Genomic DNA, 72,089 nt, shown 5'->3' with positions numbered 1-72,089 from the left:
CTCCGGTCCTGAACCGGCCAGGGCCCAGGCAGGCAGAGCCAGAGCCCAAGACATCAGCGGGCCTCTGGGCATTCTCGGTACAGGCAATGAAATGCCAGCTTATGATGTGCCTTGTGGCCGCCCGGAAGTGACGACCATCTGTTTGGAAGATTTCCCAACTATCACCCCGTGCACAGCGTGTGCACGAGCTGCTGTAAGCCTTGCTCTCAGCCTTTTAAAATAAAACTTGAAGCCCATGTTTACATGTTTACATGTTTATGACATGTAGCCTTTGTAGATGCGGAGAAGCTGTCCACATCTAAAAGTATAGTTAGAGAAATAACTTGTGATCTTTTTGTTTAAATTCACTCAAGAGGCACATCATCTGGAAATGACCTTTGGAAATGCAATCTCTACGTCCGGTTTTAGATTCAGGTCCTTCTCTGTGTCCAGAGTTGGAAGACAGAAGTGGGGAAGGACTTCCATAGGATGTCTGTGTTAGAGCCATTTTCAGTATGTGGCCTATCAGCACTCCCAGACATAGTGTGTATAGTGATTAAACTTCAGTCCTTAGTTAAAGTATGTAGCTTTTCTAGATGTTTAGATGTGCTCATCGTACTTAACAGTAGATAGAGGGTTGATATTTCGCTATTCTTAGACTGTCTAATAGAAACATTGAACCACTTTGAAAAATAACTTATACTTTTCACTAAGTAAATGGAGGACAGTGAGAAGGGAATCATGCATATTTCCTGTAATGCTGTATATGTGGTGTATATACTAGAAAAGGGTGTGCCCTAATTTCATATGACAGATGATTGATAAATACAGAGTGAACGTTGTAGATCCGTATTTTAACACCTGTCTTTCTAGACACTTAGAGTAAAATAATGTGTTTTTTATACTTCTTTTTTGGTTGTTAAATTCAAAACCAAATACACTGTGATGGAATTTATATTAAAAAAAAAAAAAAGGACTGTCCTCCAGAACTGATGTTTTAATCCATCTCTTTGAGCTGCATCACATTTATGAACTCTACTGGAAAAGTCACAAAAGAATGTCTGAAAGGAAAGATTCTATGCCATCTGTTCATTTTTAGAAAATACTACAAATTATACTTGGTTCTATATGTGTGGGGTTTTGGGGCTTTTGGGGGTTTTGTTTTGCTTGGGGTTGTTAAGTGATCCTTTATTGAAATGCTTTTTCTTTTTTTGCAGTTCTTAACTAGCTTGGCATCACACTGCTCCACTATTGACATCAGCTATGATGTAGTGAGGGTGGTGGCCGTCAACATCGCAGCCCACAGATGGATCAGGCGCCAGGATCTCCTTAATGGTTCCAGAGTGCTCTCTGGCTAAAGAATGGTGCCACATCTGTCAGCACTGTTGACAGTCTCATCAAAAGTGACATTTCCACTGTGCTTAATGCTTTTCTGCTACTTTCTGTCTCTTGGTGGTTATTTGAGGACTTTGATAATCAGGGCAGAAGCAGAAGGGACCACTTCAGTCTGGGCCTGTCCCTTCTGAATGGTTCATTTCACAGTCATCTTCAGACCCTTCCAGTCACCAGTTGCCTTGATGATGTCATTACTAACCCTTTCTGGAGACCAACCGGGGGGCCCATCTTAGGAGGCAGGGCAGACATGGCACCAGCTTCCCCACAAATGCACCTCCCCTATGCGAGTTCCATCTCACTGGGCTCTAACCTAGGCGGCATAGTGGAGGCGGCTGGTGCTGGATGAACCCAAATTCAGGACAAATGAAGAGACTTGCACCTTGGCCTCCTCAGAGCCAAAAGCCAAAAGGTCTATATGTGTGTTTTCTTTAACTTTTGTAGTGAATGAAATTTTCTTGTTTTGAAACACCCTAGGTTTTTAGATGTCTTAGGGTGATGACCCATGATATAGAGCTAGTGAAATAACATTTTATAAATACCTTCCTGTTTAATTTTATGTAAAATTGGAGAAATATTTTATAGGTGGAATTGTCAAACCACCTTTGAGAAGTACACATTTAGTGCTTGTTCACTGGTTTGTGAGATAAAAGGAAATATACGGTTAAGGTTCTAGAAATGTGTTTGTATGTAGGCTATAGCTGCAGGTTGATCCATATCGATCAGCATTTTATATGGCTATACTTTATAAATACATTGTTGAACAAATGGAGGGGCGCCTGAGTGGCTCAATTGGTGAAGCGTCTCCCTTCGGCTCAGATTATGATCTCAGGGCCCTGGGATGGAGCCCCTCTTTGGGCTTCGTGCTCAGCTGGGAGTCTGCTTCTCCCTCTGCTTCTGCCGCTCCTCCCTGTTCATGAGCTTTTTCTCTCTCTCTGTCAAATAAATAAAATCTTTTAAAAATTTATATATTCTGTGCTTTATTGCTTAATGTCTTATTTTACACTGATTTTTAAAAGAGGACTCTTCTAACTGAAACATTTACAAAGGCCTGATGCTCTTTCCTGCCTCTAAGATGAAATATCTTTTTCACCTACCAAAGACTGGACTGCCTCTCTTCATTAACTGAGTTGGTGATGTTCACTCATACCAATAAAAATACTACTGCTTTCAGACGTTGCTGTATATGTGACATATACAATAGAAGAGGATATGCTCTAATTTCATATGACAGAGTGTTGTTAATACTTTTGTATACTTTTTTGGTTAAATTCACAAAAAAGACAGGACATTATTCATGACAAACGAAAAAGTGAAGTATAAAACCATGTGTATGATCCTCAGTCTGTAAAAAGTGTATATGCCTGGATACTGTGCTCTGACATTGTGGTTATAAGTGAATTTGTTTGGGGACCCCTGGGTGGTTCAGCGAGTTGAGCATCTGACTATCAGTTTCAGCTCAGGTCACTATCTCATGGTGGGGTGGAGCCCTGCATCAGGCTCAGTGCTCAGCAAGGAGTCTACTGAAACATTCTCTCTCCCTTTGCCCCTCCCTCTTGCTCACCTGCTTTCCCTATCTTTCTAAAATAAATCTTTTAGGGCATCCCGGGTGGCTCAGCGGTTTAGTGCTGCCTTCGGTCCAGGGCATGATCCTGGGAACCCAGGATTGAGTCCCACATCAGGCTCCCTCCATGGATCCTGCTTCTCCCTCTGCCTGTGTCTCTGCCCACCCACCCCCCGTGTCTCTAATAAATAAATAAATAAATAAATAAATAAATAAATAAATAAATAAATAAAAATCTTTTAAAAATAATAAATAAATCTTTTTAAAAATAAGTGAATTTGTTTTATTCTTTAATTATTTTTCAGCTTTATAGGATGAGCACATATTACTTTTAAATTTGAGGAGAAAAACATATATAAAATTATTGAAGGAGACTGGAAGAAATCACCAAAATGGTTGGGAAAGGGGGAGGAGTAAGCAGGGCCATGGTGAGGGTATCTTCCATGTTTTGTTTTATATGTTATATACTACATGAATCTTTATTTTTTAAAGATTTAGAGAGAGCAGGTGAGGGGGAGAGAGATAAGCCCAAGCAGGTTCCTCACAGAGCTTGGAGCCCAACAGGGGGCTTGATCCCCCAACTCTGAGACCCTGACCTGAGCCAAAATCGAGAGTCGAGAGTCAGACACTTAACTGATTGAGCCACCCAGGCACCCCTCACAAATATTTCAATGTATATATGTTAAAGCCATATGAGAAAGTGGAAAAAAGGTTTTTGTGAGAAAAATTTGAGCACTATCTTATTTACCGTGATACCCCCAGTGCCTAGACAACGTGTCAATCACATAGTAGGCATTCAGGAGCTTCTGAGTGAACAGTGTAATTCCATACATTAAAAACAATGACAGAGAGATCTGGAAGGGTATTATCTTTGTAACCAGGAAGACAGTTCAGTAGTACCTTCTCTGAGAACGTGGCTGTGGGGTCATTAGTGGGTAGTGTGACTGAAAGTTTATTTTGCCAGTCCCAGGGCCAGGGCCAGGCATTGAAGCAGGATCCCGCTTGGTGGGACCTGTGCCTGAGAAATAGGCAGCCTTGTGAGTGTGTCTGTATGCAGATAACCATGACAGCGTTATTTGTGACTGGAAAAAATTAGAAACAACTATTTATCCATAATTAAAAGGGATTAAATACTTAATGGATATATCCATTCCATTCTCTTCAATACTGTGCATTTTGTTAAGCAAAAAGAAGTATCTACATAGACTGACAGGGGAGGTCCATGATACATTGCTAAGTGAAAAAAGTAAGTTCAGACTATCAATGGCAACATGGCAACAACTCCAGTGGATTTGAAGGAATTACGCAGAGCAAAACAAGTCAACATAATTCCATTTATATAATACTCTTGAAATAACAAACTTATAGATGTGAAGAATAGATGAGTGGCTGTCAAGGGTTGGGGAGTGGAGAATGGAGTTATATAGGGAGAGTATTAGCCCCATGGTGATGGCTCAGTTCTGTACCTTGATTGTGGTGGTTACACAATTCCACACTTGACAAAATTGCAAAGGAAACTAGACTGACAAGTGAATGCATGTAAACCTGTGAAATTTGAGTGAGCTCTAGGTGGTCCCAGTGTCACTCCCCTGATTAGCTACTGTACTGTAGTCAGGTAAGATCCTACCATGGGGGGAAATGACGAAAGATACACTGGGCCCCTTAGTCCTTTTTTTTTTTTTTTCTTCAACTTTCTGTGAATCTGTAATTCCAAACAATAAGTCGGGGGAAAATTGGGAAAAGCAAATTACAGAACAAAGTGTATAGTATGATTACCTTTGAAAAATATGTTATGGGTGGCTCAGTCAGTTAAGCGTCGAACTCTTGATTTTTGACTCAGGTCATGGACTCAGGGTCATGGGATCAAGCCCTGTGTCAGACTTCACACTCAGCCAGGAGTCTGCTTGAGATTCTCCTCTCCCTCTTCCTCTCCCTCTGCTTTTCTCCACAGCTTGTGCTCTCTCAAGAATAAAAGTATGTTATACACACACACGCACATGTGTTTGTATGTAAATTTTATATGCATAGGAAAAGATCTAAAGGGTATACAGCAAATTGTTCCTATTACTAAACCCTGGGGATGAAGAGGGCAAGTGGGATGGGCTGACACGAGAGGGAAGACTTTCACTGCTTCCCCCTAATGTTTGTACACCATTGAGACTCTTTTCTCCATGGGCCTTGATATTATACTTTTATATTATTTTAGTAACCAATATGAAATTTTGTCAGTAGTGCTTTTTAAACAGTAGGAGTAGAGGTTGTAAGAATGGCCTCCCTTTTTAAAGATTTATTTATTCATTAGAGACACAGAGGCAGAGACATATACAAAGGGAGAAGCAGGCTCCTTGAGGGGATCCTAATGGGGTACTTGATCCCAGGACCCCGGGATCATGACCTAAGCCAAAGGCAGATGCTCAACCACTGAGCCACCCAGGCATCCCCACATCCCCCATTTAAATAATGAAATCTAAAGATCATAGGAATCAGCTCAGGAAAATTCATGTGGAGTTGAAATAAGTTACAAAGTAACATCTGCTTCTTAGAAATTTCAACAAACATTAGTTATCAGTGTAAACAAAGAGCACAACCAACAAGAACATAATTGACTGTGGAGGTAAAGCTGCCTGGCTAGAGTCAGACTCGTGTGTCCAAGGCTGTCAGGATTTGCATCAACAACACAAAGGATGCTCTTGATTTCAGTTAGGGACAATTTATTTAACAGGTATAAGGAGAATTTTGGATTGTGGCTAGAAATAATGTGGGGCACATGGTGGTTCAGTGGTTGAGCACCTACCTTTGGCTCAGGTCCTGATCCTGGGGTCCTGGGATTGAGTCCTGCATCGGGCTCCCCACAGGGAGCCTGCTTCTCTCTGCCTATGTCTTTGCCCCCCTCTCTCTCTGTGTCTCATGAATGGATTAAAAAAATCTTTTAAGAAATAAAGTTAATGTGAAACAATAATATATATGGTCTTTATTGTACTGCTCCTATAGATCACTCACATGGTCAAATTATTCATGTTCAAGTTAAGGCATAAGGAAGGAAGAAAAATGGATGGAATAGAAAGTCTTCCATTTTAGCCACACCCTTTTTAAAGAAAAACAAAAAGGGAAACAAGTAAGGAAAACAATATGAGGAATCAATGCTTTGAAGTTTCTGGCTTCTGGTATGAGAAAATGTGAGTTTCCATAATAGAAATGGCTAGTGAGAAAATAGACACTTTGAGGTAGAACAGAGTTTAGCTTTGAACATCTTAACTTTGAGATCACAACTAGGTAAAGGTGTCACATAATGGGATGTTTCAATCTGGAGCTTATAAGCGATATTACAAATTTTGGGCTTCAGATCTATAGACTAAAAATGATCACCAGTAATGGCAAATGTGTAACTAAGTATGTAAAATTGTATTTTATTACCTTAATTTCTCCAAAAGCTGTGCTTCTTTAAAACAAAAATTATAATGCTATATTGTGAGATTTGTGACATTAAAAGCACAAAAAATGGGTTGGTAAATGGAACTATACAGTTGTAATGAAAGTAGTATAATCTTAGCTCTAAGTAGACTGATAAAGATGTATTTCATAATCCCTGGAGAAAGCACTAGAAAATCCTGCAGAGCAGCGTAGCCTAAAAGTGAACAGAGGAACCAAAATGGGATAAGAAATGTTGACCCAAAAGAAGTCAAGAAAGGAACTGAGACACAAAACCTAAGTGAGAGTAACAGAAAACAAATAGCAAAATAGCACACCGTAATCATAACTGAAATGTAAATATACTAAATACTACAATTCAAAGATAGTAATTGTCAAATTGGATTTTTTATTAAAAAAGAAAGACCCTAGGAGCATCTAGGCGGCTCGGTCAGTTGGGTATCTGACTCTTGATTTCACCTCAGGTCATGATCTCATGCCCTTCATCAGGGTCTGTGCTGGGCGTGGAGCCTGCTTAATATTCTCTCTATCCCTCTCCTGTTCCCTCCACACTTGTGCACATGCTCTCTTTTCTTCTCTCTCTAAAAAAGAAGCAAGACCCTATTATATGATTACATGCTGCCTCTAAGAAATATATATATTTTAAAGATTTACGTATCTATTCATGAGACACAGAGAGAGAGAGAGATTGGCAGAGACACAGGCAGAGGGAGAAGCAGACCCCATGCAGGGAGCCCGATGTGGGACTCGATCCCACATCCCGGGATCATGCCCTGAGCCGAAGGCAGACACCCAACCGCCGAGCCACCCAAAAATATATTTTAAGCACAAAGAAAATTAACTTGAAAATAAATGACAAAAACATGTCATGCAAACAGTCATCAGATAAAATACACTTTCAAAATGATAGATCAATACTTCAGATTTCTATGTGCCTAACTGCAAAGCTTCAAAGTACATGAAGCAAAAACAACTAAAGGGAGAAATGGAGAAACCTAGAGGCATAGTCACAATATTTTAAATTCCTTTCTTTATAATTGGTAAAATGCCTATACCAAAAATCAGAACATAAAGAATAAAAAAAAAGACTTGAATGACACTATCACCCACCTTGACTTGACATTTACAAAACAGTATATTCATTATCCTTAGAATATATAGTCTTCAGTAACACATGTGATGTTCACTAAGACCACATGGTGAGCCCTAAAAAGTTTTCAAAAATTTTGAAAGACTGAAATATTTTTCAATGTCTTATTACCATGACGATAAAATTAGAAATTAATAGCAATGAAACATCTGAAAAATTGTTACCCTTCTTGCATGGTTACATATTTATATAGATACTAGCAGAAACACCAGTTACCTTGGCCAGAGGTCAGACCAATTCGCGTCAAGAACAGCCAGAGTAACATTACAGTATTAGTTCCCCCATGCCCAACACCTTGCAGGTAATGCAGGTCAGATCGTGTAAACCTACATATGTGATGGGACGACTGTACTGTCAGAGAGGACCCCTGAAAGATGAATTTGTCCACTTACATAGAATTCCTGTGCTCCTAAGAGAGAAGACAGGATCCTGGATCCTTATCCCTTGGAATGCAACTACATTTCTCTGGATGGGACACTAATAGGAACATAATGTTCAAAATCACTCCTGACACTCCTGAGATCCAGGTTATTCAGTCACCCTTTCCATTAGCCTTGCTCCCTACTCTGGAATGTAACCCAAAGAGATAAGAGAAGATTTATTATCTTTAGGGTGGCAACAATTAGTTCTACCTTTAAGGAACAAATGACTGCAGAGTGATACATGAAAATCTATTATTTCTGGGGTAATTAAGAGTAAGCATCTTAAAAAAAAAAAAGAGTAAGCATCTTAAAATCAATTTTATAGCTCAGGAGGTCAAGACTTTACAGGAACATCAAAAAATTAAGGATTTGGGATCCCTGGGTGGTGCAGCGGTTTAGCGCCTGCCTTTGGCCCAGGGCACGATCCTGGAGACCCGGGATCGAATCCCACGTCGGGCTCCCGGTGCCTGGAGCCTGCTTCTCCCTCTGCCTGTGTCTCTGCCTCTCTCTCTCTCTGTGTGTGACTATCATAAATAAATAAAAATTTTTTTAAAACTTAAAAAATTAAGGATTTGTCTTCTCATAGCACATAAATATATCAGTGTATCAAAAAAAGAAATCATGAAGGAAATTAGAAAAATATTTTGAACTGAATGATAATGAAAATACAAAATATCAAAATCTGTCTTGTGCAGCTAATGCAGTGCATACAGGAAATTTACAGATTTAAATGCTTACATTTAAAAGAGAGCCTTCAAAGTTTATCTAAATTAAAAGGCCAGAAGAAGAAAAGTAAATTAAACTCAAATGAAAAGAAGGTAAAAATAAAGAGCAGAGAATAATAATGTAGGATACAGAAAAAGAGTACAAAAACTAACAGAACCAAAAGTTCTCTGGAAGAATTCTTAAATTTGATTGGTAAGGTCTTGATGCAACATACAAATTACCAATATCAGTAAAGAAGAGGGTACTCATTACAGGTCCTACTGATACCAAGAGAAGAGAAAGGGAATATATTTTTTTAAGATTTTATTTATTTATTCATGAGAGACCCAAAGAGAGAGGCAGAGACATAGGCAGAGGGAGAACAAGGCTCCCCGTGGGGAGCCCGATGTGGGATTCGATCCCAGGACCCCAGAACCATGATCTGAGCCAAAGGCAGACACTCAACCACTGAGCCACCCAGGTGCCCCGAGAAAAGGAATTTTATGAACACTATGCCAATGAATTTGATGACTTAGATAAAACAGATAAATCCCTAAAGAAAATCTGACAAGATGAAATGAAATCTGGGTAGCAAAGAGTGAATCTGTAATAAAAGAATTTTCCCATGACCTCCAGTTCCAAAACAAGATTGAATAAAGGTACACATTCCCCTATTACTCCCACTAATTTCAACTAAAATTTCCAGATATTATGTAGAAAGCAAACATAAGTAGTGTCTGAAAAGTGAAGAGAAAGCAGACCATTTAGAAACCTCAGGACCTGGGATGCCTGGGTGGCTCAGCGATTGAGCGTCTGCCTTTGGCTCAGGGTGTGATCCCGGAGTCCTGGGATCAAGTCCCACATCGGACTTCCTGCAGGGAGCCTGCTTCTCCCTCTGCCTGTGTCTCTGCTTCTCTCTATATATATCTCTCATGAATTAATAAATAAAATCTTTAAAAAAAAAAAAGAACCTCAGGACCCAAGAAATAACATGACAGCTCCCTAGGTTTTCTTTCTGCCTCATAAATCCAATATTGGGTGTTAGAGAAGCTGGCAATGTAGAAACACCAATGGGAGCAGACACACAAAAATTTGTTCTCTAGCCAAAAGACCAAGAAAGGATAAACCTACCAGGACAAAACAGCACAACACACACACACACACACACACACACACACACACACACACACAAATGCAGCCCTACCCTTACCCTATCAGCAAAGCCCAGGGAGGAGCGGTATCATCTATTATCATCTAGCGGTAATGAGGTGCCCCCCTTTCCTGCTATGGTGGTATAAGACAAAACCAGGTGGGGAGCTGGAACTTTCATTACCATCCAATAATAATGAAACTTTACCCCTTCCACAATGACATTAGAGACTACATGGAGTGTGGGCAATAATGAGGCACCTCCCCAACAAGCAGAGATGTTGTCACCTCTGCCTACTGGGGATCCCAAAATACCACCTTTACCCAACAATAATTTTTTTTAAATTTATTTATGATAGTCACAGAGAGAGAGAGGCAGAGACACAGGCAGAGGGAGAAGCAGGCTCCATGCACCGGGAGCCAGACATGGGATTCGATCCCGGGTCTCCAGGATCACGCCCCAAAGGCAGGCGCCAAACCGCTGTGCCACCCAGGGATCCCTCTACCCAACAATAATGAGGTGCTCTCCCCAAATGGAAAGTCGAATGGAAAACCTGGACTTTCACACCCACTTGGCAGAAATGAGACAGTACCTATTTCCTTGAGGTGGATGGTATCAGAATAAGCCTGCTAAAACGGAAGATTAAGTAAGACCCAAGGTAACATAATACCCACAATGTCCAAGATACAATAAAAGATCAATCATACCATGCATCACTAAAACCTCAATTTGAGAGAAGATACAAGCACCAACCCTGAGATGTCAGAGTTATCTGACAAGAATTTTAAAGCAGCCATCATCAAAATGTTTCAGTGAGCAATCATAAATATTCTTGATACAAATGAAAAATAGAAAGTCTCAGCAAAGAAATAGAAGATAGAAAGAAGAAACAAATGGAAGCTATAGAACTGAAAAATATAATAACCAAAATAGAAAAAGTAATTGATGGGCTCAACAGTAGAATGGAGGGAACAGAAGAAATATTTAGTGAAGTTGAAAATCTAATAATAGAAATTACCCAATCTGGACAAGAGAAAATGAATTCAGGGTTGGGGGTGAGAGGAGAAGAACAGAGCCTCTAGGACCTGTGGGACTATGACAAAAACTCTAACATTCCCATTATTGGAGTTCAAGAAAGAGAAGAAAGAGTGTGGGGCCGAAAAAAATTTGTAAAAATATGATTGAAAATTCCCCCCAAATTTGACAAAATACATAAATCTACAGATTTAAGAAGTTGGTTCTACCCCATACAATTTAAAAAAATCAGAAATCCAAGCTATCACCCATCATAATCAAACTTCTGAAAACTAAAGTTAAAGGACACAATTCTTGAAAACAGCGAGAGAAATGACACCTTACCTCCAGGGGAAAACAAGTTGAATGGCAGTGAATTTGGATTTCTCATCTGAAAATAAGAGGCAAGAAGGAAGGGACACATTTCTCAATTGCTGAAAGTAAGAACCATCAATGCAGAATCCCCTATCTGGTGAAAACATTGTTCAGGAATAAAAAGGAGATCAAGATTTTTCTTAGACAAATGAAAATTCAGTGAATTAATGGTGACAGATGGTAGCTTCACTTGCAGTGAGCACAGCATAAGGTATAGACACTGAATTGCTATGTTGTACACCTGAAACTAATGTAACATTGTGTGACAACTACAATTTTTTTTTTAGATTTTTATTTATTCACTCATGGGGGCGGGGGGCAGAGACACACGCAGAGGGAGTAGCAGGTTCCATGCAAAGAGCCCAACATGGGACTCGATCCCGGGTTTTCGGGATCTTGCCCTGTGCCAAAGGCAGGTGCTAAACCCCTGAGCCATCCAGGGATCCTTATACTTCAATTCTTAAAAAAGTAAGTGAATGCATCGCCAGCAGAGCTACCCCCAAAAGAATGCCTAAACAGAAAAGAAATGATAAAAACAAGAATTCTTGTAACATCAGAAAGAAAGATGGAAAGGGCAACAATAAATCTGTCACCTTAGAGCTGGACTCTACGTTCCATGAGATTGAAAGTGGCTACAGCAGCCATAACTACTGATTTGTGAAGGTTCAAATCCAGTACTAATATAAAGTGTCTTTATCCCAGCACTCCAAGAAAAAGCATCATTGTACCCCACAGACTCTTGGTGGATCACATAACATTCCCCGAACCAACCACGACCACAGGTATGGGATGTACACACTGGCTCCATCCTTGAGATGGAGGATGGGCCCCACCTGAAGCAAAAGGCTGGAAAAGGAGGGACTTGTTAGCAGAAAAAAAAAATGTGTTCAGAAAAGCAACTAATAGATGTTTCACTATAATGAATAAATTAAAAATGATAAAGAGTAAAATGGAAAAAAATATCCTCCACTACAAAGAAAACACCAAACTCAGATTGTTTCATTGGTGAATTCTATCAAACATCTAAAGAAGTAATAATACCAATGTTATATAAATCCTTCAGAAAAGAGAGAAAAGAGGAAAGCTTCCAAGTTACTTTAGATACAGCATAACCCTAATACCAAAACTAACAAAGGCATTACAAAAAATAAAGTTCCCACATAAGCACAGGCAAAATAATCCTTAACCAAAACAAATCAAATCCAGCATTATATAAAAAGAATAATATATCATGATCAAGTAAGTTTTATCTCAGAAACACAAGATCAGTTAAAAATCTTAAAATTGAACAATATAATCTAACGTATTACTTGAATAATAGGAAAAAAACAAATGATTATGTCAGTGGATTCAGGGAAAGCATTTTACAAAATTCAGTATCATTAATGGTGAAAACGCTCAAGAAGCTAAAAATACAAGGAAACAAGGCAAAATGTCCACTCTCATCACTTCTATTCACTGTAATACTGGAGGTTCCTATCCTGTTCTAGAGGTCCTATCCTATTTGGTAAGGCAAGAAGAATAAATGAAATGCATGAGGAACAGAAAATAAGCAAAACTGTCCCTATTTGGGGATGACAATTCTCTAAAAAATTCAGAGGAATCAGTGACAATGAAAAAAACTGCTATAACAAATAAGATTAGCGAGGGCTCAGGATACAAGGTCAATATAAAAAATCAGTTGTATTCCTATATATGAGTACCAAAGGTACATAATAGTTATAATAATTTAAAGGAAATGAAAGTTGCCTACATTGAAAACTGCAAAACATTGCTGAGACAAAGAAAATTAAATAAATGGAGAGAGAGAACACATTCATGGAGTGGAAGACTCAGTATTTTCAAGATGTCAGTTTTGGCCCAGATTTATTTGTAGATTCAGTACAATCACAACTGTCATCACAACAGGCTTTTTTAAAATATTTCAGAAACTGAGAAGCTAATTCTAAAATGTATATGGAAATACAAAGGACCTAGAGGAATCAATACAACTTTGAAAAAGAACAAAGCTGTAAGAGTCACACTTCAGTATTTACCCTGAACCAAAAATAATTCAGTGTGATCTGGGCATAATTACAAAACAAATGGATGGAACAGAATAGAGTCCAGAAATATATGCATACTCATACAGTCGATTTATTTTCAATAAAGATGCAATACAAATTTATTGGAGAAGTATTTTTGAACAAATAATGCTGAACCAACGGAGTGTCCAAATGTAAAATAAAATGAGCTTTGATTCCTGCCTGATACTATACACAAAGGAGAAGGAGAGGTAGAGGATCAAGCTAAATATACAAGGTAAAACTAAAAAGCTTTTAGAAGGAAAAATAGAAGAAAATCTTCATTATGTGGGCATAGGTAAAGATTCAGAACCCAAGAGATGTTTGGCTGGCCCAGTCAGTAGAACACGTGACTCTTGATCTCAGGGTCATGGGGTTCAAGCTCCAAATTGAGTGTAGCACTTACTTTCTTTTTTTTTTTTTTTTAAGATTTTATTTATTTATTCATGAGAGACACAGAGAGAGAGACACAGACACAGGCAGAGGGAGAAGCAGGCTCCATGCAGGGAGCCCGACCTGGGACTCATTCCAGGACTCCAGGACCCCCAGGACCACGCTCTGGGCTGAAGGCGGCGCTAAACCGCTGAGCCACCTGGACTGCCTTGTAGCGCTTACTTTAAAAGAAAAAAAAAAAAAAAAAAGAACCCAAAGCAATAACCAAAACATTGATAAATTAGATTTTAACAAAACGGACAAATTCTAACTGAAAAACTGTTAAGAAAATGAATCGGACAACTCTCAGACTGTGAATAAATATTCACAAAACATTTCTGGCACAGGACTTGTATCCAGAATATATATTAAAAAAACTACAATTCATTAATTGTATAATTAATCAATAAGCACGTGCAAAAGACTTGAATAAGTTCTTCAAAAAAGAAGCCACAGATAGCCAAGATGTATGGTAAGTATGCAGAACATCATCAGGCATCAGACAAGTACAAATTAAAACCACTCTGATACAAGCTGGTAGGAATATAAACTGCTTTAAAACCACTTTGGGGGGACACCTGGGTGGCTCAGTGGTTGAGCATCCACCTTTGGTCCAGGGCGTGATCCTGGAGTCCCAGGATCAAGTCCCATATCGGGCTGCCTGCATGGGGCCTGTTTCTCCCTCTGCCTGTGTCTCTGCCCCTCTCTCTCTGTGTCTCTCATGAATAAATAAAGTCTTTAAAAAAAAAAACTTTGGGAAATATTTGACAACTTTTAAAACAGCTTTATTAAGGAATAATTAACATACAATAAAATTCACATACATAAAATGTGCATTTTGATAAGATTTTACATCACCACAATAAAAAATATCCACCACCTACAAAATTCCTTTTGCCAGTTTGTAATCCCTTCCTCCTGCCTCTCCCTGCCTACCCATCTCTAAACCCAAGCTAACACTGAACTGTCACTATAGCTTAGCTTGCATTTTCTAGAACTTTATATAAATGGGATGTACTTTATGGGATCATCTAGCTTTTTTCACTCAGCATAAGTATTTTGAGATTCACGGATATCAAATTTGGGTTTTATAAACCAGGATCTTAATACACATTTAAGAAATCTTTGCCTAGGGATCCCTGGGTGGCGCAGCGGTTTGGCACCTGCCTTTGGCCCAGGGCGCGATCCTAGAGCTCCCGGTGCATGGAGCCTGCTTCTCCCTCTGCCTGTGTCTCTGCCTCTCTCTCTCTCTCTCTCTCTCTGTGACTATCATAAATTAAAAAAATAAAAATAAAAATAAAAATAAATCTTTGCCTAACCCAAGGTCACAAAGAATTTTCTCCTATGTTTTCTATGGGAAGTTTTATACAAATTTTAGGTTTTATATTTAGTCCATGATCCATTTTGAAGTAATTCTTATATATGGCACCAGACACAGATGGAGAGTCATTTTTTGCATATGAATATTCATTTGTTCCAGTGCCATGTTTTGGAAAAGATTATCCTTTCTTCAGTGAGTTTCCTGTATCTGTTAAAAATTAATAGACTATATACATGTGGTCTGTTTATGGACCTTCCATTTTATTTATCTATTTGTCTTTTCTTTTTTATGTAGGCTCCACACCCAGCATGGAATCCAATGCTGTGCTTGAACTCACAACCCTGAAATCAAGATCTGAGCTGAGATAATGAGTCAGCCAGTTAACCAACTGAGCCACCCAGGTGCTCCTACATATCTTTATGTCAACACTGCACTCTCATAATTACTGAAGCTCTACACTAAGTCTTAAAATCAAGTAGTATTGAGTCCTCCAACTTTGTTTTCTTTTTTTTTTTTTTTTTAAGATTTTATTTATTTATTCATGAGAAACAGAGAGACAGAGAGGCAGAGACTCAGGCAGAGGGAGAAGCAGGCTCCACACAAGGAGACTGACGTGGGAGTCGACTCCGGGTCTCTAGGATCAGGCCCTGGGCTGAAGGCGGTGCTAAACCACTGATCCACCCAGTGCGCCCCCAACTTTGTTTTCCATTTCAAAATTGTTTTGGCTCTTCTAGGTCCTTTGAATTTCCATATGAATTTTAGAATTAGCTAGTCAATTTCTACAAAATAAGAAAAAAAATCCTATTGAGACTTGAAATGGGATTGTATTGATATTACAGTTTTGGTAAAATTGGCATAGTTCCCTTATTGATTCTGTGCATAGAGTATCCCTCCAGTTCTTTAGGGTTTCTTGGATTTCCCTCAAACACTTTACAGTTTTCTCTGTATGGTGTTGTACATTTTTTCAGACTTATTCCAAGTATTTCATATTTTGTTAAAAATTTTATTTGAGAAAAAGAGAGAGTATGAGCAAGGGAAGGGGAAGAGGGAGAAGCAGGCTGCCCACTGAGCAGGGAGCTGGAGGGCAGACATTTCACCAACTGAGCCACACAGGCACCCCAGTATTTCATACTTTTTTAAAAAAGTCTTTACACCAAAGAAGGGGCTTGAACTGACAACCTTGAGATCAAGAGTCCCATGTTCTACTGACTGAGCCAGCCAGGTGCCCCATATGTTTTCATATTTTTAGTACTACTGGAAATGGCATTTTAAAAATTTATTTATTTCAGAGATAGAGGGAGTGAGCATGAGTGGGAGGGCCAGAGGGCTAGGGAGAGAGAATCTCAAGAGTCCACACTGAGCAGCCCAACTCTGGTCTCCATCTCACAACACTGAGATCATACCCCCGCCAAAATCAAGAGTCAGATGCTTAGCCAACTGCTCCACCCAGGCACCCCTGGAAATGGCATTTTAAATATTAATTTGTTCATTGATAGTATGTACAAATACAGTTGACTTTTGAGTATTTCTTTCCTGCAACCTTACCAAATTCACTTGGTTCCGGTAGCATTTTTGTCATTTTCTATATAGATAAACTCGGCATTTGTTAAGGATAGTTTTATTTCTTACTTTGTGGATTGATTTTACTTCTTTTTGTGGTTTATTACTATATCATCCAGTACAATACTGAATAGAACTGATGAGAAGAGTCATCCTAACACTGTTCCTGATCTTAGGGGGAAACAGTTCATTCACAATTAAGTGTGATGTTAGCAATAGGTTTTCTATACATTTTTAGAAGCCCTTTGTTATGTTCAGGGAAGTTTCCTTCTAATCATTCTAATCCTGGGGTCTCCAGATCGGGTCCCACATCGGGCTCCCTGCATGGAACCTGCTTCTCCCTCTGTATCTCTGCCTCTCTCTCTCTCTCATGAATAAATAAATAAAATCTTTAAAAAATATATTATGCTGAGAAAAGCCAGATACAAAATAAAAGTATCTTATCATTCAGTTTATATGAAAGCCCAAAAATTATTATCTGGCAAAGTATAGTGCCTGAGGGTGTGTGTGTGTATTTTCTGAGAGCAGAATGGTAAGGTTGGGAAGAGACTGACTAAAAAAAAGGAAAAAGGAACCTTCTTAATAGATAGATAGATAGATTCTATAGATATATTCTATACTTGGATTGTGGTGATGGTTATATATAATATCATTAAGCTACAATATTTTAAGTAGATTTGACAGCATAGAAATTATAGCTCAGTAAGAGTTTGATGTAAAAATCAATAGAAAAAAATAAAAAATAAAAATCAATAGATTTTTAGTTGTTTCAGTGAGTAGGTGTCAATTTCAGAGAGTATCAATTCTTTTCAGCTATTTTAGACCTTATTTATGAATATTACACCATAGTAAATTCTCCCACACAGCCACTACCTTTATTTTTCTTTATCTCAACATAATTACAATTTTTAAAAATGTAATGAATAGTTTACACTATTTATAACCATCAAGTATTGTTCAATGCTACAAAATAGTGTTTTATAATAGTGTATTGGTTTTCCACCTGTTAATAGCCTTTCACTTTCATTAGCCTAGTTCTCCATGTATTAAGAATTTTCTTCCCCAAAAGTTGTATGTCTGCCCCGTTTATCAATGATACTCTCTGTAAAGTCAAACACATCATTTCTTGTACTTTCCTGGAGATTACCCTGTCTTCCAACCTCCTGCTCCGACCTGAACCTGTTGACTTCTAAGACAACTTCCAAACAGTTATACTAGTACTTTCCTTCCCTGCTCTCCTGTATCAGTTCCATGTCTTTCTCATTGGCTTACTCTCTATAGTTTTGCTGGAGTTCATCATCTAGCTACCTCCCACCTGAGCTTCTTGGGAGGCTCTTTGCCGCTCTTCTACAGATGTTTAGATTACAACTTTCTTTCCTTTTTTATGTCAACATCTCAGACATCTTTCTTTCAAAATATTCATTGAAATAGCTATATTGTTTTCTTTCCCTTTCTTCTCAAGGGTTAATAATTTTTTAAATGTAAGGACGCCTGGATGGCTCAGCAGTTGAGCATCGGCCTTTGGCCCAGGGCGTGATCCTGGAGTCTCAGGATCAAGTCCTGCGTCAGGCTCCCTGCATGGAGCCTGCTTCTCTCTCTGCCTATGTCTCTGCTTCTCTCTCTGTGTCTCTCGTGAATAAATAAAATCTTTAAAAAAATTTTTTTTAATATTTTTACTTTCACCAAGGTTTTGGGAGAGGGAGGAGAGAAACCTATGTGTTTAATTCATCATTGTAAAACTGAATCCCGGCATTGCATTTTAGACAACTGATGTATCCTTGATTTTAACAAAGGAGAGAAAATTAGTACATTTGTCGATTTGGTGAAGATGAGTGGATTCACTTCCATGGGTTTTAGTTTTATCAGTAAAATATATGAGGCTAGGTCCCCAGTTGAGAGTGATGATGGAGGAGGGCCTGTAGGTAGAAGGCTTTGGAGAGAAAATGTTAGTTATCCATCTGAATAGGAAATTACAGCAATCAGAGAAACATGTTCTGGGCTTATTTGTGACCCCCAAATACATTGGAGTCCTAACCCCCAGTACCTCAGAATGCTCTATTTGGAGATAAGGTCTTTAAAGAGGTGACTAATGAGGCTATGAAGGTGGGCCCTAATCTAATATGGCTAGTATCCTTATATGAAGGGGAAATTTAGACACACAGATGCCAGACACATGTAAGCGCAGCAGGACAAACATGAACAGTGAAGCAGCCATTTGCAAGCAAAGAGGGCTGAAACAGATCCTTCCTATTGCTCTTGAGTAAACCAATTTGCCAACAGACATCCATCTTCCAAGCACTATGAAAAAATAAATGTTCAAGTCACTGTGAATTTTGTTATGGCAGCTCTAGCAAACTAATACACACGGTCAGGTTGCTGGACAGTGTTGAGTTCCAATATTGGGTTTATGGTCATTTAAGTAGAGTTTTATTATTTACTTATTTATTTATTTATTTAAAAGATTTTATTTATTCATTCATGAGAGACACAGAGGGAGAAAGAGAGAGAAAGAGAGAGAGAGAGGCAGAGACACAGGCAGAGGGAGAAGCAGGCTCCAGGCAGGGAGCCTGATGTGGGAATCTATCCTGGGACTCCAGGATCACACCCCAGGCCAAAGACAGGCGCTTAACCGCTGAGCCACCCAGGGATCCCCTAAGCAGAGTTTTAAACAGAAATTAATAATCGCAATTACGTGATTTTCTCCAGCAATATTCAGCAGTTAAGTGGGTCTCAAAAAAAAGGCAAATGGTAGAGTTCATCCAGGGAATACACTGGAGAAGCACAGACACTGAAGATGAATGGATTATCATAGCTAAATCATAAAGTACCCTCCACCTTGGGACACAAGGCAGTAAATTATGGGCTATACAAATTGTCACAAGCTTCTGTTAACTTCCTTAACCTCTTTCCACTTCCACCATCCAAATTTCAATACTTAACTGGATTATCTTAATAGGCACCATTCCTATTTAATAGGCACTATTCCTCGTCATTTCTTCTATCAAGCCACTCTCCACAATGCTTTCCATTATTTACCTAATTAAACGTTTCTGATGTCTCCCTATTACTTACAGAATAAAAGCCAGACTTCTTAAAGTGTCATACAAGAACTTTCATGTTCTGGTCCCTGCTTAAACCTTTAGTCTTATGGTCTATCACTTCTCTTCCCCACTCACAAATACCCTATTATTGCAACTAAACTACTGGCAATTCCATGACTAATCATTAGACTGTTACTTTTGTCTTTACTTCCTGCCAAACTAAGAATTTGTTCAAAGACCACCTCTTCTGAAGTTTTTCCTGACTGTTCAGGCAAGGTTGACAAATGAAACTTTCCCTGGACTCTTACTACACTTTATACTTGTATCCATTAAGTCAATCATCAAGCCGTATACTTATGCTATGTGATTTATCCAGTGAGACAGTAAATTCAAGCTTAATGATGAATAGCACCAGGATGAGTCATGATAGACAGTCTATAAATTTTTGCAGAGTGAACAACTGGATGACACACACTGTATTAGAAAGGAGTGACTGGGCAGCCCCGGTGGCCCAGAGGTTTAGTGCCGCCTTCGGCCCAGGGTGTGATCTTGGAGACCTGGGATCAAGTCCTGCGTCAGGCTTCCTGCACGAAGCCTGCTTCTCCCTCTCTGCCTGTGACTCTCTCTCTCTCTGTCATGAATAAATAAATAAAATCTTAAAAAAAAAAAAAAAAGTGTTCATAATGTACAGGTTGGCACAGATAGATCTTCTTACAATGTAATTCTAATTAGCTGGGTAGCAATGGACTCTGTTGTTGATTTAAAAAAAAGATTGTGATGGCTACAGTGTTAACAGTTGTAGAGCTTCAACAAGAAAAGTCAACTGTTTCAACATCACTGCTTTGGCCAAGAAGTGATTAAAACAAAGCTATAATCTTTTATTTATAGCAGCTAGTGTACTATATGAAAATGAATATGCTGTTTGTTAGCTGTGTGAACACGTTGCTGAAATTTCTGAGCTTTAGTGTCTAACCTGCATAGTGGGGATAGCTATTTCACAAGATTGTTTAAAAACTTAAATGATTTAACTACACACAAAAATACCTGTCTTATGAACTGCCTTCTGTGTCTTCAGACTGAAGATTTTAACAGCTTTCCCCTTCTTTCCAAGGTTCAAGTTAACCACTACTTTTTCAAACTCCAAGGTCAAAGGAAGTTTTTGAGTTACATGGAGATCAAAGCAACATAGTTACGGTTTTAAGCAGGTCTGTCTCCTTTCAGTGTCAGCTGTCAACATTTCCAGATATGAAAATAAGTCAGGGACAGTAAATTGCTCACATGAACCAGAGGCATTTCTGTAAGCTATAAGAAGCACTCAACAAGTATTTTTACACCAAGAACATGACATGTTAATAACAGAGTTCAGCTTGGCATTTAACTATCATGTGGCAAGGTACTTTTTAGGTGCAATGAATCAAAAAAAATTAATGTGTGCACCACAGTCTACACATTCTAATGGGAGATATTTAAATGTGAATCATGGATCATTCATTAATGAAGAGAAGAGTCAGTGTTGGCAAATAAGACTGGCACTCTCATCCATTGATCTTGCTGTTTTACAATCTTTCTGGAAAGCCACTGGCAATATGCAGCAAGATCTTTTAAGTGTTAGTATTTAGCTCTAAATTCTACTTATCCATATAGACTCAATATATGTTCAAAAAGCATATACACATAAAAAGACTAAAAGAAAAAATGTATAAAAGACAATTATTTTATCTCTGGGTAATGGGATTGAATTATTTTTCTTCTATGTGTTTTGAAAATGTTCTGCTTAATGTATACATAGTAGTTACGACTTCTAGATTATACAGAAATTGAAATCCAAGACATACTCATTATTGGGTATGATTTTTGACAAGTTTCTTAAGTATTTCCTCACATGTAAAATAGCCCCAGGTGACAGGATTACTATTTTTGGTAATAGCTGTAAAGTGCCTGACTGAAAAAGGTAATGTGAAAAAACAAACATCTTCGGGGTAGACTATAAGGTTCATTAATTACATTCCAGAAAGGTATTTTTAAAACCTTTTTTTTTTATTTTTAAAGATTTGTTTGACGTGGCAGGAGGGGCAGAGGGAGAGAGAATCTTAAGCAGACCCTCTCTGACCCCAGTAGGGAGCCCTAGGCCAGGCTGGATCTCAGGGGAAACCAAGTCAGCAGGGCTTAACCGACTGGGCCACCCAGGTACCCGAAAAGAGGTTTTCAAAAATACAACTTCATGTAGCAGTTCTGATGAATATCTTTTACTTCACGTAAATGTCTACTTTTAGTAGCAATCCCAAAAGAAAATCCTATTTTTAGGAGTATGTTTACTGAAAAAGCTCAGTTTTTCCCACTTTTGTCTAGGCAATTGTTTTTTGACAAAAGGTAAGCCTCCACCAAGTACCTCACACTTAAGCACAGTTTGTAGTTTTTTTTTTTTTTAAACTTTCATCCAAAATACACTTTGTATCTTCTGTGGCCTAAGAAATACCTGTATCTTCCTATTAGGGTAATGGAAAGGAAACACTACGCCAGAGGCTGGGTTATACAGAGTTTGGAGCCCCATACACCCCACACGCAGACCACACACTCATGTCTGCTGTTCACTAAGCCTGCTCCAAAAGCTCTCAAGTGAGCGCTCTTCAGAGGTTCCAGAATCGGGTCAGGAGGTGGGTGGCCGCCCTGTGAATCCGTGGCTCCGGATCAGACCCACTTCTTGGTGACGTTGAGATGGTCGAGCTGGTCCGCCACGAACCTGTGCGGGGGGAACTTGGCCATTTTGGCCGCCTTGATGGCCTCGAAGGCCGCCGCCCTGCGCTCCGCCGCGTGGCCGTACTCCTGCTCCGCCGACAGGTAGGGCGTGCTCAGCCAGTACTGGTTCTCTGCCTCGATCTCCAGCCGGCGGATCATGTTCTGCTTCGCTTGGAAGGACACGGCCCGCGGCCGCCGGTGCTTCCCGATCCACTGCCTGCCGGGGATGCGATTGCGGAGGAGCAGAGCCGTCAGGAACATGGCACCTGCGGAAAGGGCAGAGCCGCACACGGAATGGCCACGCGCTCGGCCACCCGCGAGAACGCACACCGCACCCCAAAAGAAGCGGGGAGCCCAAATAGGATCTACGGGGAAATAAGGGGGAACTCCCGAAACAACGAAATGTGCCAATCAACTCACCGACCGCATTCCCCAACACACGGCACAGCCTCCACAAGCCAGCGGGCACGACCCCGGAAGTGCGCCCGCCCCCCCCGGAAGCTCCGTGCCCATAAGCGCGAGACTTCAGCTCTCGCGAGAGAGGAGTGTAGGACTCCGCCCAGCCAGGGACGCTCTCTGCGCGGGGATTCAAACGGAGGCGGGCGCGAGCCGAGCGGCGGGTTGTATTCGCTTCAGGTGTGCTGACGAGCCGTCCTCAGCCATGGACGTGATCCGAAGCTTCCACGCGAAACTGCGGTCTCTGGCCATCACACTAGACAGGGAGACGGCTCGGCTGCAGCGAGCGCTGGACGGGGAGGAGAGCGGTGAGTGGGGCGGGCGGGCGGGCGGGCGGGCAGGGTCGGGGGTCCGCAGCCGGGAGAGCGGCGGGGCGGCTCGGCCTTGCGGTGAAGGTGTGCACAGTGCGGGGACTGCCTCGAAAGACTACGGAATGGGTGGTACGCCTGTTAAAATGCCGGGTGTCTGTCGTTAGCAGAGTCCCGAGGTGACCGTTGCCGCTTTGTCATCATTTATTCTTACGCCCCCTCAAGTACGTTGTGGCTGTTTTGAGTTCTGTGTCCCAGCTGGTTTGCTTTCCTCAAATAATGAAACACGCTGTTACTGTGCCGCGAGGAGGAACAGCATAGGCTAACAGTGTAAATTGGCGGATTGAGCTCGTAATGCATACAATGATTTATGCCTACGCGTATTGCTTTCATGTCAGTCACAGTATCATGGGTATTTATCGATAAAAATATAGTATAATTAAAATGAAACAAAACGCAGTTATTTAACAGGGCTCTTTACATCCATCGTGACTGTCTCACCCAAATGATCCACAGTTGCAGGTGATGCCTGTATGCCCCAGCAAACCGTATTGCCGACACAAACACTAGTACTCAATACTGCTGCGTTCTTTCTTTCTTTCTTTTTTTTTTTTTTAAGTGATCTTTACACCCAAGGTGGGGCTCGAACTCACGACCCCGAGATCGAGAGCGGCATGCTTTTGCAACTGAGCCAGCCAAGCACCCCTGAATACTGCTCTTTAAAAAAATAAGTGTAACAGGATTCTCAACCATTAATCTTTGTGTTAGGAATTTCTTAAGAAATTGTTTCAAGAGTAGTTCAGATTTTGAGATTATTTTATAAATGTCATAATTGTAATCTGCCTTAAAATACTGTGCCCTGTAGGCAGAGACTCCTTTTACTTTAGTAAAATTATGAATAGTGTTCCAGCCATTTAAAAATGTTTATTCTTTTTACTGTAATATGTGAAACAATATGTAAAACAACAATGAGATGTGGAAAAGTAGAAAGAGGGAGATAAATATTTGCTATAACTCAATGATTCAAGGATACCACTATTAATATTTTATTATTTTTTGTTTTCTCTCTCTCTCTCTCTCTCTTTTTTTTTTTTTTTTTTTTTGGTGAGTTCCATTTCTAATGTGGGGCTTGAACTCATGACTGTGAGCTCAAGAGTCACATACTCAAGGGACTGAGCCAGCGAGGTCCCTCTTTGGATTCTTGGTATATAGTTGAATTGCTTTCCACAAAGCTTGCACTAATTTACCTTCTTACCATATTAATTGTGTACACAAATTTTGCATTTTCTTCTGGTTTTATAAGAAAAAGTTGGAATAATTTTTCTATTTGTGGCTAATATGTGTCACAGAAAATATGGGATTGTGATAGAGAAAATGACCACCAAACAATTTCACCCTTTTATGATCACAGTGATGAATCATTAAATGGACTTTTTAAACTTCTTTACTGAGCTAAAATTCACGTACTGTAAAATTCAGCATTTAAAGAATACAATTAGGGGCACCTGGGTGGCTCAGTGGGTTGAGTTGGTTTCAGCTCAGGTCATGATCTTGGGGTCATGGGATGGAGCCCCACATTGAGCACCAAGCTCAATAGGAAGTCTGCTGGTGATTTTCTTTCTCCCTCTCCCTTTGCCCCTTCTTCCCCTGTGCTCTTTCTCTCTAAAATAAATATATCATCGCTTAAAAAAAAAGATATAATTCAATGATTTTTGATATATTCACAGTCATGCAACCATTATAGTAAGTTTAGACTTTCATCACCCTCAGAAGAGACCCTCGTGACTGTTTATATCCACTCCCCATAATCCCATCTCCACCTACCACACTAGCCTTATGCAACCACTAATTTGTTTTCTGTCTGTATAAATTTGCATAGTCTGTATATTTCATACAAAAGGAACCATATAGGGGTGCCTGGGTGGCTCAGTCTGTTAAACGCCTGCCTTCAGTTCAGGTCACTATTTTCTCTGTCTTAGGATCAAGCTCCGTGTTGGGTTCCCTCCTCAGCAAGGAGTCTGGTTCTCTCTCCTTCTGCCCCTCCTCCCTGTTTGTTCTCTCTTTCTGAAATAAATAAATAAAATCTTAAAAAAAGGAACCATACAATTTGTAGGCTTTCGGGATTGACTTATAGCATAATGTTGCAAGGTTCATTCATGTCATATGTATGTATCAGTACCTCATTCCATTTTATTGCTGAATAATATTCCATTATATGGTCATGCCACATTGTGTTTCTTCATAAGCTGATGGACATTTGGGTTGTTTCTACTTTTTAGCCATGTGACTATATGTAAAATTTGTGGGTGAATTTTTGAGTCAACTGAATGTTTTCAGTTCTTTGATATGCACTTAGAAGTAGAATTGTTGGGTCATATGATAACCCTATATTTAACTTTTTGAAGAGCTGCCAAGTTGTTTTCCATAGTGGGTGGACCATTGTACATTTTCTACCAGCAATGAATGAAGGTTGTGGTTTGTCCACATCCTTATCATTTATTATTTTCTGACTTTGATTATAATCATTCTAATGGGTGTGAAGAATCACTGTTGTGTTAACTTGCATTTCCCAAATGAAAAGTGGTCAACTTTTAACTGGTGAATGGAGATCCTCAAAGGAGGCATATTTTAGAAAGAGAAATACAATCATTTTTAAAACTTTTTACATGATAAATATTATACATATTACAACTGATTAAGAAGAAAGACGACAATACACTGTGTTGAAGGATGTCTTTTCAATAAATGGTGCCAGGTCAGTTGGACACTCATATAGAAAATAAGAATGGATCTTGATCCTTACCTCTTGCCATATAAAAACATCAATTCCAGGTGGATTGTAGCTTTAAATGCAAAAGGCAAACAATAAAAGCACCTAGAAGAAAATGAAAGTGTTGTCATTGGCAAATATTTTAAAACTAGGAACCAGAAAGTGCTCACCTTAAAAAAATTGCTAGGTAGGATTACATTTCCTCTTATTCCTTCCCTTCTTCCCTTCTTTCCTTCTTGATTTGAGTACTGATTATATAGGTATGTTTCTTTCAAAGTACATCGAGCTATATACTTATGACTTTTGTACTTTTCTGTATATATGTTGTAATTTCATAAATTTTAAAAGAAAGGCCTTAACACTTTTTTCCTGTAATTGACAAGAAATAAATTATGAATAAATATATACAGGGACTTTATAATTCTAAGAAACAATACTAAATTATATTTTCTTTTTCCTTTTCCTTATTGCACTTTTTCCTTTCTCTATTCATATTGAAGACTGTGAAGATTTTCCAATGAGAATTTTACATGACCTTCATTCAGAAGTCCAGACTCTAAAGGTATTGCTTCTACAATATTAATTTATCATCTTTGTGTCATAATTTTTATTTTATTTTATTTTATTTTTTTATAATTTTTAAAATCTAAATAGACTTAGTCAAAAGATAAATTATAATGTACTTCTTTTCCTTATAAAAGGATGATGTCAGTATTCTTCTTGATCAAACAAGTTTGGAAAGTCAAGAAAGCATTGGTTTCATAAAGGCAACAAAAGTACTGATGAAAAAAAATTCAGTGGATATCATGAAAATAAGAGAGTTTTTCCAGAAGTATGGATATAATCCACGTGACAAGAAAAATTCAGGTGTGAATAACTTGCATTTTATGGTATTTGTTTTAGTATTAAGGAAGGCAGCATGATTAAATATGACTACTCTAGGGTTGGCCATGGTTTCTGGTTCTGGCTCTGCCATTATGTGACTGTCATGTATAATCATTTATTCATCAAACACTGTGCCTGGATGCTGTTTGGTGGTGTAAAACAAAGATAGTCCTTGGTTTTCTTTCCAAAATGCTAGATGACAGAGAGTATAAGGTAAATCTACATGATATTAGGTAACTAGTTTCTAGTCACCTCTGCCAATATATAGGTGAGAGACTAATCTTAAACTTTGGTATTTCCTTTTTCTTGTTCTCAATTTTCTCTTCTGTAGAATGAGAAATTTTGGTCATTATAAACTGATAAAGGCCTTTTTAAGTTCTGTAGTTTTAATGAAGGTTAGTATAGCATGGTGATTTAGAATTTAGAGCCAAACTATCTAAATGCAAATCTCTAATTCCACCGTTAATACAGCTAGTGCTGTATTATCTTTGACCACTTACTATTTATTAACCTTATACCTCAGTGTCCCATCTGTAAAGTGGAGATGTTTAATATCGACTTCTGAGGCTGTAGAAGGATTGAATGAGATAAAAATTTGTTTGGAACAGTACCTGGCATGTTAATCACCCAGTGTTAACTACTGTTGGGCCCATACCTAAGATTTCAATATGCTTCATTGTCTTTGTTTCTGTTAAGAGAACGATCTTTGTATATAAGTAAACCATTAATTAAATTAACAAATATATATTGAGGATATGTGTAGAGGGTATAATAAACAAGACTGCATGGTACAGTGGAAAGAATTCAGTTTACTTTAGTGTGACAAGCTGTGGATTCAAGTACTGGCTCCCCCAGTTACTACATGTGTGTGACCTTGGATAATTTCTCTGAATTGCTTTTTCCTCACTTTCAAAATGGGATTGATTATACCTTACTATGAGGCAGAGATAATGGTGATGATTTTGTTAATCTCATCAACAATAGCCTTGTGATAAAATACAAGTTTAGAATAGGGTTTTGGTAGCCCTTATAACATTTCTCAGAATAACACAGTGCCAAAACAGAACTCAGTGAATTAGCAGCTCTTCCAAGGGCCAAAAGCCATGAAGCCAAAGTCTGTAACTTTTTTTTTAATGGTTCTTACTCCATATTTAACATGTCCTGGTTTATCATGCATCCAAAAATAGTACCCAATTCTAGTTCATTTCCTGTTTTCAGTCAAAACAAAGAAAACACTACCTTTAAAGAAAAAATATGCTCCTCTTCACTTCCTCCAATCTGTTGGATCTCTTAGCTGGCCCAGGAAATATACAGCCTAAATTTATCCCTTTCCTATTCCTTTGGATCCAGAAGATTTTGGCAGGGATCTATACCAATGTCTGATAGACTCCATTTTAACTATAGACCTTCCTTTAAAAGATGTGAGTGAACAGAAACAAAAACAGTCATTACCAGACTTACAAAATTACATTCTAGTTCATAACAAGAAAAGTACAAATACTTTCTTCTTAAAAAGAATGCAACAAACAAACTTTGGAGAAATTTTTTTTCCCATTTCTTTCAATATGTGCAATTATTACAATTGATGTTTCCAATTTGGCAACAAAATGGTATCTATTCAAGGTCATCTAAAACAGATCTTTGTATTAACTTCCTCTCTCCTTAAACAAATGGCAGCATTAGGAATCAAAGGATGTGGGTCCAAGTCTTGGCTCTTTATTTTATTTTTTCAAAGATTTTATTTGTTTATTCATGAGAGACACGGAGAGAAGGGGGTGGGAGCAGAGACACAGGCAGATGGAGAAGCAGGCTCCATGCAGGGAGCCTGATGTGGGACTCGATCCCGGGACTCCAAGATCATGCCCTGGGCCGAAGGCAGGCGCGCTAAATCACTGAGCCACCCAGGGATCCCAAGTCTTGGCTCTGTAAATTTTATCAGCTGAGTATTTTCCCAAATGTTGTTTGGTATCTTTATTTATAAAAATGAGGGGAAAAAATCCTGAGATATTTCATGCTTGAAACAGTTAATATGAAAATTAAATGGAATGAAACATTCAAATGCCTGTTCCATGGGGGATTCTAAACACATTGTCTTTTCTCTTCATCTCACCCTCCATTTTCTCCTCCTTTCTGGTGCCCTTTCTAATACTGGTTCATTTTTCTTTTCCACTTCATGCTACACATTTTACATTTGTCCTTCAGCATTTTCTTACACCCATTCCATTCTCCATACCTTTAATCTCACTGAAACCCTGTCGTTTATTAAGATAATCTCTGCCCAGATTCTGGCCAGATCCACTTCTTTCTGGTTATCCTCTATGACTTTCTCTTGTCTCACATGAAAAGCTAGTATTTCTCCTTCTTGGATTCTTTTTGGCATCATAGGTGCTATCTCAGACCTTTTTTTTTTTTTTTTTTTTTTTTTTTTTTTTTTATCTCAGACCTTTTAACTGCAATTTGGGTCCCACACCAAATTCATTAACCACTTATGTATGCAGGAAATGGAAAAAGATTATGGGGAAAAGCACAGTTGTTAAATTATTTAGTCTGAAATGTTCAGTGTGGTTAAGCATCTGGGATCTGGAGCCAGATATAACCTATTCCAGGTTGAGAAACTTTATGTCTTTCTGTTACTCTCCTTTTATTTTCCTCAACCAGGCTCTTGATACTGGTGTTCCAGACTTAGGATAAAAACTTATCTTGGTGTACCAGTCTTTTCATTTTAACTTATAGTCTTTTCATTTAACTTCTTTTAAATGAAAAATCTAAAATAATATTATACTTTGTGTTAAATCTAGAACACAGTTAATTCCACTCTGTAATGTCATAAAATGATAAAATGGTTCCACAATTAGGGAAGATAGGTAAATCACAGTATAACTGGAGAAGTAAGCATATTGGACTTTTATTTGCATTGATTTTTCATCTTTTAACATTTTAGTTTACTTCTTAAATATGTCATCAAAATGGAATATGGCTAGATGAGAGATACATGTCAGAAATTTCCTAAAGAGACAATTGAAACAAAACTTTAGAGACTAAGGAGGGAATCAGGACTTTTGCTGTCTTGGGACATTTCAAACAGATCTGTCTTTTATTGTTTGTATATATGTAGTACATGGGATTTTGTGGTTTGATGTTTGACCAAAATATGATGACCTCCTTGGTTTTTCCTCACAGTGGATGAACAAGAAATCATGGACTCTGAATCAGAGTCTACGAAGCATGAAAATTTTCAGATGACTGACGTGAAGGACAATCTGTCTGATCCTGCTATTCCAAGCACTTCTGGTTCTGAGAAGTCTCCACGGAGTCCGCAACTTTCTGATTTTGGACTTGAGCGGTACATGATATCCCAAGTTCCACCAAACCCTCCACAGGCAGTAAACAACCATGAGGAAGAGCCAAAAAATTTAACTCCATCTTCCAAACAGTCACTAGTTAAAGAACTAAAAACGCCAAAATGTGCTCTAAAGATGGATGATTTTGAGTGTGTAACTCCTAAATTAGAACACTTTGGTATTTCTGACTATACTGTGTGTTTAAATGAAGATTACACAATGGGACTTAAAAATATGAAGAAGAATAAAAGGTAAGCCACTTTCATAAAAGGCACATTTTATCTAACTTTCTAAATCTTTTGTATGTATTGACTTTTCCTAGAAGAGATAATGATATTTCAGACAGTAACTTTGCTTGGAATGGTTTTCAGATACTTCACATTTCAAACTTCTTGAATCACCAATTCCGTGAGCAAAGTGTGAGCTCTTGAATTTCCAGTTAGATGCTATAGGAGTAATACAGACCTGAAAACAGATGGCATTTGGCGGGGTAGAGAAGAGGTAGAATCAGTAAGAACCTCTGAATGATTTTGCATGGAGATGTGGGAACAGAACAGTTGGGAGTCCAGGATTAAATCAAAGACTTCTATTTTTTTGCTGATCTCAGGCAAAACATGAAGACAGGAATACCTGCAGCTTGGGTTAAAGGTGGATGTGTTTCCAGGTTGATTTAGAGGACCCAGTAGAGGTGCTTGAGCGTGGGTATTTTAATATGAATCGGAAGCTCTGTGATCAGTTTTGTCCTGAACTAAAGAAATTGGGAGTGAATAGCGTGGAAGTAGTACTTAAAGAGCTACAACGAAAGGGAAAATACCCTGTATTAAAGCAGCCAAGCAATAGCTAAAAATAAATCCATATCTTTCAGAACTGTAATTATTAAAGAAGGAAAATAAACATTCAACTTAGTCAAGTAAAAACCCCACAGTTGTAGGGCAAAGAGAAGGGAATAAACACCAAAGATAAAATAAAATGTATTAGAAAATATTTTTAGAAGCTTAGAGTTGATAAATCTAAGAACTGGTTCTTACTTAAACATAAATGCAAATAACAAAATTAGGAACTAAGGGCTATATTTTTTCTTTTTTAAGTTATTAGAAATACTACAGAGTATGTATGGGAAAATTTGCAAAGTTCAGATAAGTGAAAATTTTTTGAAAATAATACACAGCTATCAAAATGAACTTGAAGTCGGAAACCTGTATAGACCAAAGTCAGAGAAGAAAATGGAAAAAGCTATCAGAGAACTAAGTCCAAAAAGCTCTGAGCACAGATGGTTTTCTGGATGAATCCTTTCATAATTTCATAGAACATATATATTTCATATATAAAGTTATTTTTATGAGGAAGAGATATACATTCTATTGTGGGTCCCAGCACCTTCAGATTCATGAAACCTGTTTTAACATTTCCTCACTAGTAAAATATGTATATAACCATTCCCATTCTGCTTACCACACAAAGTCAGTGTGGTATAATGGATAACGAAGTTATAAATTGCCTTAAGAATGAGATGCTATGAAAATAATTCCCTTTAAAAAGAACTGTCATTATCAGAGGTCTAAAAACTACTGCTATAGGCCAAATCCAGCCTGCTGCCTATTTTTGGTAAATAAAGTTTTATTGGAGTATAGACTTAAAAAAAGTTCTTCTGAAAGTGGAATAAGAAAAATGCTGCAGTTTAGTTTATGAGATTGACATACCCTTGATACAAATACTGACAAAGCACGCAAAAGGAAGCTATAGCCAATCTAATTTATGAACATGTATGTACAATCCCAATTAAAAAAACAGATTGAATTAACAGAATATTAAAAATACAGTGGGCAACTTTCAAGTTAAGCTTATCCTCAGAATGCTAAGATAGTTTAATACTTAGCAACTCATAAAATACATTATTTTAATGATATAATAACAGGGTAATCTCAATAGATACCAATAAGGAATTTGATAAAATTTGACACTCATCCCTCATTTAAAAAGCTTGATCAAACTCTAAATTGAATACTTCATTAACATGATAAACTGGATATTATCACTTAATAATGAGCTATCTGTTATCACTTCATGTAATTATTGATACTCTGGCCAGTAAGTATGTCTAGGCCATGTTTTGTATGTGGGCAACTCAAGAAACTCACATCTAGATCTTCAAGAAAGAGGCTGATAGAAGATATGTTTTATATAATTGTAAGATAACCATATAAAATAATATGCTTTCCTATATTTTATTAATAATTTCTACACAAAGTAGAAAAAATCCATTCATGTTTGAAACAAAAAAGTAAAATACCAACATCAGTCATAGATAAAGGTCTTATATGATAAAAACCATAGAACATTTCTGAATTTCATGAAGGGGAAGTTAGGGAATATTATGTTTTTCTTCATCTGAATTTATTGGATATTGCTAATAAGATGTTTAATCACAGCAAATTAATTTATAGATGTCATACATTTACAATAAAACCTTGCTAGGATTTTTTTTTAAGGTGGAGAAAGGGATATTTGATAAAATGATTCTAAAATTTATTTGGAAGAATAAAAATAGTAGCTTGAAAAAGTAATGAAAAATAGTAATATGGGAATTTGACCTTCTTATATTGAAAATATATAAAGCTATAATAAAAAAAACTAATAGAATAGACTTAAACTGGAGCCCAGGGACACCTGGGTGGCTCCCTGGGTGGCTCCCTGGTTGGGTGCCTGCCTTCGGCATAGGGCGTGATCCTGGGGTCCTGGAATCGAGTACCGCATTGGGCTCCCTGCCTGGAGCTTGCTTCTTCCTCTGCCTGTATCTCTGCTTCTGTCTCTCTCTCTCTCTCTCTCTCTCTCTGTGTCTCTCATGAATAAATAAAATCTTTAATTTTAAACTGGAGCCCAGAAACCAACTCTAATTTATATAATTTATATATAAGAAGGTGTTTTTGAACTAAGAATGTTCAGTAAATTATGCTAGGACAATCGGTTAATTGAACCAACTTATAGTATTTGATGACACTCGTCTTTATAACTATTTCAGATATCTGGGTAATTGGCTAGAATATTTTTAGTAACTAGATGATAGGATCAGTCTTTTTAGTCTAAAAAATGGCAAGTTCTCTCTTTTTTTTTTTTTTTTTTTTTTTTTTAAGATTTTATTTCACAGAGAGCGAGCACAAGTAGGAGCAGCAGGCAGAGAGGAGGGAGAAGCAGGCTCCTCACTGAGCAGGGAGCCCCATGTGGGGCCCAATCCCAGGACCCTGGGATCATGAACCAAGCCTAAGGCAGATGTTTAACTGATTGAGCTACCCATTTGCCCCCCAAAATGACAAGTTCTTAACTTATATCTGTAAACTGGTTGCAAAATTCCACTTGATGGTTTTGAAGCCATGAGCTATAATTCCTGTATTTGAACTAATGAGTTAAATTTATGGTATACCCTTAAGTCAGAATGTCTTAACCCACTTCTGAGCCACACCTGTCAATACAAAGTGGTTCATAACCTTTTTTGAGTCATGGGTATATGTTAATTTTTTAAAAAAGAATAGTTCCATGGGACTTCTGTTTCATAAAACAGAACTGAACATTTGTCCAGACTTGATAATATACAATATGTAGTAAAATTGAACTTTTTCACAGAGATTCAATATTAACTTTTATTTTTTAATCTTAAAATTTCTTTATGAATCACACCAGTGAAGAGGTGATAGGACCAGAACCAGTGACCAGTAATAATTTCTTTGCCACTCCTGGCATCATAATCCAGGATTTGAAAAAAAGTGGTAAGTGTAACAATTACATTAACTTCTCAGCTATCCTCCTTCTAGATTATCTTTTTACAAAAATTATTCTGTCATCTTAGACATTCTTATAGCCCCTCTGCATCTTCTCAGTTCATAACATTGAGTTTATAAAGTACTATCCCGGGGATTCCTGGGTGGCTCAGCGGTTTAGTGCCTGCCTTCAGCCCAGGGCGTGATCCTGGAGTCCCGGGATCGAGTCCTACATCAGGCTCCCTGCATGGAGCCAGCTTCTCTCTCTGCCTGTGTCTCTGCCTCTCTCTCTGCATTGCTCATGAATAAATAAAATCTTTTTTTTTTTTTAAAGTGAGTTTCTGTTGTATTGTGGCTTGACCCTCTTCTTCCCCTGCAAAAGTTACCATTATTACAGTCTATACCTATGAAAATTTAGTCACTTGTTTGCCATTTTCTTTATTTACCATTGCTTTTTAGATCTCACTCATTCCTTCTGGGTATAGTTTTGTTCTTGTTAAAGCACATCCTTCAGCACTTCTTTCAGAGATGGTATTTCTAGTCTGTGAGTAGTCGTCTCTGCTTTTGTGTTTGAAGACATGTTTTTTTCTTTCTCTTTCATTCATTTTTGAGCAATAATTTAGCTGGATATAGACAATAGGTTGACAGCTGACTTCAGTATTTTATAAAGAAATTATGTCATTGTCATCTGGTATCCATTGCTGATGAACAGAGTGCTGTGGATCTGATTTGCTTTCCTTTGTAGATCTTTGGTCTTTTCTTCCTGTAGTCAGTAAGATTTTTGTCATTATCTTTGATATTCTGCATTTCTCTAATTTTAAACTATTTTTATTTTATTTTATTTATTTATTTTTATTTTTATTTATTTTTATTTTTATTTTTTTAAGATTTGAGAGCGAGAGAACACGAGTGTGGCTGAGCAGGGATGGCCGCCCCGTGCCCCGTGTCCCCCTCCCCTCAGCTCCCGGGACTCACTCCCAGGACTCTGGGATCATGACCTGAGTGAAAGCAGACACTCAACCCACTGAGCCACCCAGGCATCCCTGTTTATTGTTTTTATTTATTATGTTTAAAATTCGGTATGATTTTCAAACTAAGGACCCATGTCATCAATTTTGGAAAATACTCTGAGATTATCTCTTGAATAAAATTACCTCTTCTGTAATTCCTCAATTTTTTTTCTCCTGGAATTCCTTTAAGATATATTTTAGAATGTTGTTCTTCAGTCTTCTGGGTTTGTTAACTTCTCCTTCCTTTTCTCTATGCTACTTTGTGCTTGAGTTAGAACCTTCTTTCACTTTGCTATTTTTCTCTTACACTGAGTCTAAATTATTAATCTATTGAATTTTTACTTCAATGACTACATTTTCTGTTTATACATCTTTCTTTCATTTTTTTTTTTTTAATTTTATTTATTTATGATAGTCACAGAGAGAGAGAGAGAGGCAGAGACACAGGCAGAGGGAGAAGCAGGCTCCATGCACCGGGAGCCCGATGTGGGATTCGATCCCGGGTCTCCAGGATCGCGCCCTGGGCCAAAGGCAGGCGCCAAACCGCTGCGCCACCCAGGGATCCCTACATCTTTCTTTCAAATGTGACTGCTCCTTTTTTTTTTCCCTTCCATAATATTGTTCTCTTGGCTCATGATTTCTGTGCTTTCCTTTATCTCTTTGAATATTTGAAACATTTCTATCTGGAGACTGTTTAAGATGTTGATACTTTTGTTTATTGCTCTGATTCTCTTTCTCGGAGGTGCGTTTCCTTACGGGCTTTTAATTTTTAACTGTGAACCTCTCTTCAGATGATGCTGTTTTCTGTGGAAGTTCTGTAAGCCCTGGGTTGTCCTGTGTAGCTGTTCCATGCTCACCTCAACCAAGGCCTCACTGTTGGCCAGTTGCACCCAGGTTTTTAGGTGAACTGCTTGACTCGGGGTTCCTGTACATGTAGGGTGAACTCAGAACCCACAACTCTGGGCTGTGTGGAGTTGATATTCTGATTTTCAATTTTTTTTTCTGAAGACTTTACCATTAGCCTAGCTGACTTCTCTTAGCCTCACTGACTTCATCCTGTTCCCCTGGAGCCGGCACCAGGGGGCAGTTGTTTTCCAGTTGCTGCTTCACAGACCTCACGCTCTTCCGGGCTCTCGGCTTGATACACTGTGCTTCATTTCACTGCCTCCTTGGTTAAAGCCTGTGCTCATGCCTTCTCTCTGTGCTTGTTTTAGAATCCCAGGGGCTTGGGTATATACATGGACATTTCAGATTAAGTAGATGTTGGCATCTTAGTGTATTTGCTTCCCATCATTCTCTTCATTTATACAAAAAGCTAAATCCCTACTCAATTATAACCTCCTTCCCTTCTTCCCCTAAAGTGATGATTATTCTAAAGAACTGTATTGTTTGAAAATTTCATTTAAGTTGCAACATCAAAATTATATTTTGTCACTCGCTTTTTTCATTCAATCCGTGTGAATCCAGTTCATCCATTTTAATTGTTAAGTGTTGTATGAATCATTTTGTATTTATTTATTTGCTTATTAAGGAGTAATTGTTTTTTACTGTTATAGGCAGTGCTCTAATGAAACTGTTCCTTGTACACAAGTGTTACATCTAGGAGTAGAGTTTCTAGATCAGAGGGGATGCACATCTTCCCGTTTTCTAGAAAATGCTAACTTGCTACCTTAGAGCAGCTGTTCTGATTCTTACTCATTTTCCGGCACTTGATGATTTGTAGACTTCATAAAATTTTGCCAGTCTGATCATTTTTTTTAACGTTTACTTTTTTTTAAAGGTTTATTCATTTGTTTTAGAGTGTGTGAGGAGGGGGAGGAGTCGAGGGAGAGAATCTTCAAGCAGACTCCCCTCCAAGCACAGAGCCTAATGCAGAGCTCGATCTCACAACCCTTAGATTATGATCTGAACTGAAACCAAGAGTCAGACACTTAACCAACTGAACCACTCAGGCGCCCCTCTTTGATTTTTTTTTTTTTTTTTTAAGATTACTTTCATGACACTGTGTTAGAGGTCTCAAATGTCTGATTCTGTTTCTGGGATCTCTTTCTAAAAGTTCTGATGGTCAGTTATGACTTTAGAATAAATCCTGATGTCTTAGAAGGCAGGTGATTTCTTGCCCTCTTCCTCCTTCTTTTCCTTCTTCAGAAATTTTATTTTCTCCATAAAGATCATACAGATTTTAATATGTAGGTGTCTTCTTTGTTGTTGATGTAAAAAAAGAATTGTGTTTTTTTTTTTCTTTTAAGATTTTAAAAATTTGAGAGAGTGAGAGCAAGTGTACAAGCGTGGGTGGGTGGGGTGGCAGCAGAGGCAGAGGGAGAAGCAGACTCCACATTGAGCGGAAGCCTGATGTAAGGCTCGATCCTAGAACTCTGGGATCATGACCTGAGCTGAAAGCAGACACTTAGCTGACTGAGCCACCCAGGCACTCCCCAAAATATTTTTTCTCAAATTATATTTTTGTTTGTTGCTCATTCGCTAAACTATTCATTTTTATATATTGTTATACCCTGCAGCCTTGCTAAACTTTTATTAGTACTGATGATAATCAGATAAGCAAATATGAAGTTCTGTTTCTTCCTGTCTAGTCAGGCACACTCTATAGCTGTTTCTTGTTATCAAAAATAAAGTGCACAAATTATATTGACTTAAGATTATAACCTAAAAGTTGAAATGTTTATTTCAACTTTATTTTCAAATGTATATTTCCATGCCATGCCATTGTTTGTATCTCTTAGATGCCGACTCTACAAATTCTCCCTTGGCACCTACATTCTGCACTCCTGGTTTGAAAATTCCTTCTACAAAGAACAGTACAACTTTGGTACGTTTCCATAACATTGAAAGTTCTAATCTTTTCCTGATGACTCATATACACTACTATTTCTAGATTCAAACAGTCTGTTTTAAAAACTTAGACTATTGTATGTCAACTGTACTTTAGTTAAAAAAAAGACTTAGATTAGTGGAGGCTTTAAGAGTATTTTTACAAAAAAAAAAGTATTATGTATTTCTGGAGGGGAATTTAGCAGCATACAGCAAAAGCTTTAAAACTTTTCATACCCTTTAACCATATCTCAATTTATTCTAAGGCACATTGGCACAAAGAATTATAACAAGGAAGCTATAGAGGAAGGAACAACATTATTTATAGGAACAAAGAATTGGAAAAATCTGAATGTCAAGTGGTAGCAAAGAAGCTAAATACACTGAAGTATATGTTTTAAAGAACAGATGATAGAAAGTGACATGCATGCTTATGGATATACAAATACACACAATATACTTTATTGCAGGGAAAAAAAATAAAAGAATGGATAGAAAAACACCAGATGTGATTATCTCCCGGTGATAGATTTATGGGTAATTTTTATGCTTTTTCCAAATATTTCTCAATGAACAAATTTATTGTAATTGTACCTCATCACCCTCAACCCCTTTTTTAAAAAAGATTTTATTTATTTGACAAAGAGAGGGAAAAAGCACAAGCAGGGGGAGTAGGAGGCGGAAAGAGAGGGAGAAACAGGCTGTCCATCGAGCAGAGAACCTAATGTGGGACTTGAACCCTGGACCCCGGGATCATGACCTGAACTGAAGGCAGACACTTAACCTACCCAGGCACACTCTCATCCTTTTTTTAAAGTCCCTATGAACACTTAAGACAACCAATGCAGCAGACTGGGCTGTACAAAAAATGTGAGTAGGGGATCCCTGGGTGGCTCAGTGGTTTAGGGCCTGCCTTTGGTCCAGGGCATGGTCCTGGGATCTGGTATCTAGTCCCGCATCAGGCTCCCGGCATAAAGCCTGCTTCTCCCTCTGCCTGTGTCTCTGCCTCTCTTTATCATGAATAAATAAATAAAATCTTTTTTTAAAAAATGTGAGTAGTATATGAGGAGCTAATTTGTTTTTAAAATTTTGATGAATTTAAAATTAACCCTCTGTGGTTATTGCTATTAAATTGGACAGTGTAGCTATAGACCCACAAAATTCAAATCAGTTGAAGTATCTCTCAGGTTATTGCCTGCTAGTACTTGCCTCTTACAAGTAATCCACCCCTTGTATTCCAGTGTGGAAGGCACCAGTCCACTGGACTGATGTGACTTGTTCTTTATTAACTCTGACCCTGGAGAGGTGAGATTTACTAGATTGGTCAGTTTAGCAGGTATTGCATGCTAAGCTTATTTCAGATGGGCTTTCTCCCTTTTGAGTAAGGGCATGTGGTTAACACTTTTGCTCACCTGTGTTATTACTCTCACCTGGCCCAGCTTAGTGTTGCCTGAAACTGGGTGGGTGAATCTATCTAAATCTGATTCAGGGACGGCTGGGTGGCTCAGTGGTTGGGCATCTACCTTTGGCTCAGGTTGTGATTCTGCAGTCCTGGAATCGAGTCCCACATTGGGCTCCCCACATGGAGCCTGCTTCTCTTTCTGCCTATGTCTCTGCCTCTCTCTCTGTGTCTCTCACGAATAAATAAATAAAATCTTATAAAATAAAGGTTATAAATCTGATTCAGTCAGGGCCATTTAGTTTTCATATCAAGCTGTAGTTCAGCCGTTATTAGTAATGAAGCATGGTATTTTGTGCTATATATGCCATTCTTTGTTTTCTCAGTTTTCTTTAATAATCAGTCAAGGAAGAACAGGTCATTTTTGTGCTTACTTCTGTGTCGCTTTTGTGCAACAGAACTAAAACTAATAATTTTGTTTATTGTATTTTATATCATAAATTAATGTGGTTTTTTTTTTGTTCAATAGGGATCCATAAATTATCCATTATCAAAAACAAATAGTTCATCAAATGATTTGGAAGTGAAAGACTGTACATCATTAGTTTTAAATTCAGACAAGTGTTTTGAGAGTTTTGCGGATCCCTCTTCTCCTGTAATTTCTTCTTATGAGAATCTGCTGAGAACACCTACACCTCCAGAAGTAACTACTATTCCAGAAGATATTCTCCAGGTTGTTTTTCCTGGCTATTTCTTTCTCTGATACATTCTTTTCAAAATTTGATATTTATATTAAGGAGCTAAAGCTATGTATAAACTCTCTTATTTCTCATCGGGTGAATGTGCTGGTTTGTGTACTGAGAAAATTTAAATTCTGTGCTGTTATGTTCTTCTGAGCTCAGCACAGGCTCATGACTTCATCATACTTTTATGCACTCATGGTGCATCTTTAACTTCATGTTCTAAAATGTATTCTTAGAATATTTTGTTATAATTTTTCAAGTGTGATTGCCATGTTGTTGACTGTGGTTTCCATTGAAGATATGGCTAGCAAAATCAGAAATGTCATTTAACCTACAGTTCTCCAGATAGGGTATCACGAATGACTTACATCAGTGTTTCTTGAACCTGAGACATTTTGGACCTGGGTTTTAGAAGCATTGATTTAAATGTTAGCATATCTGATTTCTTAGTACATCATTTACCTCTAGTCTGCTACTGATCAACTGCCAGCTCTACTAAATAACCACTAGTCGTCCCGCCCTTAATAGAAGCTAGAGAGCTCGGCAGTATGACTTAAGCAAGTGGAATTGTTAAGAACTATTCTAGCAACTGACCTAGCCTGTGGAGCGCTGTGGGAAGGATGAAACTACTTGGAAGAATACCTAAATGCCATTAAAATGGACTCACCCTGTGATAATCAAGAAAGTATTTGTTACCCTCTTTTTCTCTTTGTTTTGCTGGGCACTTTAAGAAGTGGAGTAAGCATCTTCTGTCTTAATAGGAGTTATCAGGTGTTTCCACTTTGCGGTGGTTGATCCTTCTCTTTATTTCTATGCCAGAGGGGGGATGCCTTGTATTTAATGTATCACCTATGTATCAAAAACATAGCTGATATTTCAGACTCTTCTTTTTATAATCTTTAATAGCTGGTCTTTCTTTTGAGCATGTATTTTGCCTCTTTCCTATATATATTTTACCTAACAACATTGTAAAGGCCTAATTTGCTCTCAGGGACACATTACTGCTTACTCCTGTTAATCTTAGAGTACATTTTAGAAGGCTTTAGAAATCAAGTCTCCACATCCAAATTCAATTTCTAATAACTCCCATCTTTTCTGTGCTGCTGAAAAATTGTTTCAAATAACCCATATCTTTAAATTTGCATGGCTTTTCTTGAATGGTTTTTAAGACCTTCCAAATTTGTTGTTTTGTTCCAATGACTTGATTAAAAGGAATATGTTTTATTTCAGATTTTATCAAAATACAACTCAAACCTAACAACTCCTGTAGCAGTGAAAGCTGTGCCATCCAGCAAAGGGTTCCTCACTAAATATGAGGGACCAAACATCCGAGGTGTTGGCAACAAAGAAAACTGGTGAAGGTATGTTACCATTCTAAAGAAATTACCTATGTTATTTGAGGAGAACACTTAAAAATTAACATTCAGATGGTAGTAAAAAAATTTAAAAAAAATTTTTTTTTGGAAGTGAAAATTTCAATTGACATTTGCCAGCTAGGTTAACCGCCTGTTTCTCTTTTGATGTAGAGCTTGTTATTCTTGGAGTTCAGATTCCTACACGAGCAAGCTGGAAGACATCGTTGGGAACCCAAACCCAATTATTCTATAAGTTTTTTTTTGTTTGTTTGTTTGTTTTTTCATCATCACTATACAGAGATATATATATATATATATATATATATATTTTTTTTTTTTTTTTTTTTTTTTTTTTCGACGGTCACACACAGAGAGAGAGAGGGGCAGAGTCACAGGCAGAGGGAGAAGCAGGCTCCATGCACCGGGAGCCTGATGTGGGATTCGATCCTGGGTCTCCAGGATTGCGCCCTGGGCCAAAGGCAGGCGCCAAACCGCTGCACCACCCAGGGATCCCTATACAGATATATTTAATCAACATTAGGTACACAGTTTATAAAAGAATAAAAATCTTCTCGAGAGCATAAGACAATAGAACCAAAGACAGGTGCCATTATACAAATGGAATGAGTGAACAAAAGACTAGGATTTTCAAGCACATTTATATTACACAGTTTTGAAACTACTGACTCTTTGAAACTGTAGAATTGATAGAGGATAGTTTGGAGACTTACAAGGCAATTTTACACGTGATATTTATGTGTGGAGAGAAGACTTAATTGTACATAACTATCCTGTTTTAACGGACATGACTTAATAGTAGAGTCAGTATTCTGTTTAAAGGCTGGCATGTATATTCTAAATTTTAAGAACATGTCCAGATAAATATATAAATTTTACCTAGAATACCTTTTCTGATGATGCACATTTACTTATATTTAATAGCTAACAATTTAAGACTATTAAAAGTGAAGCCAACATTATGATCACTATGTTCCTTGAATATAAACAGGTTTGAACTACTTGACAAAATTTAACTTTCTTAGTAACTCCCTCTGCTGAGATTGACAAGGCAACTCCTGCTATAATGTGAACATCAGTAAAAGAGCTTACTGCCATGAATACTTAGGTACTTGGCCAACTTCTAAGAGACAAAGCCACAACAAGCAAACAAAAACCCCAGAACAATAAAAGTCCCATTACTGATCGTTGCTTTATTTCTCTTGTGCTGTTCCAGTCTCTGAGTACATCGGGCATAGGGCTGTGTTAGGACGGCATACAAAAGCATCAGTTTCACCTCCCAACTCTGTTAACTGCTCCAGTGAAGACACACATGGATAATGGTCTTTTAACATATCTGGCAATTTAGAAGTTTTCTCTTGAATACGTTGAGAACGTCTAACTGGTGTTAGAAACTTTAGCTCTTTAAATGTAAAATCTGTATTGTCAAACTGTATCTTCTTTTTTATACTAAAAAGACACAAAATCATTCCCATAGTTAAAAAACATTAACATTTTCACTTTATTCTCCAATATCATTTATCATACTATAACTTGTAAGTTGCAATCATGTGATTGCCTGTCTTAAAAAAAAAAAAAAAAAGAACCAGTTAGGAACTGGTTTCTCTATTTGTCATTACAGTAGACTCTTGGATATCTGTACAATTGGCTAATTGCTCAATTCCAAGACCTATTACCAATAGCATACAGACATTAAAGTAAAATGATACCAAAGTTTTCTTTTACAAAATGGCAATACCTAGGGAAAAAGCAAAGCAAATACAGTATTTTAAAAGGTGAAGTGTCCAGGGGTGCCTGGATGGCTCACTCAGTTAAGCATTTGACTCTTAATTTCGGCTCAGGTCATGATCTCAGGGTTGTGAGATCGAGCCTGTAAGAGGGCTCTGTGCTGGGTGTGGTGCCTGCTTAAGATTCTCTCTCTCTCTCTCTCTCTCTGCCTCTTGTCCCCAACTTGTACACTCTTTCTCTCTCTCAAAAGAAAAAAAGAAGAGGTGACGTGTCCCAGTGATACTGATTTGTTTAAAACCTTTTTATTAACAGTAGTTCTAATTGGAAGCTAAAGTTTAGGTACCGCATTTATTCTTCCTAAACATAAAAACAAATCACAACGTACATTTTGAAAGTTTACCTTTGTAGGTATGGTGTAATAGACCCATTATATTTAATTAAGCAACTCCCTCCAGTTTCTGCACTGGGGGTTTTAACATCATTGGTTAGATATTTTGTTTTGTCATCTTGCTCTTTTTCATCATCTTGAAATGCCACATTTCTAGGTTTCTTTTCCGTTTCTGGTTTTCCTGACTCTAGATTAACACCTATATCTTCACTGCTGACATCCTGGATGTATTCCTTGGTTGCACAAGCCTCAACATTTTCTCCATATTTGACTTTTTCTTGGCTCTTCATTGTTAAAATATCTGCAATTACATGTCGCATTTCTTCGATAGGCTGAGCCCCTGCCAAAATAGCTTTCTCATAGATTGTGATGATATTTTCAATAGGACTTGCGAGTGGTTCAGTAGTGCAAGGCATATCCAATATTTAACAAGTTTTTTAGCATCTGGAATATCTTTAATCAGGTCGAGTATGACTAATATTTCTTCTTTTGGGCATCCCTCATTAATCAGATTTAGGCATTCAGAAAATGTCTTGTTCACTTTTTCAGTAAATAATCTTTGCTCATCTTCTTCTACCATGGTAGTCCAGAAGAACCCAGATGATTTTTCATTTCGCCCTTTGGGCTCAGACTGGGTAACTCCTGAGCTAGGAGGTCTTTTTAGCATTTTTCTTTTGCTAGCTTTCCACTCAGATGAGCTTTTCTCTCTTCTGCTGTTTCTTTGGGCTGAATTAATCTATCAATAGTTGCTTTTGCTACAGAGTGTCTGCAAGGGTCAATGCTTTTTGACTTCTGGATCAGTCTGATGTTAAAAGATGAAGCAGGTCTGGCTACAATTTTGGACATCAGGCTTCTTGACACTGTCGTCTTTCTCTCCACATCCTGAGAACTGGTTTTGGCACTAGATGAAACTGTGTTTGATTGCAGTAATTCCTTCTCCTGAGGCCCTTTCCGGATTGTAACACTGGCAGTTCTCCTGATGCCTTGTTTCACAGGGTCCTGAGCACTGTTGCAGTGACTTCTGATAGGAGGCCGCACCAGCCGTCTGTCCTGAGAGGCAGTGCTCACAGGTCGAGTGGTGGTCATCATGTTTGGGGCTCTGTGACTTCTCACTGTCAAACTGCTGGTGTCTGCGGGCAGAGGCTCTGGGGCTTTAGGGATAGTAGCTGAAAGTTTCTTTGTTGCTACAGAACTCTCATCTCTGGCTAGTAGGGGCTTTCTAAATGAATTAATCTTAGATTTAACAATTTGACCATTGTAAGACCCAAGCACAAGCTTCTTAGGCATGTTAGCATCTTGCTTTGGTTTTTCTGTAGATATTTGTTTCTTTTTACTGTTGTTTTTAAGATGAAACATTTGGCTCAATGTCATGTGTTGACTTTGAGGGCCATCTTCAATTGGTACCGACTGTCTTGTGTGATTATTATCCTACAAATTATGTGTGTCAGTTATCATTGTTAAATTGGCTAATTCATTAGAAGGTCTTAAAGGAATACAATTTTTCCCCCCATAGTTATATTACTTTTGTTCACAGGAAGTCTACTGACATTTTCTTCACCAGCCATTTTTGTTTTGAATTTCAGAATTTTGTCTCTTCCTGGATCTGGCCTTCAGAGTTCATCACTTTCTGGCCTGTACTACTGGATATATGATTTTCCTGTTAATATGCAAAAAACGTTTTTCTTTGTAACATCCCTTCCTTGAGTTTTTGTTTTTGTTCTCTGAACGCGGGCTGAGTTCTCTGGTTCGGGGGCAGCCGCAGCTCCTGGGGCACAGCTGGGCCGCTCATCGCCAACAGCGGAGCGGGACGCGTCTGCCTATTCTATAAGTTTAAAAATATACAGTCATAGTATTGTTATTTGTTTTGTTGATGTCTGTTAGTTATACTTGATTTAAAAAAAAATTGTATCTTTTTGCAGAAATTCTAGTGGATCCTCTCATTGTAGACACTGAATAGATACAGATGAAAGCAGAGCTGGACTTAGTTTGTTATTCACATTTCCTTACATGTTCCTCCCTTTTTAAAAACCAACCCATATTAAAGATGAACATGATATATATTTTTTAAGTCGCCACTATGCCCAACGTGCGGCTTGAACTCCTAACCCTGCAAACAAGAGCAGCATGCTCTACTGAGCCAGCTAGGCACCGCTGTTGTAATATGCTTTTTATTAAAATGTGATTTAGTTTAACCTCGGTCTTACTCAGTTATTCAGTTTTTTAGTTACTCAGTTTTTAAAAGATCATTACTATTTGATTTTACATTTATCCTGCCTAATCTAGCAGAATGGTTGAGCAATATTAGGAAACAAGGTAAATAATTTAAAAAATTTAAGTGTTACTATTACTCAACAGGGCCACCCCAAGCTTCTCCTGGCAAGGTGGCGTTGCCATCGGCTGGAGCTGGGCTGCTTCCCTGATTTCTGACTCTGCCCTCATCCTATCTCCTCTCACAACTGTTCCAGAGCCTTTCACACTTATTTCAGCAAAGCACTTTTAATACGGTTGTCTACAGTTGACAGCTTAAGTAACTTTAGGAAAAGGGAGGCATTTATTTGCAGGTCTGGGTAATTGTACTACAGGTCTGACAGTTGGAAGCAGAGACTCACCCTGTCAGGATGTCTGATTTTATTTTTACTCCCAGTATTTTATTTTGTGTCAGTTTTATCCTTTCAGATCAGCAATCTCCACGACATGGCCACTGACCTCTTTAGTTTGGCCACTCAACAGACCTGAGCCTCTAGAAGGTTCTGATGATCTCTCTGGGCCAGGTGCCCTTCTGTGGACTGTCACCGAAGAGCCCAGGAGGCAGGAGACCCTTGCCTCTCGAGCCCTCTGAAAGCTTCAGGCTGCCCTGTCCCTTGAGCCCAGGATCCTTCCCAATTAAGTATAATAAGCAGGAAGTAGTTCTAAGTTCATGCAGATATTGTTGTTGCTTTGGCAGCTCCAAAGGGAAAATGAGGACCCTAGCCTATTGTGGAGACCAGTTAAAAATTTGAAAAGAAACAGTTTGCGAGTATCATGACAAGGTGCTTCAAAGGCTTGGGTTTGGAAAATCTGATGCAATAAAGATTACTCTCTTATGATGGTGCCTTCAAAGTCCATTGTGAAGAGCTGTCGTCACATCGTGGTCTTTTCATCTTGTCAGGAAATTGTCATTAAAACAAAACTTGATTTAATCCTTTGTTCTAGAAATTACTGTGTTTATAACTTAATATTTGCTTAAGTATGGTGTACAATCATTTTCAAGATTTTTAGTTTTATTTTTCAATAAATAAATAAAGCTCTGGTCAGCTTTATATAGGTCAACTCCAAATTGCCACCAAGCTCTTGTTGGCTGATTTCCATAGCTACATGCACATACATCCATAGAGCCGGTGAGGCTTGAGGAGGGAGGGGCAGAACAAAGCAAACTCAGGACTGAGCCTTGGAGTTTTCTTAACTTTGGGAGATGGAAAGAGACAGCAGCCTAGCAAGGGAGGTGGAGAAGAGGCCAGTGAAGCAAGAAGAAAATATATCATGGAGAGTTGAGTGATCTATTCTGTCAACGTTGCTGAGAATTTAAGAGAACTGACCGCAGGACTTGGCAAAATTGATGTTATTGGCAGCATTAATTAATTTTGATGGGGACCTAGGGACAGAAGTCTGCAGTGGACTGAAGAGAAGGGGTGGTGGGGTGAGGAGCAAAGGGTGCTTTAAGATGGGAAATAAAGAATGCTGTAGTAAACATTTCTGGTTGTCTGCTGGTATCCCCAGCTTGTTTTGTGATGCCCCTCCAAACCCCATTTGTCCGAAATTTCTTTCCCCAACCATTCCCACTTCTCTACTGTGATCCTAGTTTCTGTTACTTAAGACTACGGTGCTTCCAGCTTATCAAGCTTCAAGTGTTCGGATCTTGCACTTGTTTCCTTGCTTAACCCTTAAACCCTTGCAGTGTCTCCGTGAAATCCAAGATCCTTAATACAGCCTACACGACCCTATATAATCTGACCTTAGGTTACTTTTCACAGTTCTCTTGCAACTTATGCTCTAGCCGCAGGGGCCAACTTTCCTTTTCTTTCCTGCTGTGAGGCTTCATACACACTAAGAAACCTCTCCTTGCCCACTCTGCTTACCTAACACCCTCTCATCCATATGCCCCAGATGCTTGAGGTTTGTCCACCATTTCTGGCCCTTTAAAGAAAAGCAATATTCTAATTTTCCTTGCAGAATTTACAGCCTACCTAGCTCCAGGCTTGACCAAGCAGCGTTAGTGAGGGGCATATAACCACATCAAGTCAGTGAGAGCCAGTTCTAGGACTTCGGGAGCTGCTGGGAAACAACACATTTCTTTTCTGGCTGTGTAGACGTATGTACCTGGAGCTCCCAGCCACCCCCTTCTCACCATGCCAGGAATGTAGCCCTAGCAGAAGAGAGCAAGCAGGAACTCAGGTGTGACCCTCTGAGCCTAATCATCCAGCTGGGCCTGCAGCCAGCGAGCTCTAGCCCAGGACTTTTCAGTTAAATGCTTCATAAACACCTGGGCTATGCTAGCTGGAGTTCCCTTGTTACTTGAAAGGAATTTCAGCTGATCTGTTTCAGGTCAAAGGTTAAATGCCAGTTTGTTAGTTTCCCAGTCCCAAAGAGGTCCTTCTGCTTAGTTCTGAGCACCCTATTGTCCTCCTTCACAGCACTCCATAGAATTTGTAATAAAATATTTTAAGTATAGATTTTTGTTTCTACTATTGGACCTTAAACTCAGTAAGGGCAAGGATCTTGTTTGCTTTGTTCATTTCAGATACCTAGCAACTTAAGTCCCTGAATGAATTAGTGATAACATCAAACCCTGAGATCTCAGTATGCTGCGCACAGTTCTAAATATTTATTGACCAATTGTTAGATCAACTCTTAAGTAGATACGATCATCTCGACTTTCTGGATGAGTAAAATGTAGCTTTAATGGTGGACTTTCCTTTTCCCTGCTCCATTTCCCACCCCAGATCTTGGCTACCAGATCTTGCTGATGGCCCTACCATCTTGTTCCCTCCCCCCTCCCCTCTGCCACCAGTGCAGTTGTCACCTAGGTTACTGCAGTAGCATCATTCCTTTTTATCCTGAACTCCAGTCAAAATAGTACTTCAGGGCTCTATTGATCTTCCTTTTTCATGTTCATGTTAGATCCTATATCAAGTATAAATCCAACCCAACCTTTAAGGTGGACAAGCTCCAATGCCATTTCGTGTAGCGAAGGTCTTTGTCATGACACTTCCCCCTCCACCTTTTATCATATTTATACTCCCATGCCTAGACTGTAAGACTTTTTGAGGAGAATGCATATCTGGGTTGGATCTGTGCACCGCCAGGGCCTTAGTAGCTGCTACTGGATAGGCACATGTTAAATATATTTTATCCCCTGGTATAGTACTGGAAGGTGAGAGGAGTTAAAGTAATAAGGAATACTACTACTTCTGACAGTTCCCAATAGGTACTCTACAAATTTTGGAAATGCCTAAGGAGGTTAACCTCATTCACAATGTAAACTGCTCCAATTTCATCAATTTTCTTAGGAGCTCCTAGCCTGGACAGGAAATTCTGTCAGCCAAAAGCACAAAGCAAAGGGGCAATAAAGACCTTTTTCCTTCTTTGTAAATAGCTCTTAACTGCACATCCACCACCAGGCACTGTTTCACTGGCTCCTCCCAACAAGCTTTGGGGCTGGTATGTAACAAGAACACCTTTCTACAATAAACTCTGTATCACATTCCCAGGCTCAGGATTTTTGCTTAGTAAAATAATTTTTTAGTATTTTGTATTAAGATTGCTCAATTAGACTTTATTCTCCTCCTAGGGATAATAGGGGAAAGAAAATCCATGAATAAACACTTCCTTCAGGCTCATTCCACTGCAGACTCCCAAGAAATTGCAGCTCAATAGCAAAACCACCTGTATCTAAGCAACAGAACACAACTCGGAACACACAGACCTTGTTCGGCTGCTCTGGCACTCCAACTAGAAGCAGGACCGTGTCATTGAAGAGGAGTGTTTGGATTTGTATAAAAACTGAAACTGGTCCACTGCACCTTGGCAGAAACCAGTTGTGGAGTTATCAATAACTTGCCCCATTGCTGTAGGTAGAAGCCAGGTTGCAGAGCTGAGGATAAACTAAACAGAACACTACTTTTGGGAATATGCATTTCAGCGTTTGTTCAGTACTTGCATTCATGTGACCCACTTGTTAAAGCGGGCTTCGGGCTCATCTGTAAATGGAAACAAGTCTCTGCAGCTTGGTTGGGAAGGTTCAATGAGGAAAACAGTCAAGTTCCTTGTGCCCAGCTCAGCCCAGCACTAACTATAATTCTGATAAAATGTTTTAGGGTGTGGCCATCTCAGTCTGAGAAGTACTCAAGTTTGGAATTTGATTGAATAGAGAAAGAGGCAGGCTGAGTTCAGCTCTTTATTTAAGAATAACAGTTAGTGTTAGAATTTTAAACCTAAGCTAACAGTTTAATAGCTCTCTCACATGCACGTGTGTGCTTGCGCACATGTGTGTACACACCATTGTCTCAAACATCACCTGAGCCAGTGATTACTATGGATATAACGGTCCCAGTCATGTTTTGTAAAATCTAAATGTAACAGCAAGACTCCCTATTGAAGATCTGGTAAATTAACTCAAAATACCAAGTTCATGTACATGGTGAGGAAACTGAAGACAGGCAAATTATAAGCAACACAGGAGTTAGAACACATAACTCCAAAGGAAAAATTTCAACTCCAAAATACTTTAAGCAAGCGAGGCAGTGAGGATACTGAGCATGGTGCTGTCATGGTGACCATTTATTTGTTTTATATTTGAGGAAACAGCTCAGTTACTTACCCATAAGCCATACTTACCAAAGCCAGAGGTAAATAAGGACTAAGTACAAGTCGTCTGATTCTTAGCATCATAGTCAATAATAAATCCATTAGGTAGTCTTTAACTGTACTTTTGGTAGAGGACTGAAATCTTGAAAATTTCCATGTTGGAACCAAGTATATAAACTGCTTTACAACTACTGGGAGAATAACCTGGAATTACAGGAGAGCCCTCACTGGAGTTCATGCCGTAAGAAAAACTGGCTTATGAAGGTCCTTTATTTAGTACCTGCCTTCTCTGCATAGTAAATCAGTTTCTTCCCCACAAATAGGAAAGTAATCATAGCTCCTCTCAAAAAAAAAAAAAAAAAAAAGTTTAAATTACTTTTATGACTTATAGAAGTATCTAATCTGAATGAATGAATAAGGGTTGGGGTAAACTTCAAAGTAGAAGAGGCACTAGATCTAGGTTCTGGGCTGGTCTCTGCCACTGGTGATGGGCTTCGCCACAGGGACACCACTCCCACAGAACCATTACATTGAAAAGGCTGCTTCTGTGTGTACAAGATAAGTGACGGAAGTCTGACTTTGAAAATCACTACTAGCACCTTTTTTTTCATTTTGGAATATATGTTTTCAATTTCCCACTTTTAATAGACTGTGGCAATTTAGGCTGACAACACCCTGGCCACACTCTATAAAACTTCCAGATAAGACTGTAATAGAGCCACAGAAGATACAGTTCCCGTTTTGACTTCTCTATGGCTAATAGTATTTACTGTTTCTTACTTGTCAGGCAAGTACTTAATCTTCACAGTCTTATGGGCTGTCCTCTCCATTTCACAAATAAACAGATTTAAGTCACTTGTCCAAGGCTACAGAGCTCGTGGTGCAGCCAGGATTTAAATGTTTAGCCCGGCTGGTCTTATCCACGATGCACAGGGACTCTCCAGTTGGATACTCAGATACAAGCCAGTCCCTGGCCTGGTAACTCCATCTGTGAATAACCCCTATTCACTCAATGTCACCTCAACCCGGCTCTGCTCCTGGGGCTTAAGATTCCTCTTTTGTTGCTTCCTTCTCAGACGCTTCAAGGTAAACCTTTCCACCCTGATCCTAAGTTCTAACCCTTGTTTCCTGTATACTGGTTCTGGTCTTCAAAATGCCCTGTTCTCCCCATTTTTAAAACATAAAAAGCCCTCTCTATGGCACCCATTCTCCTCTTTTTGTCATCCTACCTTGATTCAGGCAATCTCTTTGAGCACATAACGGCTTCTTCAACTTGCCTCAGCTCATGCTATTCCAAAATGCCTTGCTGCCATGCTACCTCACCCTTGTTCTAACTGTAGGCAACAGGCCACAAACTCACACTCTATTTAATTCCATGGCTTTCTCACTCTGCCCCATATAGGCTTAAACATACCATCCTCCACTATTCAGCTTAAACCCCAAATACTAAATCAAACCCTGTTCTCATGCCTTCATGAACTTTCACACTCCAGTTGATTGCACACATATATTTAACAATAGTTTTACACAGGATGCTAAGAGCACTTCTCTTCGTATTTTATGGAAGGACCCAAAACCTATGGACTTTCTATTAATATCCATACCATAGCATAGCCAAATCTAATTCCTAAATAGACGCATTACAATGTGTTTAGATTTTAAAGGCTTAATGGCAATGATGAGGGAAGGAAAAAGAATTTATTTTACATAACTGATTGAAAAATAATTCAAGAAATAGTAAATAAAACTTAATATGGTCTCATGCGCCCTGAAGGAGGTGGTGCCCGATTTGGAGGTGTGATTGCTATGTCCAGATAGTCTCCTATTTGGAACTTCTGTGACTGCAGGGTCATGGAGTCATCAGTCCCCTTCCTCCCAGACATGGTGCTGCCAATCTCCTTTACTCTGCAGAAAAGGAGACCCAACTGTTAATGGATCACAAACCAATGAAACTAAATATGCACTGCAAAGTAAACACAGGATTGGATTTGCTCCATTATCTTATGGCACTGTTAAAAATTAATTACTACATTAAGCTAGCCCAGATATTAATAATATTTATATTCCAACTAAAGAGGTTCATTAAAAGGGATTATCCCTATCAATTAAAACATATAAAAACCAAAGTGATTAAAAAAAACAAAAAAAACAAAGTGATTATAAGAATTAAAAGTTAAAAATTACCTACCGATAGCCAGGCCTTTTAGGATCTGTAAAAACAATTGCAAAATTGAAGTGTGTGCCCTTCTTTCTAGCTTCTGGGTAGACTTCTTTTACTAAACTAGTCAGTTCTTTCAATGTTGCATCCATCCTGAATTTTTTTAAAAGAAAACATTACATTTGATTAATCAACAGTATAGTAAGAATATTAACATATAACGAGTTAACTATGTGTCTGAATTGCAACCTGTTAGAATTGTAGCTGTCAAGGTCTTAAATACTTGAGTCCATTTTATTATTATTATTTTTTTAAGAGTTTAAGTAATCTCAACATACAACAATAGGAGGGGGACCCCAAACTCAAAATGCTGAGGTTGAGTCGCATGCTCTACCCGAGCCAGCTAGGTGCCCCTAGACTTAATTTTAAAGCTAATAATCCCCTCTGCCCCTATAACGACTGAAATTTTGATGAAGTCAGACAATTTAGTGCCCAAAGGGAATGCAAGGATTACACCTGCTATCTTTTGTTGCTAGGTAGCAATCTTATTGGTCTAGTGATTTAACTCTTTAGGAGTAGTCAAAATTAATTAAATTAATTGTATTCCCTTATTTGTAAAGCATGTACTTTTCCACATTTCATCATGTCTAAATTTGGAACACATGTTAGAATCAACAATAGGAAAGCATTTTCATAAAGATGTATTTTTTTTCCTTCTAAGATGGATCTTAAGAGTTTCACAGTAGACAGAGCCACTGAACCAATGAACCATTAAATTTTCTTTAGGATTAAGCAAGGTTCCTTTCACAATAATATTCTTGCCCTGTAAATATTTATATGAACTCAGAACTTAACGTAGTCCTTTGTGCTAATATGGCACTACCTGGAAAAATCTTTCAAAATATTAGCACCTTGAAAATAGTAACGAACTGTAATAGTGTAAATTTTTATAGTTTTGTTTCACAACAACTGGGAGAATGAAATGATGGATGCTGTGGAACTGAAATAACGTTGCCTATGCAAGGCTATAAAATGAAACAAGGGACACTAGGACACTCTTTAAGAGTATTCACCCCAAAACATGTCCTGGCTCTTTCATAGAACCATTAAAACTACCATCACTGGGGTGTCTGGGTGGCTCAGTCAGTTGAACATCTGACTCTTGATCTCAGGGTTTAGTTCAAGTCCTGCCTTGGGCTCCACACTGGCATGCAGGGCGCTTAAACCATCTCCATTCTGTTGTTTCTACCTCCTAAATACATATCAATCGTTTTCTCCATTCCCCACTATCACTGCTTTCTTTCTACCTCATTATTTAACTGTGTATGTTACCCTTGACTTATCTCCATCTCAATTTTTAAGTTTCTGTATAAAACTTTTGTCACACAAGTGACACCTGTTCCCACCTCCAGAGGAAGAGTCCAACCACGTGGCTAGGATAACAAGAGCACAACAATGCCTTCCACCAGGGGCAGCGGTCCTGGTTCCAGGACATCAACCTACTGCATTAGTTTGCAGGTGTTGGGGCTGCCAACACAGATGCAACTCACATAGACAACAGAGGGATAAATGCTTTACTTGCTCTACAAAAAGACAGTACAAGACCAGCTTCATGGGAGTGTGGGTCCCCCACGGCCAGCAGGTCTCACACTCTGTAGCTAATGTCCAGATAGTCTACATGCTCCATTCTTTTGCTGCAAGTAAAAAATCCCACAGAACAGTCACTGCAGGTCAGGTGCCATACAATGGCACTCAGGCAGAACAAAGAACACATTAAACCCGGAACAGGGAAAGATACTCCCAAAGCCATATGCTCAGCACAGGATGCAAGGACTCTTTATCTCTTTGCAAAAAAAACCAAACCAAGAAAACCTTCCAGGCCGCAGGTCACTCTAGGCGGCCATACAAGGAAGGGGTGAGAGGCTGTGCATGACTGCCTTTCTCACCTGACACGTGTTCACATTACTTGAAGAGGGGGAAAGCCATGTTTACAAAAATGTAACAAACTGTACCCCAAATCTCATCAACCAGGAAGAAGCAGTGATGTTAACATCATTGTAGGCATCTTCCCGTACATATACACAATGCTACGGGAAAAAAAAAAAAAAATCAAGATTATCAAGCATATTACATATCCTGAGGTTACAATACAAAAATATAATTCATACTTCAAATATTATACATATCTTTAATAAAACTCACCTGAATTTAACAAAAGAAACAAGTAAAATTGAATGAATTATAAAATTCCAGATTTAGTTTCCCCTCCTATCACCTCCTAATTTTGTGGCCATTTTTGATTTTTGTCTGTGAGATTCTGTCAGAGTTCTAGCCTCTTCTGCAACAATTCCCCGGCTGTTTTAACTCTGTCCTCGTGGAGTTGGAGGCAAGGCTGATTTTTAACTTGACATTCTGATGTTAACTATCCCGCATCAGGTATTCCCTAGTACACCTCCGTACTTATGATGCGTATGTGCTTTCTTCCTTTCTAAAAATATGTGCCACGTCGTCATCTTGTTCCGCACAAACTTGCAGAATTTGGTTTACATCTGTTATCAGTTCTGCCAGTGACTCTCCTACAAGCTTCCAACCTAAGGCTCATCTCCCCAGACCAACAGCTGGGAGTACGAGTGTTGCTTTCTGACCACTGGTCCAAAGCTTGACTACATGAAGAACACCAGAGCTCTCTTGGGGCTGAAGTCTTTGCTAAGCGACCGTGAGGCTGTTTTGTGTGTCAATTTTGCAATTCTGTGTGTCCATACAGTCTCAGTTACTCAATCACGCTAATGGAGGTGTTGCTATAAGGTATTTTGCGTGTGTAGTCCAAGTCTATAACTAGTTGGCTTTAAATTTAAATGATGCCAGAAAATCTGAATAGGCCTGATTCAAGTAGTTGAAAAGACCTTAAGAGCAGAGTGCAGCTTCTCTAAAAAAAATTCAGGCTGCTGTGAGCAGTCTTAGCTCTTGCTTGAGAGTTTGTTCTAGCCTGGCCCTTCCTTATAGCTCACCCCATAGATTAGAGACTTACTTATCTAATCAGCCCTCATAATTATGTGAGCCAATTCTCTGCAACCAATCTCTTCATACAGATCTCCAACTGGTTCCATTTTTCTAGCTAAACCATGATGCAGCTACCTAAGTACTTCCCTTCCAATAACCTGTTTAATGACCACCCGAGCAAGGGAGATTTACCACTCCTGTGGTGTCTGGCTTGTTCCTCCAACTCCACACAGTGCCTTGAACTTTGGCAAACTCAACTGACTTCGGCTAGACTCCTCTGGACTTCACTCCTTTTTCTTGGACTTATCTTAGGGCTGCCTATTCAGTCCTACAGTCTACTTCTACAAATTGAGAATTCCCAAGATTTGTTAACTAATCTTCCTTCAGTACTGTTTCTGGAAAAGGGGGCAGGACTCTGCTGTCACACCAACCACAGTCTTTCAGAATCTCTGTCTTTGACCATCATTTTAAGGTATAACATTAAGTTGCTTTTCTTTATTTGGTTGCAGTTTAGGGATAGGACAGTTTAGGGCAGAATTTTTACGTAATTTTTTTTCTGGATTAGGAGTAAAGGATCTTTGGAACAATCTCACTCTGCCATATTCACCCTTAAGTCTTACCTAATTAGCATTTATTCATCTGCTTTCTCCAGTAGACTGAGCTGACTGCGTGGAGGGGCAGTGCCTTCTTTACTTCATACCCTCAGAATCTAAGCACAGCACCTGGCAAATAGGAACTCTGATGCCTGGAGAAGTATACACTTCAATCCCGAACAGAGTTTTCATCAATACATTAGTAACAGTTCTTTCTTGCAAGTTAAATCAACCTTCCTGGAGCTTTTATCCTGGAATGATGCTGAACTAAAATCATATTACATAACTTTAACCAATACCAACAAAGACAAATACGGTCCCAATCTTTAAAGAAGTGAGTGCTGGACTCACAGTTTAAAATTACACACTCTCTGGGGCTGTAAAATGGTGCAGCTGTTGTGAAAACCAGCTTGTTAGTTCCTTAAAAAGTTAAACATGTAATAATGTTATTTTCCAGCAATCCTATTTCTGGGAATATACCCAAAAGGATTCAAACGATATTTGTATACCCAGGTTCATAGCAGCATTATTCACAAAAGCCAAAAAAATGGAAACTCAAGTACCTATCAACAGAAAAGTAGACAGACAAAACGTGGTATATCCATACATTAAAATATTAAGCCATAAAAAAAATGAAGTTGTGTGCACATAAAAAAGAATGTGCTACAACATGGATGAACCTTGTAAATGTCACACTGAAATAAGCCAAACACAACACTTGTGTAAAATATCTAGAACAGGCAAATTCATATAGATATAACCTAGATTAGAGTCTATCGGGGAAGAAAGGAATGGAAAATTACTGCTTACTGGGTACAGAACTTCTGCCAAGGAGAGGGGAAAAGTTTTGGTAATATGTAATAGTTGCACAACGCGAATATAACAGATGCAACTGAATCATACATTTAAGAAATTATAATAGCAGATTTAACGTCATATATATATCTTTACAACAATAAAGATATATAAACACACATCAAAAGCTTTTCCATTAAGCACCAGATCAGAAATCAGTTGGTTTTTGTTGATTTCCTTTTTTAATACTATAGCACTGAAGGCTTAGTATTTCACAGAAATGCTCTTGAGGATTTACTTTACTATGTAATTCTAGTACCATTTAGTTGACTACGGGCCCCTTCAGGGCAGCTACTGCATTTTATTTATCTACGTGTATTTTTATACCAAGCAGCCACAACAGTGATAGCAATCCTGGGTGCGTCAGTTCTTCACCACCCAAAAGTTTGAACATTAAGCTTAATTGAATTACAAGATGGGAGAATCCCCTCTTACCTAACAACTAAAACTTCTAACTTTCTGAGAGCCGGGTCCAAGGACCCGGAATGGGAGGAAGCGGAGCCACGGAGGAAATTACTATGTTAATGCCCGACCACCCCCCGGGTCCCGCCCCCGCGGACCCTGGGCTCTCACCAAGTGTAGATCTGAAGCTCGCTGGACGGCACGTTTCCGCGGGAAAACTCGTCCATTCGGTGGTGGCGGCCGTTATTGGTGGTGAAAACACGCAGCAGCAGCGGGCACGTCTGGGAGCAGAGGAGGAAAAGGAGGGCAGAAGTTAAAGAAAGCGGCTCGGGTCCGGGGCTCCCTTTCCCTCCGGAGGCGTCGCGGCCTCTTACAGCCCGGAGAGCAAACACTGCCGCTTCCTGCACGCAGGCCGCGCTCTCCGCCCCGCCGGGCCCACCTCCACCTCTTTCCGGATCCCATACTTTCTCCCGATCGATCGGTTTCTCCGGCTCCTTCTTAATTTCCTCCTGGGTAACGCGCGACTCCACCGCCATCTTCCTCCTACGGCCCGCGAGACGCTCGCTCTGACCTCCGACCCCCGCAGCGAGCATGAGAACGGAGTCTCTCGCGAGGAGAAGCTCGAGGCTTTATAGAGGACCGGGGAGGAGGGGCGGGGCGTTTGCTGGCGCAGGCGCAGTTCGTTGTGCGGCGCGTGAGCCCGGGCCCGGCCGCGCCTGCGTGTTGCGTCCTCAGGAAAAAGGCGGGCGTTGGCGTCCGCGGGGCGGGGCTTCTGAGGGATCGTCTCGTCGTGGGTCTTCGGAGGCTGAGGAGGTGGCCGCGGGTTGTTCGCAGGACAGAAAGCCGGCGGGGCATTGTTCCCGCGTAGTGAATGTTAGCAAACGAAGGACTCAAGAGTGGTGCAGGGGATCAGTGAGTCAGCGGAACCATGACTCGATTCGCAGAGCATCAAACTCTGGAATAAAGGAAGAACTGGTTGGGAACAGGACGCCAGAGGGAAGACGGAAGAGGCTGCGAAATGGAGGGGAAGACGGTGCTGCAGTGGGTGCTCGCGAAATCGTCAGCCGTCTGTGCCGGGGAGGGGTGACTTGGGCGCCTCCGCACGCGGTGGGCCGGACACCCGCGTGTGAACAGCAGGACGAGAACTTTGTGGCATAACGTGGACTCTCTTCAGGATCAGTGGTTGGGATACATGATACGAAAGGCATGGAACCAGAGAAGATCGGTGAATTTGACGAGATTTAAATCGAAAAAAAAGTAAAACCACGAAACCTGACCTTAAAATACATCATCAAGAAAGAAGAAACACAGAGTGGTAAAAAATTTCTGTGATGCAGGTGATTGACAAAAGCTAGTGTCCCATAGCTTTTATTAAAGAACAACCCAATAGAAGACGGGTAAAATAACTGAAAAGTGCGTTTAAAATGGAGGAATCCACATGGCTAATAACTATGAGATGCTCAAGCTCATTACTAGTCAGAGATTGCATGAAAACCATAGAGAGGGGCGGCCCGGGTCACTCAGCGGTTTAGCGCCGCCTGCAGCCCAGGGCGCGATCCTGGAGACCCGGGATGGAGTCCCCTGTCGGGCTCCCTGCATGGAGCCTGCTTCTCCCTCTGCCTGTGTCTCTGCCTCTCTCTCTCTCTCTCTTTTGTCTCTCATGAATAAATAAAATCTTAAAAAAAAAAAAAAAGAAAAGAAAACCATAGTGATCGTAACAAACTACACTCACTAACAAAGCAAAAATTTGACATTTGTTGGTGGACTAATGGGCATTTTCTAATACTCATGGTGAATGCAGATTGGTATACCCACTTTGGTACCCACTTTGGAAAGTAGTTTAGGATTATTTAGTAAAGTCGAAGATGTGTATACTTTAGATCTAACAATCCTGCTGCTTGGTATATACTCTAGAGAAGACCTTGCTCAAGTGTATCCAGTGTATTGTTAAGAATGTTCTTAATATTTTTCATAAGAACAAAACCCCATTTCCATCACGAGTACATTAATTAAGTGAATCGAGGTGCACTATACAGAAACAAAAGTACCAAACAGCAATGGAATACTATACAACAACAAAAATGAACAAGCTACAGCTACATGAGACTACAACAATGTGAAACAGCATGAATATGCTGTGTGAATCCATTTTTATAACATTCAAAAGCAGGCAATACTAAACAATACTGTTCAGCGTGCATTCCCAGGTGATAAGACTATAGAAAAAAAAAAGTGATGAATCACTAACAGAAGTCAGAATAGTGGGACGCCTGGATGGATCAGCGGTTGAGCGTCTGTCTCTTAATTTTATAAATAAATACAATTAAAAAAAAATCAGAATGGTAATTACGTCTGAGAAAAGACTGTGATGGGGTGGGGGAGTGCAGAGGAGGTGTTTCTGGAGTGTTGGCAACATTCTTTTGTTTGTGTTGGTTACACAGTTTTTATTTTATTTCTTTTTAAAGATTTTATTTATTCATGAGAATACACAAGAGAGAGAAGCAGAGACAGGCAGAGGGAGAAGCAGGCTCCATGCAGGGAACCGGACATGGGCCTCGATCCCGGGTTTCCAGGGTCACGCCCTGGGCTGAAGGTGGCGCTAAACCGCTGAGCCACCCGGGCTGCCCACACAGTTTTTAAATTATTCTTTAAGCAGTATGTTTATGTTTTACACTCTTCTGTATGAAGTCTATTGTTTGCTATTAAAAAAGCTCCCCCCCCCAGACATATCAATTGATACAAAAAAATACAAACAATCCAATAGAAAAATGGGCACAAGTCATGATAGGCATTTCATAGAAGAGGAAACACAAATTACGTGTAAACATATGAAAAGATGTCCAACCTCATGAATAATCATAGAAATGCACATTTAAACCGCAATAAGATAACATTTCACCCAGATTGGCCAAAATGTAAAAATCAAACATTTATGGGCAAGGATGTGGAGAAAATGGAATTCTTACAGACCACTCTCATCATTGTGGAAATATTAGTGTTACCTAGAAAGACGATGTGAAAGACTGGTGCACACCATATGATCCAGCTCTTCCACTCATATTTGTATACCCAGAGAAATTGTTACACATGAGCAACAGGCGACATGTTGAACAATGTTCAAACATTTATTCTCAATAACTAGAAAAAATATGAATATCTATCAAGAGTATATTCATAAACTGAAATTCCATAAAAATTTGAAAATATGAATCAGTATCCTTAAAAGCTAGACTTAAAAAGACAAGTCACAGAACAATACATACAATAGGATTCAATTTTGGGAAGTTAAAAAATAGGAAATTTCTCTCCTCCTTCCCCCAGATACTGTTTAGGGAAACAAACACTAAGTGGTAAAATTATAAAGAGAAGCCAGGCAATGACTGACACTAAATTCAGTATAGTGTTACCTCTGGGAGTAAGCTGGGGTAATGCAATTTTTGAAGGGCATCCAGGGAGCTTCTAAGAGACTAGTAAGCAGTCTTTCTCACTAGAGAGGGTGTCATTTTTTCACTGGCCACATTGTAGCTATACATTTTAAATACTCTTGCGTGTGTGTGATTTAGATCTGTGTTTTTTTTTAATTTTTATTTATTTATGATAATCACACACAGAGAGAGAGAGAGAGGCAGAGACACAGGCAGAGGGAGAAGCAGGCTCCATGCTCCGGAAGCCCGACGTGGGATTCGATCCCAGGTCTCCAGGATCGTGCCCTGGGCCAAAGGCAGGCGCTAAACCGCTGCGCCACTCAGGGATCCCTAGATCTGTGTTTAAAAAAATTTTTTAACTGCCTAGAGATGGGTCCTCTAGTCAATACTCAGGTTTTTAAAAAGGTATTTAAATTTCCTCCCCAGTTTATGATTCTATTTTTAAATTTAATTTAATTTTTTATTTTAGTTTTTATTTTAATTCCAGTTAGCATACAGAGAAATATTAGTTTCAGGCATACAATATAGTGATTCAACACTTCCATATGTCACCCGCTGCTCATCAGGACAGGTGTGCTGCTTAATCCCCATCATCTATTTCCCCATCCTTCTCACTCTCCATGATTCTAATATCAAATCTTTTTCAAAAATTCCATAGCCTAAAAATACAGACACATGAGGGCACTCCAATCAATTAAAAGGAAAACACTGAAACTGGGAAAATGAAGAACCTCACAACGTGTTATTGGTATTAGTATTACAGGGGAGGTTTCCTTTCTTATGAATAAGCTCTCCTTTGGACCTTTCCAAATGACCAGCCCTCATCAAAACGGAATTTTCCGATACCTTGAGGCAGTGGAACTGCAGGTATAGTTTAGAAGTTAAGGTAGATTTTCTTTTTTCTTTCTTTTTTTTCTTTTTTAAGGTAGATTTTCAGCATCCCTCAATCCACCTACTTGGGCTTCTAGGTCCAGCCCTGAATACAAATTATAATATTTAAGTATATGCATCCTTTCTCTTTCTCTTTAGAATTGACACTCATGAGTATTATACTTCTAGGTATATGCCCCCGAAGAATTGAAAGCAGGGACTCCAACAGGTATTTGAGTACCAATGTTCATAATAGCACTAGTCACAATAGTCAAAAAGAGAAAACAACCAAATGTCTCTCAAATGATAAACATATAATAAAATATTATTCAGTCTTAAAAGTGAACGAAGTACTGATACATGCCAACAAGGATAAACCTTGAAAACATTATGCCAAGTGAAATAAGCCAGACACAGCAGAGCAAAAATTGTATAGTTCCACTTAAATGAGGCACCTATAATAGGCAAATTCAGAGAGACTGAAAAGTAGAATAGAGGTTACTTGGGCCCAGAAGAAGAGAAGAATGGGGAATTACTGTTTAACGAAATGGTATTTTGTTAAAATATTTGCAACAATGAAAAAATTCTGGAAATGAACAACAGTGATATTGTGAATATACTTCCTGCCACTGAATTGTACTCCTAAAAAATGGTTAAAATGATAAATTTCATGGTATACATATTTTACAATAAATGTTTTTTAAAAGAATGAACACTTGGTGTGTGAGAACTGTGAAAATAAGTCCTCAAACTTTCTCCACCTGTGCTTTTCTCTCTCTTTAACATGTTCTGGGATTTTGAATCAGGGGGAAAGTCGATTGCCCTAATTAAAAAATTAGAAATATGTAAAATGTGAAGTTTTACAGAATACACCCCAGTCACTACAAGTCCAGGGCTTTTACTGCTGAGATTCAGAAGGACAGCTTTTTTTTTTCTTTTGAAGATTTTATTTTTTACTCATGCAAGACACAAAGAGAGAGGCAGAGACACAGGCAGAGGGAGAAGCAGACTCCCTGCAGGGAGCCCGATGTGGAACTCCATCCCAGGACCCCGGGATCAAGACCTGAACCAAAGGCAGATGCTCAACCACTGAGCCAACCAGGTGTTCCAGAAATACAGCTTTCTGATGGCAAGAAAACATATTCAACAGGTACAAACTGTGTTTCTAGGAGATATTTAATGGAATTACTTTTCTTTCTTTTATTAAGATTTCATTTATTGATTAGAGAGCATGAGCAGGAGGGGCAGAGGGAAAGGCAGAAGGAGAGTGCATCTCAAGCCGACTCCACATTGAGCACAGAACCCGACACGGGGCTCGATCCCAGGGCCCTCAGATCATGACCTGAGCTGAAACCAAGAGTCAGACATTTAACCAACTGTGCCCTCCAGGCTCCCCCTGGAATATATTTTCCATAAAATTTTATGACCCCTTTTACAAAAGTTGTGGGTTGTAAATTTGGCTATTTTGGAGTGTCATTGAACCTTTTCAAATTCCTTCAGGTGCATCTGTGGGAGACTAGGTGTATGATATTTATAATCACAATATTTATGGGTTCTTTTTTCAGAAAGAAGTGTATGTAAATACTCTCACTAAAGCATCTGCTTCTTACCAAGAGTGGAAAAGATCTGTAAATTTCCATAACCATTCCTAGAAAAATCAAGCCTACAGGCAATAAAATTACTACTTAGAAGATCCACTGCTTTATACTATGCTAAAAAACATATTTTTGCAAATGAGCATACATTCCTGTTTGGCATTAGCACTAAAATCAGTGCTGCCATGAACCAGTCCTGATGTTCCTAACTGGTCTCTCTGGTCACCCCTTCAGCTGTTCCTCACACTACCGCCAGTGAAGCAGTGTTTTTAAACTGTTCTCACTAAAATGTGCTCTAAGGTATGGATTTTGGGAAATCACTTTTTTAAAATTAAAGGTTTTTAAAGTAATCTCTATACCCACCATGGGGCTTGAACTCACAACCCAGAGGTCAAGAGTCACATTCTCTACTGACTGAGCCAGCCAGGCACCCCAGGAATCTACTTTTTAACCAACCTCTTGGTTGTTCGGAGAACCATCTCATTTACAATATATTTTAAGCTAATGGAACAAAATGAGGGCACACTGGCTTTTCAGGGAGTTGAACTATCTTTCACTCTATTTTAAGCATTTGAATGATTAGATTGATAATGGTTTTTAAACAGAATCCTCGAGAGTCTGCAGTGTCAACAACATGTTCACCAGAAGCAAGTTGTAGAGGGCAACTAAAAAGCTTAATTAAATGGTTGAAAAATCTTGGGCTTCGAATTTAGTTAGATCTTAAATTTAAACTTTAGCTTAGTCACTTGCTAGCTGGTTCATCTTGAACCACTTAACTGTTCTGAGTCATAGATTCCTGATCCATAAATTAGGATAATAAAATACCAAGTAGCTCCTTATGAAGAATAAATGCATCTAAAATAGTTGGTGCAGTGTCTGCTGTATACTAGACATTCAACAAATGTGACCCATTATAATCATCATCATGTGGACTGCACTTCCTTTTGCGAGGAGGCAAGGGGGCAAATTAAGAGGCCTTATCAATTCCCTCTATTGTTGAAGGATAGCTGATTCCATGTAAATTTCATGAAAAAATAGCATTGCTGTCACGATTACTTCATTACTAATCTTTGCCAACTCATTATCATGTATATTCAAATAGATATGTACTAATTATCATGTATATTCAAATAGATATGCAGCAAAATACTGAGAGCATGTTTATTCATCTGAAAAAAAAAAAACAGCTATGGAAGGTATTTGGCTTAGATATTTAACTATCAAATCTGGAAAGAGTGGTATTTTAGGAGACTAGGGGTGGCTCTTTGGGCCCTGATCCCAAGTTTGCACATGAAGAAGGATCTTCAATTATTTACTAGTTCTTTGAGATTAGGAAATGCATGTGGATAGATATATTTGTAGTATTGATATAATGATAGCATAAATAAAATTTAAAGCCCTCCATTATATATACCTAACACTAGAATATATATTAAATGATTATATACATTGTAAAATGCTTAAATATCAATGTCTCAGTATTATGCTCTCACCTTTTAGATTTATTTTATTTTTTTAAAAAGACTATTTATTCATGAGAGACACAGAGAGAAAGGCAGAGACACAGGCAGAGGGAGAAGCAGGCTCCATGCATGGAGCCCAATGTGGGACTCAATCCCAGGACTCCGGGATCACACCCTGAGTCAAAGGCAGATGCTCAACCACTGAGCCACCCAGGCGTCCCTCACCTTTTAGATTTATATGGTCATAATATGAGTTCATATTTATTGATCACTGTATCAAGTATCTTTCTAGTGCTGTGTAACAACCACTTGAAAACAGAGATACTTAAGACAACAGCCATTTTATTTGGGCTGGGCTCTGCTGGGCAGTTGCTCAGATCTCACCTGGCTTCCCTTGTGCAAGCTATCTCTGAGAGTTGGCTCATTAGCTACACAACTTCACTTTTGCCATGTTTTGTTGGTCAGAGCAAGTCACAAGGCCATAACAAAGATGAAGAAAGTAGAGAAATAGACTTCACTTCTTGGTCAGAGTTGCAGCCAAGACACCCTACAAAGGGGCATGCACATAGAGATGTGAAGAATTTGTGGCTGTTTTTATTTTTGTTGTTTTGTTTTTTACAATCTATACATTAGGCACTTAGCTGCATCTTTTGCATGCACTATTTTATTTCACAACTATCCTATGAAATGTATATATTATGAAACCTCTTTTACAAATGAGAAAGCTGAAAAATAGATATATAATTCAACATTTTTAATAAAGGAAATATTTATTACGAGTTCTCAATGAGGGCAGCCACGGTGGCGCAGCGGTTCAGCGCCGCCTGCAGCCCGGGGTGTGATCCTGGAGACCGAGGATCGAGTCCCGCATCAGGCTTCCTGCATGGAGCCTGCTTCTCCCTCTGCCTGTGTTTCTACCTCTCTCTTCGCTCTCTTTGAATGAATAAATAAATAAATCTTAAAAAAAAAAAAGAGAGTTCTCAATGAGTAAAATATGCTAATAATAGACTTATGTTTAAAAGAATGATGAAATATTATAAAATGATTCAATGATATTTTTTAAAATGTGTACACACATACAAACAACCTGGGAAGTAGGGACACATGGGTGGCTCAGCAGTTGAGCATCTGCTTTTGGTTCAGGATGTGATCCTGGGATCCGGATTCAAGTCCCACATGAGGTCCCCACAGGGAGCCTGATTTTCCCTCTGCTTGTGTCTCTGCCTCTCTCTCTATGTCTCTCATGAATAAATAAACAAAATCTTTTTAAAAATCTTGGAAAGCAATATTAAAAAGTATTAAATTTCTCTAGTTGGAAGATAACTGATAACTGATTTCTATCTCTTGTATTTCCTACATTTTTCATAATAAGTACATATTTACTTTTAGAAATTAAAAGCAATGTTTTAAAAAGTAAATCTCTGTGACATCTGAGTGGCACAGTTGGTTGGACATCTGACTCTTGATTTTGGTTCAGGTCATGATCTCAGGGTCATGAGATCTAGCCCCACATCAGGCTCTGCACTCAACAGGGAGTCTGCTTGAGATTCTCTTTCTCCCTTTCCCTCTATCCGTCCCCCCTCCACTTTCTCTCTCTCTCAAATAAGTAAATCTTTAAAAAAATAAAAAATGAAAAAAGCAAATCTACCAAAACTCACACAAGAAGATATAGATTATGTGAATAGCCCTATATCTATCAAAGGAGTGGAGCCAATAATTCATAACCTCCCAAAACAGAAGCAGTAGGCCCACATGAGTTCACTGGTGAATTCTACCAAACATTTATAGAGGAAGTTATACCAAATCTCTACAATCTCTTCAAGAAAGTAGAAGCAGAGAGAATACTTCTTAACTCACTCTCTGAGCCCGTCATTGCCCTAATATCCAAACCAGACAAGGAAACTACAGGATGGAAAACTACAAACTGATATTTCTCATGTACTAGATGTAAAAATTCTCAACAAATATTAGCAAATCAAATCTAACAATGTATAAAAAGAGTTATAAGCTATGATCAAGTGGGGATTACTTACCAGGCAAGTAAGGCTGGTTTAACATTTGAAAATTAATTAATGTAATCCATCACATCAACGGGCAAAAGAAGAAAGATCATATGATCATATCAATAGATGCAGTAAAAGCAATTGTCAAAATCCAATACCCATTTGTGATAAAAAACCCTTAGTGTAAAATCCAATACCCATTATGATAAAAACCCTTAGTATACTAGATTTGGTAAAGAGCATCTACAAAAAAACTTACAGCTAATATTATACTTAATGATGAGGAAATCAAAGCTTTCCTACAAAGATCAGGAATAAACTACCTGGGCAGCCTGGGTGGCTCAGCGGTTTAGCACTGCCTTCAGCCCAAGGTGTGATTCTGGAGACCCAGGATCGAGTCCCACATCAGGCTCCCTGCAATGGAGGCTGCTTCTCCCTCTGCCTGTGTGCCTGCCTCTCTTTCTCTCTGTGTGTCTCATGAATAAATAAATAAAATCTTTAAAAAAAGGAATAAACCACCCTTATTCGATTTCATATTGGAAGTCCTAGCTAATGCAATAAGACAAGAAAAGGAAGTTATAAAAATACAGATTAGGAAGGAAGAAATAGAACTGTTTTAGTTCATCAGTGACATAATTGATTATGTAGATAAATCCAAAATACTGGCAGCACCAAATGTTGGCAAGGATGTGGAGCAATGAAAATTCTCATTCACTGCTAGTGGGACTACAAAATGGTAAGCCACTTTGAAACACAGTCTGGAAGTTTCTTACAACATGAAACATATTCTTTCCAAAGGATCCAGCAATTGTACTCATAGGTATTTACCCAAAGCAATCGAGAACTTATGTCCACATGAAAACCTACTCATGGATGTTTATAGCAGTTTTATTCATAATTGCTAAAACTTAGAAACAACCACGATATCCTTCAGTAGATAAATGAGTAAATCCAGACAATGAAATATTTTTCAGTGCTTAAAAAAAAAAAAAAAAAAGAAAAGAAAAAAGGGACGCCTGGGTAGCTTGGTGGTTGAGCACCTTCAGCTCAGGGTGTGATCCCCGAGTCCCGAACTGAGTCCCACATGGGGCTCCTTTCATGGAGCCTGCTTCTCCCCCCTCTGCCTATATCTCTGCCTCTCTCTGTGTGTCTCTTATGATAAATAAATAAAATCTTTAAAAAAATAAAAAGGGAGTTACCAAGCCATGAAAAGCCATGGAGGAAACTTAAATGCATATAACAAGATGAAAGAAGCCAATCTGGAAAAGCTACATATTACATGATTTCACCTATATGAAATTCTAGAAAAGGCAAACTAGGGAGACAGAGAAAGGTCAATGGTTCCCAGGGGTTCGGAGGAGGAAATGATGAATACACAGATCATGAAGGATATTTAGGGCAGTGAGACTATTCTGTACGATGTTATAATGGTGGATATATTCTATAATAAATTTGTCTGAACCCATAGAATGTAAAATATCCAAGAGTGAACCCTCATGTAACCTATAGACTTTGGGTGATAATATTATGCCAATGCAAGTTCATCAATTGCAACAAATGTAATGTTCTAGTGGGGGATGTTGACAGTGGAGATTACGCAGGTTGGGGACAGGGGGAAATATGGAAACTTCATGTTTTCTGTTCAATCTTGCAGTGAACTCAGGATGCCTGGGTGGCTCAGTGGTTGAGCATCTGCTTTTGGCTCAGGGCATGATCCCGGGGTCCTGGGGTGGAGTCCCACATTGGGCTCCTTGCGGGTAGCCTGCTTCTCCCTCTGCCTGTGTCTCTGTCTCCCTCTCTCTCTGTGTGTGTGTGTCTCATGAGTAAATAAATAAAATCTAAAAAATGAAATAAAAATAAAATTCCAGTCATATTAAAAAAATTTTTTCAGTGATTAACATAGCTATTGCATTCAGATAAAGAGAGTTCTCAACTCCCTGGGGGGAAAAATCTATTAACAAAAATGGCAATTACATTAAAAAAGTAAATCTCTAATTTTTACTATATTCTTTTGTTCACTTTCAAACACCCTAAGTTAAGTGAGTTCTACTTGGTATCTGATCTAGTTCCTGGTAATTATATGTCTAGGCAAACACCTCCTAAATAGTCTCCCATAGCCTACAGAAGTCACAGCACTAACTGCCTAACTTACTCATGGAGACCCTGATAGCAGGGGACCTCAAAGTCCACTAAAGGCAGATTCAATAGCATACTCGAAAATCACATCATCAGGCAAACTACTGAGTGATTCTTCCTGGCAGGCTGACAAACCAAGAATTACAAGTTATAAAATTAAGAATTGTGACCAGAATTTGCAACTGGAATTCACTGATGTGCTTTGTCGTTTCTCCATAAAAATATACCTGTTTGAGTGTTGTAGCTATTTTTAGACAATTCTGAGATCAAGAGTCGAAGACTGAGCCAGCTGTATGCCCCAAGGACAGAAAATTTCTTAAATTTTTTATGAAGCATATAAGAAACACTGAAATAGAAACTGCTCGTTTTATATCTTTCCAAGCAGTTTCAATCTTATAAAGGGCAGGAAATCATAAACATTCAGGTTATTCACCAGTATATGTGCTGAATCAAACTTCTTTGATACCAAAGTAAGTATAATTTGTATTGTGAATTTCATTAAATAATTGTGAAATTTAACTGCTAGTACTTATCATGATTCCACTTTTGGTTTTCAGACAAGAGTTGTACAGTAGGAAAATTATGCACATTTATTGTGACTTACATGTATTTTAAAAATTTTATAAGTATCTCAAAATTTATTTTCATTCCCATATAATCAAAATGCCAGTATCTGCGTTTTATTAAATGACACAATTTAAAATGAGGTCAATACTACTACCATCATTAAAATCTGAAGTCATCAGGCAAAAATATTCTTTTGCTTTAATACAAAGCTTCCACTTACCTGTTTTTGCAGCTAAGCATTTGATATGAGATCTCTCTTACACTGCATATATTAGGTTCACAAAGGCAGAACTCAGAGTTTTGATGGTCTTCAGAATTTATCTACGGTAATGAAAAAAACAAACAAAAACCAGGAGTACAGCAAGTCTTGATTCAGAACAAAGTCCCAAATTACTGCCAAGGAACAGGTACTAGTTATACGTAGTTAGTACAGCCTGGATGCCTCTCTTTCATCTTCTGTATGCAACCTATCAGCGAGCCATGTGGGTCTTGCCCTTCTTTTTCAAATTCCTTTATTTCTTCCCATATCCGCTGTCATTATTTTGATCTAATGAACCGGCCGTCCCAAAACATATGGCTTGTACAATTGGCATTGTTTTTGTAGACCTTGTGATGAGTGAATTTTGCTAAGAAGTTCCCATTTTGGAAAAAGTAATACCTTTTCGCTAAGGGTTTTTTAAAAAAAATGTTTATAAAGTATGTGTGTATGGTGTGAAGTATAAAGTATGGTGTGAAGAGTATCAGATGTTTTTATAAGGGTATTAAAAAGTAATGAAATCGAAGCTAATAGGAGCCCAGTCATTTCCCTTTTAGTTGCTGATTCTAAGGCAAGGCTCACGGCCTCCCTGAAGAATGGATATGGTAAGACACGTGTGCTTCACGGGATTATTGTGAAGATCAAATAAAAGTAGGGAGGGAGACACTGGAAACCAATGCACTTACTTAAAGAACTCTTACTGCATGACTTGCTTGCCACTGTCCTAGGTACTGAGCACAGGGTGGTGAAGACGGACAATAGTATAGTATAGTTATACTCACACAAAGAAAACTTCAGATTGTGGCACCTTTGCAGAGAAACAGATAGGGTAATGTGCTCTGAAGTTCTGCTTAAAAAAAAAAAAAAAGTTCTACTGCTTGAAGTGAAGGAAGCAGTCAGATGAAAATCTGGAAAATAGGGTCGCAGGCAGGTAAGCTCTGGGGTGGGGCTAGGATGCCTCAGACAGAATGTGCTGGAGACTGAAAAGAAGCCAGGATGGCTGGGGCAGGGAAGACAGAGCAGAGAAAGGAGTCAGAGGAGGCTGAGCAGGTGGGCAGGAGCCAAGTCACCTGTTGGAGGCCTTCGCAAGAGTTTGAATTTGATTTTAATCTGTGTAGGAAACTTTAGTGGCTGGGAGGCTTATGCATGTAAAAAAAAAAAAAAAAAAAGACTCCGGCCAATTTAAGAAAAGGAATTGACTGAAAAGAATTTTGAAAACTCACAGACCACCAAGAAGCCTGTGGAGTCAGGTTTGGAAAATGGGCAACTGCCCAGCGAGGCGGGCAGTGGGCAGAATGGGCAGGACCATCTCCCAGAACTAGTGCGAAGGAGGTTGGCCACTGCCACCAGAGTGGACCCGGCACACCTGCCTCCAGCCACCTGCAGCCCCAGACTGGTGTCGGGGCAGCGCCCCTGATGGATCCTGGCAGCCTGTGATGGAGGCAGACACAGAAAGGCTTCACAGGCACGCAGGGCCGCCCAAAGGCCGCTCCAGCTGCACGAGGCCGGGCATTACTCACTGGCCACCTGGTTAATTATCTACTTCATATTCCTCGTTCTGAACAAGAAAGGAAATAGCTTGGGGTGTTCTTATTCATTCCCACATCACAAATATCACCCTGCTGGTGATAACATTGTCTTATTCCGAGACTAAACGTTATGACATACTATAAAAATATCACATGTCACGGCATTGAAGCATTTGCTTACCTACTGCAATGGTAATGTTTTCTGCTAAAGGAAGCTGCTGTGAAGGAGCAAATTTTTCACTGCTCAGAAGCCTCCTCATTGGGGGGCTTCACATCATTGGCAACCAATTCCAGTTCCTGAGAATATACATTTTAATCGGTTTCTTTCAAAATCCTAAGTTCTGAGCGAGGAAAGGAAAGAAAAAGCAAACGGGTAGGCTTGTGTTGGACGCAGAAAGCATTTCAAAACCGCTGGCCCGGGGAGAAGTCAGTACTGAGAGCGCACACGGGGTGTGCCCAGGGAAGGCCGCAGCCTGGCAGGGCGAGGATCAACCATAATCCGAGGCTTCCGGGAGGAGGCAGGCAGAGTCACGGGCCAGGTGACACGGACAACTTTCACTGGCATCGGTCCAGGACGGTAGCATCGCGGGACAGGAAAGAGCAGAATGTTTCTGGCGGCGCTGGACGGTGCAGCAGTACCCTGAGAACAACGGAGCTGGCCCCATCACTTAACAATGGTGCGGGCCTGTTACGGTTGGGGGGGAATTATTTAAACCTCTAAACCGGAAGTTTCCAATCCTGATTACACATTAGAATCACTTGGGAAACTTAACACACACACACAGAAATCAAAATCTCTAGGGAAAGCCCTGGGCCTCAGCACCTCTAGAGCTAGCTCCCCAGGGGATTGTGAGGCGCAGCCAGGACTGGGAATCACTACTGAAGCTTAATGCTTCTGACTTGGGAAGCACAAGCTCTGAAATTCAAGAGGCTGGGGAATTTCTGTACAAGGCTACCAGCGTCTCCATCACCTCTTCTTCGTCATTTATACAGTTCTAAGTTCAAAGAATTTTATTTTTCTTTAAGATTTTATTAATTTATTCATGAGAGACACACAGAGGGAGGCAGATACACAGGCA

The 72,089-nt window shown here is 39.0% G+C and overlaps 3 protein-coding genes and 2 pseudogenes across 3 annotated transcripts; 1 reads left to right on the top strand and 4 right to left on the bottom strand.

Moving 5' to 3' along the window:
• Positions 1–764: 764 nt before the first annotated feature.
• Positions 765–1,710, bottom strand: LOC121497113 (annotated as a pseudogene).
• Positions 1,711–21,613: 19,903 nt separating this feature from the next.
• On the bottom strand, positions 21,614–22,850 carry MRPL57 (mitochondrial ribosomal protein L57). The gene is made up of 2 exons (XM_041768156.1): positions 22,754–22,850; positions 21,614–22,599 (listed from the first exon to the last, which is right to left on the bottom strand). Exon 2 carries the CDS (start codon positions 22,592–22,594, stop codon positions 22,286–22,288), a length of 309 nt encoding a protein of 102 aa, XP_041624090.1. The 5' UTR covers positions 22,595–22,599; positions 22,754–22,850; the 3' UTR covers positions 21,614–22,285.
• Positions 22,851–22,864: 14 nt separating this feature from the next.
• Positions 22,865–41,479, top strand: SKA3 (spindle and kinetochore associated complex subunit 3). Its single transcript, XM_041768155.1, has 9 exons — positions 22,865–23,097; positions 26,368–26,429; positions 26,569–26,734; positions 29,933–30,344; positions 33,769–33,854; positions 37,597–37,682; positions 39,613–39,816; positions 41,057–41,187; positions 41,353–41,479. The coding sequence occupies exons 1-8, from the start codon at positions 22,995–22,997 to the stop codon at positions 41,183–41,185; spliced, it is 1,248 nt and encodes a 415-aa protein (XP_041624089.1). The 5' UTR covers positions 22,865–22,994; the 3' UTR covers positions 41,186–41,187; positions 41,353–41,479.
• Positions 41,480–41,581: 102 nt separating this feature from the next.
• Positions 41,582–49,602, bottom strand: LOC121497573 (annotated as a pseudogene).
• A 133-nt stretch (positions 49,603–49,735) lies between these two features.
• On the bottom strand, positions 49,736–57,788 carry SAP18 (Sin3A associated protein 18). The gene is made up of 4 exons (XM_041767301.1): positions 57,631–57,788; positions 57,338–57,447; positions 52,347–52,469; positions 49,736–52,063 (listed from the first exon to the last, which is right to left on the bottom strand). Exons 1-4 carry the CDS (start codon positions 57,757–57,759, stop codon positions 51,907–51,909), a joined length of 519 nt encoding a protein of 172 aa, XP_041623235.1. The 5' UTR covers positions 57,760–57,788; the 3' UTR covers positions 49,736–51,906.
• Positions 57,789–72,089: the final 14,301 nt, after the last annotated feature.

The sequence above is a fragment of the Vulpes lagopus genome, chromosome 8 (genome assembly GCF_018345385.1).
Source record: "Vulpes lagopus strain Blue_001 chromosome 8, ASM1834538v1, whole genome shotgun sequence".
NCBI lineage: Eukaryota > Metazoa > Chordata > Mammalia > Carnivora > Canidae > Vulpes > Vulpes lagopus.
This window is presented reverse-complemented; position numbering and strand designations above follow the sequence as displayed.

Bases quoted from the DNA above. Each gene is read 5' to 3' on its own strand.
- SKA3 (XM_041768155.1), top strand. From the start codon at position 22,995: ATGGACGTGATCCGAAGCTTCCACGCGAAACTGCGGTCTCTGGCCATC. The intron at 26,735-29,932 runs GTGTGAATAACT...TTTTCCTCACAG, and splicing joins ACGTGACAAGAAAAATTCAG to TGGATGAACAAGAAATCATG. The intron at 30,345-33,768 runs GTAAGCCACTTT...GAATCACACCAG, and splicing joins AATATGAAGAAGAATAAAAG to TGAAGAGGTGATAGGACCAG.
- MRPL57 (XM_041768156.1), bottom strand. From the start codon at position 22,594: ATGTTCCTGACGGCTCTGCTCCTCCGCAATCGCATCCCCGGCAGGCAG.
- SAP18 (XM_041767301.1), bottom strand. From the start codon at position 57,759: ATGCTCGCTGCGGGGGTCGGAGGTCAGAGCGAGCGTCTCGCGGGCCGT. The intron at 57,448-57,630 runs GTATGGGATCCG...CTCTGCTCCCAG, and splicing joins AACCGATCGATCGGGAGAAA to ACGTGCCCGCTGCTGCTGCG. The intron at 52,064-52,346 runs GTAGGTAATTTT...CCTTTTCTGCAG, and splicing joins CCTAAAAGGCCTGGCTATCG to AGTAAAGGAGATTGGCAGCA.